Below are 70,560 nucleotides of genomic sequence, written 5' to 3'. Positions count from 1 at the left end.
ACAATTTATAATAAAACATTACAACAGGGTTTGAATGGTACAGCAAATCCAATTAATGCGAAAAAGATAAACTACATAGTCATCATAGTAATAGTTTTACTCAGGAGAGAAAAAGCACGTGCAAAATATAGACCCATGGCCATGGTAGGGGGTGACACGAAGATATATAGCTAAAGAATTTAATTGAGCGTAAGTAGTAGATCCATAACCCTTCTCAATTTCATTTACCTGGAGAAGCCTAGTTTGTGGCTAGTCCATTTCCATGCATACATTGTGGGCCATCTTTTTAGAGTGGAAGCTTTCACCATATATGGGCACATCTAACCAAGAGTGACACAAGTTGAAATGTCACTTTCTATGCTTATTGTAACGAGTCTAATTTACCTGCCTGTGGTTATGATAAGATATAAATAACACACACAATTGTAATAAGATATATGCAAGCATTAGTAATGCTTCTCCTCGAGAAGCTCTTCTTGCTACCTACTGTGAATTGGACACTGATGGTTGCGTGGCATAAATTAAAGCACTTTCGTGGACCCACGAAATTATATTTCAATCTCGGGGCAACCGTGTGGCTATTATTAGTTAATATGAAGTGCACGTGTTGCCTTGGACAACAAAGGTGTGTGGGGTGCTAGAATCACTGTTCAGTTGGAATCAAATTGATTTGAGAATTGGTTTGCTACACTACAATTAATTCAAGAATATATGAACTATTGTCGTGCTAGCATTTCAAGGAATGACCTTTTTGATAGCTGAAGACAGTGTAACAAACCTGAAGATGGTCGGAAATCAACAATCGGTTATTTCCTTGACAAAGAAAGACATCAATGAAATAGAAATTTTGGTCACTGTTTTAGCTTTTCCATGAATAATCAAATACCTGTTAGGGTGGCATTGTCAAGAATAAACAATTCAGTTTGACATTTTTTTGTGTCTAATATAATTTTGGTCACTGTTTTAGCTTTTTGTGTCATTTTTTCGTGTCTCTGCCTACAAATTAAAAACGAAATTATGAATTTGTTTTCTTTGGTATGTTTCTAATATATATGTTTTCATTTTTCTAGGCTCGTCGTTATTTATTCTGCACATGAAGTTCCTGACAGTATGATATGATTGATAATTTTGAAGCTCGTTTTGGTTACTTTCACTTTCTGCTGAATTTCTGCATCAAATTAATGATAAAAAATGATAGGTTTAAAATTTATTTTGAAACACCTACTCAACTTACAAGGTGGACCATATGATTTCTATATTTAAGAGCTACGCTCTGCAATTACAAAGCATTGAAGTCGAGTACCAGAAGATGGTTCGTTGAAATATAAATGCATAACTACACCATTGAAGTCAGAAGCAAAATATATCACATCCCTATATATTCTTGCAAGGATTTTTCTTTTTCTCTCAAAAGTGCATCCAATTAATTGAAGCATGCGCTGATTAATAAATGGAATTGCGGAGACAATATTTGTAAGGCTAAATTAAAGCTACCAAATGAAGAGTCCTTGTATTCCCTCTAATATTTTTTACAAGATATCTTTAACTGAATTGTATAGATAAATAAAGGATAAATAAGAAAAAAAATTCACTAAATGAATGGTAAAATATCTTACAATTAAAATTACTAAAACTTTTAAAATAATACCCGATAAATAAATGACAAAGAAGTATTATTTAAATGAGTATTTTATTATTCGCAACTACAATCTCTAATTAATCCTTCTAATTATCAAGTATTAAACGGATATGTATGAATCCTTTTAATATTAAAAGAAATAACATAACATTTTAAATATTTTTATTTGATAAATACGAGAATCAATTAAAATATGTTGTAAGAGGATTTAGCATACAATTTATCATTTGCTATGAATCATTCATTCTACATGAATAAATTAAAATTCTCCCGTACAGCATCTTTCTACTCTCTTTTTGTTAAACATAGTATTGAATATTTTATATTTTTAAAATATTAAATACAATATTTATTTTTTATTTAACATTCTTTATAAAACATTAGGATGATTAATCGGAAAATATAGTGAGAATATAATATTAAGAAGACGTTGGCAAACAAGTTTTAGAGTGAGAATTCGCATTCTCATTAATGATTGTTCCAATGCTGCAGGCACATCAGGCTACAATATCCCACTTCAGTGCCAACCACATTAAACATATCAATACTATTTAGTATAGATGTATTGTGAACCTTATTGATTCCGTAGCAAAAATAAGTAATACAAAAGGGCATTGGACACAAGCAAGATTGCAAGAGCTGGGGCAGGTTTTAAAGAATGTACACCCAACTTCTACCATTGAATTCATAAAGGAGAGATAGCCATTATTTGGTAAGTGCATTCCAACATAGACTAGTTAGATGCTATTGTCATCTCAGACATACAGCTCAGTAGACCACCAAAATTTTCTACTTTGTGGTACTATCTTCTCGTGTGTAGGTAACTTGATCATACCAACGACCGGAGACATACCTAAAACGAAATACACAATTGGAGAACATTAATTAAATTGCTTAACCAAAATAATTTCCCTAAAACATTAAAGATTTGTTCATCTTAACTTTTAAAATTTAACGAATTTTTATTAAAAATACATTATTCTATTATAGATATAAAAAAAATATAACAAATACTTTTTAATAAAAAATTATCATTTAATTATTAAATTTCAATCTTAAAGGGTTTGATGAATATTTTTAAACATTTATTGAAATTTTCTTTTTATTCTTTGTAAAAAAAAATATAGTTTTATTCCATGATATTTTAGAGTTGACGCTTTTGATCTTTATTAGCCATTAAATAATGATGTGATTAGTGAAAATATTATCATATAAAAATGATTATTTGTCTGTCCACATTAATAAGAGAGATTAAAATACCTAAGTTGCAAATATATTGAGAACAAAATCATTTTAGAAAAATAAAGAGACTAAAATAAAACAAATTATATTTAAACTATATTATATGTTCTTTTAGATTAATCTTTGACTTTCTCACTTCTTTCAAGTTAGAGTACGTTAATAATAAACATTTTCTTATATTTACAGTGATTCTGTAAAATCACCAAAAGTTATACATTGATATTTGTTATATCTTTATGTGTCATGAATTAACTGACTGTATATATGGTGCACAATTAGAGATCGAGTAGGAACTTGCAAATTCCTTGCAACGATAAGTTATTATTACTCAATTGGGGCGTTGAAAGGAGGCGGAGCCGCTTGTAGTTAATTGTTATGTTATTATGAACATCGTTGCTACAGTACCCAAAATTTACCTTGCCATTTTCTACTTTTTTATACATGCACGATCTCGAGAGGACCTGCGTAGAAGGTTGTGAAATATCAAAGTACCCATATCTTAATTACCTCTATCCTGCCACAAACAATTCTATAGAAGGCAACATACTTGTATGTTACTATTACTAACACGTAGAAATATCTCCTTAAGGATTTTAATGCAGAATCTCCCACTCTAATGAATTATCTTAATCAGTGCACGGTCCAACAGCTTAGGCAAAATTAATCATTCTACTAATTAGTCATGAAATCCATCACTGAAGCACCAATCTACCCAGTGCAGTCAAGAGCTTCTGGCAGTTCTCCATAAAACCTCTGATCATCATCAAGGGAGAGAAAGGAACAAGATAGACCAAAGTGCTAGCAAGAAGTGAACTGATGTTGACACAAATGTGTGTTGAGGATATTAGTGTAATGAGAATAAAGAGGTCATTGTCATATTGGCATTTTGTACTCCCAACAAAAACCAACCTTTTTCTTTGCAGAAAAGCAATCCCAAGATCACAAGTTTACAACATGTCACACAGTCCCATTATTCGACAACCAAAGTTTCACCAAAAAGACCCAATGTAGAAGTCCTTGTTTCTTTCTCTTTATTTATGTTTCGTGCCATATGCATTTCGATAAGCTCCTCCGTTCGATCAAGATCCAGTCCCAAAACATCCTACTACTATATCTATGTAAAAAGCATTTCATTTAACATATCTTTGATGTATTTCATATTTTTAAGTTTCAGTTGTTTTTTTTTTTTTTTATAATAATTACACATCAAGACACATTTTGAGTGTAAGGTGGGTGAAGAAAGGGAATAAAAAGAAAGAAAAGAAAAGAAAAACAAGAAATTGATATGATAAAAAAAAGAGAGGAAGATAAATAAAAAATAAATATAAAAATATAAAAGTTATTTTTAAAAAATCATTTCTTAACTGACAGAATAGGAAGCCAAACATAAAACGAAAACGGTTCTTATACATAAAGTTTGCAGCACAAGTTTTGTTGTGCGAAGTGCAGAAGTTTTAAATTCAAGATTCCACACTATTTTAAAATTTCCTTTTGATCCGAAATAGTGGCATCCAAGCATCACATTAAGTATCTAACTAATTACTACTTTTGGTCTTTTTTTCTAAAAAATAAAAAATTAAATCATCAGTATAAAAAAAATAATTAAGTCAGTTATGTTTTATATAAATATAAATTTTATTCTAAGAATACTCATGATATTAAATAGTATAATTAATAATTTGTATATTTAATAAAAAAAAGAATATAAAAAATTTAACAATTAATGCATTTTAGAATTATTTATTTATTTTTTATAAAAAAGATCAAAAGTAGTATATTTTAATAAAAAAAATTTTACCATCGATGATAAAATTTACTCTATTGAATTTTAAGACAATTATGTTAATAAAGGCTCAATCCCGGAATCACTACTTAAGCTAAAATCATCTCATACCAATTAATACACACTCGTTGGTTTTTAAATTTCGTCAATCCAAATTATCTTTAAACATTACAAATTTTGCTTGATCTTAGCTAATATGTATTTTTAGTAAGTCAAATCCAACCTAATGTTACCTTTATCTTGATTAGATCTTCCGTGATCTTGATTCTCCTGACTCGTTAATATTAATATAAATGATCTTAACTCAATGTTAATTTCTTTACATTATATTATTATATTATCTTTGGAGTATTTTTTTTTTCTTATTGTCTTTATTATCTGCTTTCTCATTTTTTGGAAGTTGGGTTAACATATTTTATTCTATTTCAAATCTCAACATATTTTTGTGATACTAGTTTTCTTGTAGGAAAATAAATTTTTGAAAATATTTCTGCCTTTCATTCTTTTTTCCTTAACGTTTAAAGTTTTATATAAGAATTTAAAAAATAATTAGTATTTTAAATTTTATATTTTTCTTATAAAATTGTGTGATATGTTTGAGCTTTTAATTTTTTATTAAACAAATATTAATTACTAAAAATGAAATTATAACTGTATATTAATTATTTATTATATTTAAAAAATAATAAAAAGTAAACAAAATAAAGTTACTAAATTATAAAAAAAATGAAAGATCTAATTTTGATGCTCTTATTAAAAATAAAAATAAAAATTATCTTCGAAAAATTTTTAAATTTATTAAAACTTTTACTATACTATTTTAAACTCGTAGAATTAACAAATCACTATTAAATATAAAAAAATACACATGCTGATTTTTTAGTTAAGCTAAAAATTTATTTAAAGTGTGATTTCAAAAATTGTGTCTCAACTTTTATAAACCTAAAATTATTTCTTCATATTGATATTAGAAGATTCTCATATTTAAAATTGTATTTTTTTTACTTTTCCCTAAAAAAAATTATCTGGAATGAGTAACGTTAATAACAAGATGTTAGACTACAGTTGACGCTATTTTGACAAATAAATCTTAACATGTGTTCCATTTGGTTCACAAGAAAAATCATTATGTGTTTCAGAATTATATGATTTTGACCACTCACATTTTTAAATGTGTCAAAAATATTTATGTATCTAGTTATTATTAATTAAGACTACCAATTTTATTTATTTATTTTATTAAGACTACAATACTTTTAGACCATAATTTTTTTTAAAAAAATTAAATGATGCTTTTGGCAATTGGCACCATGTGAGTGACACATGTCATCCCTACTCAGTCCATTAAATGAAAGTTTTATAACTTTAATAATAACATGTACATTTTAAATTATAAAACATTAATATGTTAGGACTGAATTTAAATCATTAATAATAATTAAATTTTATTACAAATATTTTAAAAATTATTTAAATTCAATTTTATGAGCTAAAATTAATAAATTCTTTTAAATTTTATCATAATATGCTATGTGTGGAATTTATCTCGTTACAAATATTAAAATAATTCTAAATGACGCTTAATGGCTTGCGAATAATTACGTAAAAATTATGAACGTGCACATGTAAACGATCAATTTAATGAATCAATATTTTATCAAGCATTATTAAGATGGACAGTGTGAAGTTGATTAAATGCTCGTTGTATTTGTGAAAGAGAACTTGATAATTGTCATATTAGTAAATTTCGTATATTTAACGAATGATGTTTTTGTTGATATACAAACCATATATGGTTAATTAACTGTATTATTATTTACAAGTCCGTTGGTAATATTCTTTTATAAACTAAAAATTAAAATAAGCTGAGTCTCGAGAGCTTATTAAAATCAGATCAAACTATTATTAATAGTATTAATTAATTTCTTGTTATATGCCTGTATAAAGTTTACATGAGAGAGTAAAGAAAAGAAATGTGAACAATATATTTTTAAATGACTTGTTGATAACGGAGCTAGAAAATAACATACATGTAGTAACCTCTAAGATTTGAGTCCAGTGAGAAGATCTTGATTTTATAAATTAAACAAACTTCTAATAGTGTAAAAAATTAATGCAATGGAGTAAGAGTTTATTATGTGTGTGATTAACCTATTTAACATTTATTATTAGTGCCTTAATTTGGAGGAGAGATTCTTGAATTTATTGAGACAATATCTTGACTCTGAATTAAATCAACCTTTCTTCGGTTCTCTAATTCAATTCTAGGTTGGTTATCTTTCATCCCTTTTATTTTTCTCATGTGTTACAATTAATTTCTTTTGCTTTATTCTTCTTTTGATTTTTTTTATAAAAAATAAAAGACTAAATTATTAGGATCAAAGAAAGTAATTAAATCACTTATATTTTTTATAAATATAAAATTTATTCTAAAAATATTTATAATTTAAATGGTGGTTAAGAATTTATATATTTAATGATAGTAATAAAAAAAAGAGTATAAAAAAATTAACAATTAATACATCTTAAAACTATCATTTATTTTTTATAATAAAAATAATAAAAAAAGTTTAGGCTCGTTACTTCAACTAGTCTCCATACTCTTCGAATGTATCTCTTAGTTGTTGAGAGGATTGCCCAAAAAACAATATATAAAGCATACTCAATAAAACTTACGAGTAAACCAATATAAAAATGATAATTAGGATTGTTGTTTCCATTAATTATTATAATTCTAAAAATTATTAGAATTTTAAAATTTCAAGACCACAATAAATTTATTGGATATAGGAGAGTATGAATTGAGCTATTCCTTGAAATCTGTTTATACATATATTTTACTGTTTCAAAATATACTTCTATATATATATATTAAGGAACAAATATAAATGGTCAAAATAATCCTACAATGCCTTGATGGAGCTGAGCATTACAGTTTTTTCTATCACATTGACATGAATTTTATGTATTCAATCTCTTCTAAAATAGTTGTGTTCATTCCTTGAATTCTCTGTGACAATGCTAGTACAATCTTTATTGCACACAATCAAACTTGTACTCTAAACATATAAATTCTTGATATTTATTCTTTTCATTCAGACAAAATAAAAAGAAAAAATTTTAAGGTTCGCTACATACTAACCAAATATTGATATACAAATATTTTGAGCAAGACTTTATTAGCTCAAAGGTTTATAATGTTAATTAAAAAAATGTGAATATTTAACTCTTATTTAAGGTTATGTTTACTCTAAATCTCTTAAGTTTGTTTGAAGATTTAGAGGTTGAGAAAATTAAAGTATTTGAAGGATAAAGAAAGAACAATGGAGTAATATAAAATCTCTAAATTCAGAAAAAAATTTATATATAATTAGGAGAATTTGAAAAGTTTATAAAATTTAACGGAATTATATTACTTAAATTTTCTCATTTCCTACAAAAAAAAAAAATTAACTCTCAAACAAAGGTTAAAAAATATTAAAAATTAATTATAAACTTCAATTTGTTTTCTTTTTATACAAGCTGCAATAAGTTAACCTTCTCTTGTAATTATTAACTATCAATTTTAGTTAGTATGCTGATTTATTCTATAAAAAATTAAGGGTTTTAAATTTTATAAAATTTTGATTTTAATTTCTGATAATTTTTTTAGTGTTAATTAAAAATGAATAAAATTTAATTAGAGACTAAAATAAAAAGTTATAATTTTATAGTGGTTAAAAATATATTTAAATCTATAATTAATCACAAATAATTACAAATTATTATTCAAATTTACACGTTAATGATAATATAATTTCTCACACTTTCTTTTCTATTCTCTTAATCTTTATCATTTTCTCAATTTCTCATTGATATTTCCTTTACACATAATTTGGGGATAACATTAGTACGTATAATAAAACGATGAGGCTATGATACATAGATCTAAACCTTAAGGAAAAATTAACATTTTGGTTTGTGTCTCTAACCCAACTTCATTATGCATGCATAGACTATTAATCACTAATCGCTCCCTATTTTATAGGTTAATAGATATCTTCTTTTATGGGAGTACTATAAGAATTTATTTGATGGTTTAGTCAACAGGATATGATAGGCTAATTTATTTCATTTTTTTATGTTTGTTGAATAAAAAGATGTGATAACTTATCATACTAAATTATTCTACCTCATCCTCATAATTTATATTCTTATTCTGATAGGAGTAACAAGTTAGAAAACATTAATACATAATTACTTTTTTACTATTGTTGTTTTTACTCATACTTTATATTTGTTTTAATATTTTATAAACAAATAATTATTTAAAAGATACAATTTAATATTTTTTAATAAAATTACTATAAAAGTATTTTCTAAAATTATATTTTTATAAATATTCTATAACAAAAAACATTTTACTCATTTTATAAAACATATTTTTAAATTTTTATAGTTTTTAATTATACTTTATTGCCAGAATAAGTTTTAATTGTAAAAATTTAAAGAAAATTATTGTAATTTAATCTAAAATTTTCATATTATATGTACTTTTTCAATTTTTAATGTATTTTTGTTTAAAATTAAAAATATATTATTTTTAATAAAAATGTACATCTTATTTTTTTATTATTTTTATTTATCTTCAACATCAAACAAAATAGCATAACATTATTTACTATAATATTAATGTATTATTTATTTATCTCAAATATTATTTAATATCAATATACTTGTCTGTGCCTGTCTTGTTTCTACACAGGATTAGGTTCATTACATAAAAAAATAGAAGTAAATACATTAATTATAAGTTTTCGACATGGTAGGCATGACTTCTGTCGAAAAGATTTCATTTGCATTTAATTAAGATAAAGTTACTCCAAATATAATTAATTTAAAGTTATTTAATTTAATTTTTTTACAAATATTAATTTCATAAGTCTAATTACGAAATTAAAGATTTTATACAAAAAATTTGTCAACAAATATATATTATATTTTTAAAAAATATATGTAAATGTTAACTATAAAACTATATTTATAAGTTAATTTATCTAGAATTCAACATATATAATTAATATATTAAGATAACATTGTTCAATAATTATATTTTATATTTTATAAAGAGATACCACCTCAAGCTTTGTTAATAAAAATAAACTAAATAATTCATCAAAATATATATTTTATCAAATGTATATTATATTTTGAAATATTCATAATACTAAATATTTAAATTAATAATTTATACATTAAATTAATAAATATAACCATTTATATGAGCATTTTATTAATATAAATCTCACAATAATAAAATTTACAAAAATTTAATAATTAATATATTCAAAATATATTTTTATTTTATAATTAAAACAAAAAATACCAATATTTATTTTTTATAAATAAAACTTAAAATAATATTAAGCAAAGTAATTTATTATATATATATATATATATATCAATAAAAGTTAAATTATTTTAGAATAATTTTTTATTAAAATTAATTTGTTAATATTTTTTATTTATGACAAATTATCTGTATTTTATGCCTTAATTCTTTTATTTTCTTCATATATAACTATAAGAAAAGTGCTAATAGTATATTATTTGTTATACTACAAGAAATCACATGTACATTAACTATAGTATTTGTTAGCTTTAAAAGTCGTTGTTAAGGTATATTTGTGACAATATTTAAATTTGTCATCTATCCTCACTAATAGTAAAGTCGCTATTATATTTGTGATGATACTATGTAGTCATTAAAATAAAATATTTATTATGACAAAATTAATGTCACTAATATATACAAGTGTTAATGACAAGATAATTCACCACTAATATGTATAACATTTGAGATGATTATTAGTCACTACTCCCTTCGGTCATTTTTATAAGAAACAAAATGAAGCATTTTCTTAGTGCTTATTATAAGAAACAAATGATAGATTCAAGATGCATTAATTGCTAAATTTATTTTATACTCTTCTTTTATTAGTATCATTCAATATACAAATTACTAATTACACTATTTAATAGTTAGAGCACGTGAATCATTAAATAACTTGTTGAATGATAATTCTTTCAATAAGATAGTCCATTGAAGTTTCATCTCCATCTTAAGGTCATGCTTTATTTATTTATGTTGAGATTCAAAAGTTAAACTTTGAGCATCAATCAATTCATGTTGAGATTGCAATTTAGTTTGGAGTTGAAAATTAACCTCTCTTGTTTTCTTGAAATGTCAGTCAATTTTTTCACTTCTAATTCCAAATTATCTGCTCTCTTTTTTTACATTCTCAACTTGATTTTCAATGATTTATTTTTTTATAAATTTTTTTGTTATTGCTGCACTCCCTAAGCCAAGTGAATGATTTAGTTTTCTTTCTAATACAAGTGCAAGATGCTCAACCAATGTCAATGGAGCTTGAGAAATATCTTCTTGATATATATCTCCTATATTCTTCAAATCTTCCTATAAAAAATTTAAGATAAATAAAATAAAAATATAAAAATTAGATAATTTGGGAAAGAAAAATATTAATAAAATTTTTATTTCAACTACCACAACTTTGAAAAATATTTTCTCTTACCATAATTTGGATACTATTTGGAGTATATCATGTTTCATTAGATTTCATTCGTGTAGCCTTCCATATTTTCACAACATCTAGACATTCATTAGTTTTTGAATCTTCTTTCTATTAAAAATAATAGAAGAAATGAACCATATTAAAATTGCAATAAAAGATATCAATTATAATTCAACATCATCAACTTGAAAGATATCAAATATAATTCAACGATATTAAAACAAATAATAATGTATAAAAAATTAACACAAAACAATAATTCAACGATATTAAAACAATAAAAGAAAGTAATATATAATTCAACATCATTAACTTAAAAGATATCAAATATAATTTGATATTAAATATATAAAACAAACAAACAATAATGTATAAAAAATTAACATAAAACAAAAAAAAAAAATTCCATTTCAAATGCCTTTCGCATAATTGATTTTGTACTGGTGATAGATTATATTTTTTGCTTACTTTGATTAGCTTTATTTTTCAAGTTTCTCTCTTACATGAAATGAAAATGATTTATTATTACAAGTATAAAGAAAATAAATAAACTAAAGTTATGGATAGAGAAGTATCTGTTCCTGAAATTCAGAATCATTCCATTTGTTTTCTATTAGCTAATTCTAATTCTCAAAAGACACATCATTTGGCCTATTTTTCTTTTTAAGATATGCTTGATACAAATTATGATGTCTATTCTTATATTGAGATTGCATTTGTTTCATGGCATATTCTTTAACTTCATCAAGCAAACATAAGATTTCCTGAAGTAATGTAAATTCATTAGAAGAGATAAATCAAAATATTATTAATCCAAATATTTTGTTAGGTTAGAAAACATTGTATAAAACAAGTAAATAAGTGAAGTAATGTTAACCTTTATATGTTTACACATTGTAACTACATCATCCTCATATATTTCTTTCCAACTATTATCTTGAAGTGGTGCTCGGTGTATACAAATAAGTGCTTATTTTAAAAAGTTTGCATGCTTTCCACAAAGTTTGTAGTATGATGGAGGAAATTAGATATCAAGATTCTTTCCCTTCGCCATTCTCTTTGCCTTTTTTTGTTGGAGTTTTGCATTAATGATATGTCCACGACCATTTCTAATATTGTCTAAAATTATGGAAGATTTCATATGAACATCATCATCTAGCATTGAAATTCATTAAACTCAAATTATCCAACTTTGTACTCACATGTATCATATATAACAACTATGTTTTGCATATTTAAATTAAGGAGAAAAGCATTAAACTGACTATGAAAAATTATTAAATGGTTCATGGCATTTTTTTACTGCTATTAATTGAAGAACTAAACAAAAGAAGAGCTACATAATATGAATAATTATGTTATCATTATTAATTCAATTATTAAATTAAAATTTTTGGCAAGCGTTATCCAAAATTTGTAGCATATCCAATGAAGTAAATGTGTACCATCCCGTATATGGGAGGAACATCACTTGTGTATTGAAATTATAAAAGTTAAGTGGATTTGGTTTAGTCTTTTAGACAAACAACAATGTAACATATAACCAACAACATTGTAACTTAATAAGTAGTAACCCAATTTTTTGAATGTCACATATTGTTTTATCAACTATGGAGACAAAGTTTTTCATACCTGTATTTATTTGTATTTATTTCAGCTTGTTCAACATTTATCGTTTGAGTCATTAGGTGTAATATTAAATTGAGTCTTGTTCACTTGTTTTTCAAGATGTGTAGTCACCATCTACTAATACAACAATTAATCATAAAAAATATTTAAGAACATTGTTAGTCTTATTCAAAGTAAAAATAAAAATAAAATATTTTTCACAAATATACTAATTTAATGATAAAAGTTGCAATGTGTACCTTCCTTTTTATGACAGATGAACATTTTCAATAATAACGTTGTCATCACAGTACTCGTCTTTTTCATTTGAATAATTTAATCTAAATTCTTCATCATTCTTAGACTTATACTTTTTATTTTTAATTAAATCAATTTTATTAATAATATTAGTGATGATATAAAAAAGTTTATTATAGATAATTAATTATTATTGATAAATTTTATATTCGTCACTAAAATATGTTTATTAAAAGATACATTTCTTATAGTAATTTATTCATTAAAATTTATTAAAAATTATGTGAACTCTATTTTTTTCACTTTAATTTAATATTTTTTCATATTTTTATAATTTTTAATAAATTCTATTTAAACATATTAAAAAGATAAAAACTTATTTAAATAATATTCTTACTTTTGATGTTGTTGAATATAATAATAATAATAATATTATTATTATTATTATTATTACTATATTTTATAAAATTTTAACAACAAGCTTATTACATATTTAAAAAATATTATTAATAAAATTTATAAAAATAGTATTAAATAAAAAATAAAAAAGTAAAATTTACAAATTTTTATAATTTTTAATTTATAACTAAAAATGTTAAAAATATACATTATTAACAAATCTTTTACTGTACATATATTTTTCTTGTTTGATTGTGCTTTGTGAAGGAGATACAATACTGAAAAATATATTTGAATAATATTTTCACTTCTCATGCTGTTGAATATAATTATTATTATTTTTATAACATTTTAATAATAATTTTTATGACATACTTCTAAAAATATTTTTAATTACTAAATTAAAATTTATTATAAATTATAAAAATATAAAAAATATTACATTAAGAAGAAAGTATAAAATTTACATATTTTTAAATAATAACTAAGTACATTAAAAAGAATACGTTGTTAATGTTTTTTTTTTTTTAACTATACACATATTTTTCTTGCTTTATTTATCTTTATTTACTTATGAGAGGGATATGCCCACGTATAAATATATTATAAGATATATATATATATATATATATATATATATATATAAAATATTTTTTATTAAAAATATAAATTTAATACAATTTAATTTATTAATATCATTGAATATTACTGACTTTTAATAAAATATATTATATATCAACTTCTTAATATATGCAATAAAGAAAGTTATAAATATGAATATACACACAATAAATTTTAGTATACTAAAGGACAAATTTAATATTAAATGATAATAAAAAGAGAAAAATTTATATTAAATTATTTATATTTTTATTATTAAATTTAATAAAATAGTAATACTTAAAATATTTTTAATACTAAATAACGTTAGTTAAAAAATCTATATCTATCTATCTATATTCTATATTTATATGTAAAATTGATTACTCCAACTTATTACCCTATGCATTAAATTTTAAAATGTATAAAGTCATCTTTATATATGTGACTTTATTTATTTATTATTCTATGCATTAAAATTCAAAATTTATAAAGTCACTCTTATGTGCACTCACTTATTACTCTATGCATTAAAATTCAAAACGTATAACTTATGAATTGAAATTATATTTATTCATACTTATTTATCTTTGAATTGTATTTAAAGAATTTTTATTAGAATTGATGAATTGTATTTAAAGAATTAATTCAAAACCTATAAAGTCACTCATATTAACTTCATCTAATTATTACTTTCTACATTAAAATTTGAAACGTAAAACTTACTGATTGAAATTATATTTTATTCATACTTATTATCTTTGAATTGTATTTAAAGAATCTTTATTAGATTTGATGAATTGTAGGAAAACGACAAGTTCTAATGAAGATAAATAGATTTTTCATAACGATCTGAATTCAATAATAGATGAATGAAAAATAAAAGTGTAAATATCACGACTGTGATATTTAATTATAAAAAATGTGAATGTATGTATTATAAGTAATATTTATATTTCCACATCAATATCAACAAAGAATTATGTCAATATTGATATACCAGAAGTTACTCATTTTATAGATTCATTCAAATATTGAAATTGTTTAAAATCTCTCTGTTACATTAATTATTACTAATTGTTTACTTTTTATTTTAACTACATTTTCAATTATTCATTATTACTTTGTTGAAGGGATTTTAATGATATGCATATTGCTCACAATGTTGATAATACAAGATTTACTATTTTTTCTAAGTTAGAAAATTTCAAAAACATATCTGAAATCTTGACAATGACAAAATCAAAGAGTGATATAGTAAATTTAATGTCTCTTATACTTTGTTCTTCTTATTTAAGTTTTAAACTAATTTTTTAATTAATTTTTAAAATATCATAATTGGTTGTATTATAACTATGAACGATGTAATGCTTAAAAATGGTTGGTATTATATTTCTTGCTCTTATTGTAAGAAGAAAGTTTCTTTCACAATTATAAATTTTAAAAGTAAATCATGTTATAAAGACGCAGAGTATCTAATGACAAGGTAATTAATTTATCACTATGTATTCTAATTTTTAAATTTTCATATTAAAATAAATTAAAGTATATATTATTACCTTAATTTATATACATTACAAGTTTTGTCTTGAGCTTGATGTTAAAGATTTTACAGATTCAAATATATTTGTCTTATTTGATGAAGTTGTTGAATAATTAGCACAATGAAAGTTAATAGATCTTATTGCAACATCTGAAATTGTAAGCAAATGTGTTAATTTCTAATTTCTTATAAATAAAATATATTAAAACATATAACTATTTTTATGTGATAATTTTTTAAAAGGTAATGGTGAAGTGTTAAAGTTGTTTTCACAACTTTTAAAGATTATTGACACTTCACATATTGTTCAAATAAAAATGAGTACCTACTTTAAAAATCGTGAAAAATAAAGTTTCATTGCAAATAAATTGTAAAGCCGATAATGAAGGTAATATAGAAAATTAAATTGAAGTTTCATTATTTTCATTTATAATGTTTATAATATAATGATGAATAACTTTATTTTCATTGTTTATATTTACAGGTTGAGAAGGAAGAAGGTGTAAACAATACAAATGCAAGAACAAAAGAAAACAATTTGGCAATAAGTTATTCATCTATATCTCTAACCATAGAAACACCAAATTTACAAAAAAAAAAAGAGAAAATTATTGTATAAATTATAAATTTATAATGTATTGTTCAAATTTTTTAGATTAGTAATTTATATTTGATATTTTCTTTTAGGTTATAACTTAAGGATGACAAAGTAAAAAATTATGAACAAAAGACAATAATGAAGGATTTAAAAAATTAAATAATTTTTATTGCAGTATTATATAAATATTTTTAATATTGTGTAAAATCTGAAAAGTAAAATGTCACCAAACATTTAAGTCTTTTATAAAATAATTTTGTTATTTTATTATATATATCTCTCTTATTTTATTATTATATATATTATGTATTAATTTTGTTCTTAGACAAATCTTATATGTGATTCATAAATTTTATATTATATCAACATCTATAAATTTAATTGATATAAAGACTAATTTTTGTAATACAACAAATCTTCTCTTTTATTTTCTACCTAAATCTTAATTAAAATTTTTTAACTACTCTTTCTTTCTCTTCTATTATTTTAATTTTTTTAGAAAATAATGTAATAGAAATTAATATATCAAAATTATGTATAACCTATTAACATAGACAATATTTTATTTATATTTTATATTATAATAATTATGATGACAAATTTAATTTTTTTAAATTAAAAAATTGACAATATTCATACTTAATGATTTTGTTGCAATATTTTTTATAAAATGCTATAATAATGATGATAAATTTAAAACTCTTCAATTAAAACTAATTAATTATAATAATTAAAATAAATTAAAAATTACTAAATATCATAACAATAAAAATGAATATGATTTAACTGTTCTATTTTTATATTTAATAATTTTACATCATAATAAATAAATAAGTAAAGAAAATATAATGTTATAATAATAAATTTTATATCATAATTTTATATCATATTTAATAATTTTTATAATTATTTATTTAAATTTTATAATAATAAATAATTTATGATATCATGAAATAATATAAAATTTATTTTTATATTTTAAAATTAAAAATAAGTATGTTATTTTATTTTATATTAAGAAATACTAAATTATATATATTTTAAATAATTTTAAATAATAATTTATTTTGACAAATTTTTTTATTATATTTAAATTATATATTTTATATTTTAAAATAAATTAATGTAATAAAAAAATAAATCGTGCAACGCACAGGCATATTTTCTAGTAATTTATAAAAAAATTATTAACAATATATTTTTAATATATTTTTTTACAGTTTTAATTATTAGTTAAATTTTTTAAAAATTATAAAATTTATGGAACTTTCATTTTTAATTTAATAATTCTTTATCTTTTATATATATATATATACACATTTTTATAATTTTTAATAGAGTAATACTAGTAACACTCTTTATTATTAATTAATTTTTTTAAAAATTTTAAAATATTTTAAAAATATTAATTTAAGTGTAAAAAAATAAAGCTTATATAAATTTTAATAAATTTTAATTAATAATAAAAAATATATTAAAAAGTGTGTTGTTGATATTTTTATTTAATAAATAACTTAAAAATGTATTAAAAATATTTATTAAAAAGTATTCCTGACCACTTTTTTATTTAAATTATTTAATATATATAATAACTTAAACACACTTTAATGCTACATTAAGTTAACTTAAATACATCAGTAAATGCACAGCAAATCCCAATCGGCAGTGGAAATACATGGTGGTGTTGAAGGGTTTAGGTGAGAGAGATGAGTTATGAAGCCAAGAATCACTTTCCCACACAATTTAAAACAGAAGAATACACAAACACACCCTCTCTCTCTAACACACAGACACTCTCTCTTTACATACAGCATTTATACCATTTCGTCCCTTCATAAATGCTATTACACCCGCTCAATACGCTCAGTAATAACTTCCCTTGCTTCTCTTCTCCCTCATTTCATCGTCTCCAACCTTTCTCTCTTTGTTCATTTAATTGTTTTTTTTTACCATCCCGCAAAACAACAACTCTGGATCCCTAAATCCCTCCCTCAAGTTCCTCCAGTGACCTACTCTTCAGTTTTATTCAACCACTCTCTCTTAGGTTCTTCCTTCAACCCTCAAGTGCCTCTTTTTAAGCTGTTTCTCTTCATGAACGTATATTTCAACTTTTGACTTTCATATATTTAATCCATGCTTCGGTTACTTTCTTTCGGTCAAAGAGAGAGAGGGGCACAGGTTGGACGCACTTTCTTCAATCTCAGTCCCACTTACTAAGTGAGCGTTCTTTATTAATTTTTTCTTCTGGGTAGTGTCAACGTTTTCACACTACGTCAACTCTTTTTATTATGTCTTCTTCTGAATCCCTCTTCGTTTTTTCTTAAAAATATATTATTTTTTTCATGTTATTAAGACTATTAAATTGAAGCATAATCAAAAAGTCATTTATGCCCTCTTGAAGCTTTTACTAACCTTATTAACTTTGCTCATTGTTTTGTGGCTGATACAGAGAATTTTGAACTAACTTTCTCTCTCCTACTCTCTCTCCGCAAGCGACACTCTCAGTATATATAATTCCAGAGCCAAATTAAAAAGCACACCTACAATTCAAGAGATATAAAGAGGAGGTAGAAGGTACATACTTCATTAGTAGAAGAGGGTGGTGTTTTGATCAGTTTAGGGTTTGTAAAGTGGTGGTCGGAAAAGAAATGCATCTACCCATCAACTAGGTCGATCAAAATCCAGGTGAGCACCTCCTCTCTTTAATTTCATTTCTTGCTATTTATTTCTTAATAACAGATGAAGTACATTTTTGTACGGATTTTGAAGCTTGCAAGACTAGAACAGAAATTTGAATGGACAGAAAGCTAACATTCTCATACCTTATATGCAAGATCTAATAAGATATGGGAGGTAAAGCTCTTTAATTTCTTCCTAGTTATACAGCATTATATGAAGCCTTTTCTTTTCTTCTGACCTTTTTGCTCAGAGAACTCCCATCAATTGTAGCTGTTGGTGGCTATCTCCTTCAATCAATGGTTGTCACCAAGGATTAAATTGATGGTTACAAAAGGGTTTTTTTTTTTTTTTTCACTTCAATTTTATAGGCCTTCTTGGCCTTTCTTTGAGAAGCTTTTGCCAAACCACTTTGTTTTATTTTTTATTTTCTTAATTTTGGTCTTCCTTATATCTCATTTGAATGGTGAGACTGAGGCTGCATGAAGCGTTTTTTACTGTTAAAATAAAATAAAAATATTTTTCTACTAACTTCTGTATAATTGTTTCACACATGTTGAGTGTTTTTTGCTTCTTATGTTGGCCGGCATGCAGATTGAAGATTAGACCGTGGCTTCTGAGACTTGAGAATTTGCAGCATGTATCAGACAAACGTGTACGATCCCCACCAAAACATGATTGACATGTCGTCGCACAAGACATCCTCGGATAGTGAATTGGGAAGGAACAGAATGGGAGATGATTACGAGATTAGATCTGGCAATGAGATAATGGAAGCTCCTCCATCTGGTGACGACCAAGATCCCAACCAACGACCGAAAAAGAAGCGTTACCACCGCCACACACAACACCAAATACAAGAAATGGAAGCGTAAGTGTAACTGTTGCAATGCACCTTTTATTATGTAAGACTAAAATATTTAATGCTTGCTTAGTTTGCATACTCTATAATATTAATTATTAAACTCTGTTTTTTGTCAGCTTCTTCAAGGAGTGCCCTCACCCAGATGACAAGCAAAGGAAAGAGCTGAGTCGTGAGCTTGGGTTAGAACCTTTGCAAATCAAGTTTTGGTTCCAGAACAAGCGCACCCAAGTGAAGGTAAAAGAGAACCCTTTATAACAGTTCCATAAATAACTCCTTAAGTTTGTCTTTTAATGATAATTCTTTAAACTTGCTTTAAAGAAATAATTACTCAGTGTTTTAATTCTGCGAAAGAACTTAAAAAAACTTATTTTTATATTTTTTTAAAACATAAACTTGGTCAAAGTTACTTTTACCTGCTCTTGACTTTTTTTCATAGCTTTTAATTAAAAAAAAAAACTTCAATAAAACAAAAATAAGAACGTATATTAATTTTTTTATTAAAGAACATTAATGAGATGAGAAGAGGGATAAGGGTTTCATCACTAGTGCTCTAGTATTACAAGACTAAATTACTCTTACTACTGCTTGTCTTAAATGTATCAAATACATGTTACTACAAAAAATTAAAAATTATCGTTAAAATATATTTGTCCGATATTTAAATTCATCATAATTGATACTTAAGTTACTATTATATCTATAATAATACTACATAGTCATTAAAATAAAATATTTATTATGAATGTCACTAATATATACAAGTATTAATGATAAGATAATTTAATAATAATATCTATAACATTTGAGATAATTATTAATCATTATTATTTTAAAAATAATGACTAATTTATTGATCACTATTAGATAAATTATAAAATCATAAATGATAAATTATAAAAGAATATTTTGAATCATAAATTTAAATATAATAAATATCTAGTAAAAATTTACACATAAAAATTATAAATAAAATTAAAATACATCTTCAATATATTAAAATTTTAAAATAAAAAATTAATATTAAATTAAACAACTAAAATAGAAGAAAAATATTAATAAATACAAATCAATCAATTAATAAGTATAAAATGTTAAATATTGTTAATAAATTTCTACATTTATATTTAATAAATTTATCTTATTACCTTATATAAAATGTTAAATAATAAATATTAACCATTTTGAATTTAAATTTTATAAGAATAAATTAGTTTTTAAAAAATCAAGTTAAAGAAGGCTCATTTTAATTTAAAAGTAAAATTAAAAAAAACTATAAAGTTGCTAGAGATAGTTTAGTCAACAAACATAATTCGTAGCATTTAAAAAATTAATTATTATAATAGTATTTTAAAGTTTAAAAATTAATTTTTTTAATTTGATAATTATAAATATCTTTCATACAATTTTATTCAAATAAGATAGTGTACACATACTTAAACTCAAAATAAAAAATTAAATTAGACCAATTTCATATTAATGATATAAGAAACTATTGCAAAAAGATAAAAAAAAATTGAATAAATTATAAACTGATTAAATTAAAAAAAATTAAATATTTGATGTAAAAACAAACTCATGAAACATAATTTAAAAAAGAAAAACAAAATCACAAAGTCGTTTTTATACTCTTTTAAGCTATTTTTTTAAACTACTCTTAAACATTAATATTTTTAAAAATTATTTCTTAAACATTAATATTATATATTATTAAATTATTTATAATTAATATATTATTATTATTAGTGACAATTTTTAATTAAATTATTATTATTATTATTAATATAATTGACAATATTAAAAAGTTTGTCATAAATAATTAATTATTAGTAATTATTAGTGACAAATTTTATATTTGTCACTAAAATATAGTCATTAAAAGATACATTTCTTGCACCATTAATTAACAATTTTTTCATCGTGTATTTATAGGCTCATCAAGAACGACAGGAGAACAGTATTTTGAAGTCTGAGAACGAAAAGCTTCGTGCAGAGAATAATAGGTACAAGGAAGCCCTAACTAATACTACATGCCCTAACTGTGGAGGCCCGGCTGCGCTTGGGGAAATGTCCTTTGATGAGCAGCACTTAAGGATCGAGAATGCACGATTAAGAGAAGAGGTAAACAGCTACACCCACAAAACCAATTTGTCTACTATAACAATTTGATGATCTCTAGCGAGTTATATAAGGATTTTTCACAGAAATATTATTCATATATAACACTTTTTTATTGATTTAAATTAAAATATTTTAAAAAGTAATAGTTTTTATTAAAAAATTATTTATTATACTTTCTACCAGACTACCATTAGCATAATAAATACTTTTTTAATTAAAAAAATATTACCTTTAATGCTTAAATTGATTTTATATTTAAGATTGTTCTCACTCTCTCTCCCTTGTATAATCATCTTATCTCGTTTTCTTTACGATTTCTTTTGTTTCTAATCTCTCTCTTTCTTAGTTAAACTAAGCTCTCTCTTTTTATTTTGTTCTACTCTTATAATTCAGATTGATAGGATGTCAGGAGTAGCAGTCAAATATGGAAAACCTGCGACTTCTTACTATAACCTGCCATCTCAAAACAACATGGCTTCGCGGTCGCTTGATCTGGGAGTTGGTAACTATGGAGCACAGTCAGGGATGGTAGGGGAAATGTATGGTGGCAATGACCTTCTAAGGACACTCCCAGTTCCTACTGATTCGGACAAACCCATGATTGTGGAGCTCGCTGTTGCAGCAATGGAGGAACTCACAAGGATGGCTCTCGCTGGAGACCCTCTATGGGTCCCTGGTAACCATGGCACTGAGCTTCTAAATGAAGATGAATACTTGAGGATTTTCCCTAGGGGAATAGGTCCTAAACCTTTGGGGCTAAAATCCGAAGCTACAAGGGAATCTGTTGTGGTTATCATGAATCATACTAACCTCGTTGAGATCCTTATGGATGTGGTGAGTATCATTGTTCCCAACTATAAAATAGGATATGATATGATACAACACATAGTCCATAATTTTATTATAATTGATTATCATTTGCTCAGAATAAAATATAATTGTGTTGAATATTATTCGTTAAGTATATAATAATATTTATATTGATTTGTTGTCATTATTTTATTTTATTATTTTTACTTTTTAAAAATTATTTCAAATATAATTATAATTAAATATTAATTAATTAATTTTAAAATGACGTGTGTGGTGTATTTCAATTAATTAATAATATAGGTTTTTTTTTACAGTAACTTTACTTTAGAATTAAACTCTTCAGTTTATAATTATAATATTTGCATGATCTAAAATACATGTATGTTTTTTAATTCCAACAATATTCAGAATCATATTAACCTAGTTGAGGTGAATGCCTTATTTCTATCGATTACGATTTTCAGAATCAATGGTCGACCGTGTTCTGTGGTATTGTTTCAAGAGCAATGACGCTTGAAGTCCTGTCAACTGGAGTGGCAGGAAACTACAATGGAGCCTTGCAAGTGGTATGCTGTGTTTTTTTCTTCCTTCTACAGTTCTACTTGAGTCTTAAGTTTGTAACTTCTCGTGAGAATTGATTATTAAACGACAGTAAATGAAGTGCACTATTTTCATCGAACAACATTTGTTGTTTCAGATGTCAGCTGAGTTCCAGGTCCCTTCACCGCTTGTTCCTACTCGTGACAACTATTTCGTAAGGTACTGTAAGCAGCACTCAGATGAATCATGGGCTGTGGTTGATGTTTCCTTGGATCATCTGCGACCCAGTGCAATCTCAAGAAGCCGAAGACGACCCTCTGGTTGTTTAATACAAGAATTGCCTAATGGTTACTCCAAGGTGTGATTTCAAATTAAACTTGTATGATGGTTACATTACGTCCCAAGAAAAAGAAGCTTAAGTAAATTTGTTGTTACCACTTACCATTGAATATTAATTGTTTTCTTCAGGTTACATGGGTTGAACATGTAGAAGTGGATGATAGAGCTGTGAATAGTCTTTATAAACTCCTAGTTAATTCTGGCCTTGCCTTTGGAGCTAGAAGATGGGTGGCATCATTGGATCGACAATGCGAACGTCTTGCTAGTGCCATGGCTACCAACATACCAGCAGGAGATCTTTGTGGTATATGATATCTAATTATCTTTCTTCATTTTTTTTCTCTTTTCTTTGATCCATTCATTTTTAAGATTGTGTGAGAAGGGTGTAAAGCATTAGAAAAATAAATCATTTAACTACTGTGACTTTGAATCCTTGTATGTATATATATTCAGTGATAACCAGTCATGAGGGAAGGAAAAGTATGCTGAAGCTGGCAGAGAGAATGATAATGAGTTTTTGTACTGGTGTTGGTGCTTCTACAGCACATGCTTGGACAGCCCTAACAACTGGTTGTGATGATGTAAGGGTCATGACCAGAAAGAGTATGGATGAACCAGGTAGACCTCCGGGTATAGTTCTCAGTGCAGCAACTTCTTTGTGGCTCCCAGTTTCTTCAAAGAGGGTTTTTGATTTTCTTCGAGATGAAAACTCAAGAAGGGAGGTAATGTATAAGGTTTCAATGCTTACATACAATGTCATATATTAGTTTAGCTTTGCGTTTGCCTCAGTTATTTTGATATAACAACAGACAGTTTTATTAGTATATAACATTGGTAGATAATGCATACGTTGATTGATTCTTGGCCTTGGATGGAGACTTGGTAGCTATTGTTCATTCCTCTTCAAATTTACAAACATTTTGTTGAATTGACAGTGGGATATTCTCTCCAATGGGGGTCTGGTTCAAGAAATGGCACACATAGCAAATGGTCGTGATCCTGGGAACTGTGTCTCTTTACTTCGTGTCAATGTAAGTTGCTGGTTTAGCATGCTAGCCTCTGAGGCACAATTGGGACATTCTAGATTATATGTAAATCTCATTAATTATGAATAGCCTAACATGTCTTTTGGTAAATGCTAATTGTAGAGTCCAAATTCCAGCCAAAGCAATATGCTTATACTTCAGGAGAGTTGCACTGATTCTACAGGCTCATACGTAGTTTATGCTCCTGTTGACATAGTTGCCATGAATGTAGTGTTGAGTGGTGGAGATCCAGATTATGTTGCCCTGCTACCCTCGGGTTTTGCTATTCTTCCTGATGGGCCTGGACTAAACAACTTAGGGCCCATACTTGATGTTGGATCTGGAGGTTGTTTACTAACTGTTGCATTTCAGATATTGGTTGATTCAGCTCCTACAGCAAAATTATCTGTTGGTTCAGTGACCACTGTTAACAGTTTAATTAAGTGCACAGTTGAACGGATCAAAGCTGCAGTGGTGTGACAGCACCTAATTGCTGAGCCATCAAATAGTAAGCAAATTGATGTATAGTATATATTAAATTTTAATTTACATTGGAAGTTTATGATTGATGTTCATTTGTTTGAATTTTATCATGTATTTGTTTTATGCTGAAAAAAAATCTCAAGAGCATTTGCTAACGTACTATTTTCTTGTGATGCAGTTTTAACAAAGATAGAGAAAGATGACAAGCTAGGAGGGTGGTACATACTTAAGTGTTCGGAACAAGGGAAACAAGTCAATTAACGCACCTTAGAGTCTTTTCTACCTAACAGTAGAACTGTTAGGTTCGGGCATTGACTTTCCCTTTTGAAGACGAAAGTTGTTCCATCAGACCTTGATATATATATATATATATATAGAATAGATATAGTAATTAATTTAGATTTCACCTGATCTTTCTTAATTTTTGCGTAGACCTTTTATTATTATGTCGTAGACTTGGAGAAAACTTTCTTCAAGTGTTTTCTGATGTTGACATGTAGACTTGAACAAATTTCTTGTCTTTTCAATGTCCCTTTTGTTTTGAGACAGTCGTTACAACCATAATTGCATATATAGCTTCGTTTTATGAGTTTGAGCGATATGCTTTTGTTAGACTCGATGAAGTTATTTGTGTAATTTTATCCCTTTAAAGCTACTAGTATTTTGCAATTGATAATATTCTAAATTGAATAGAGATACTAAAAGGAATAATTAGTACTGTATTAAATATTTTTTCTTTAATTTAATAAACAGGTTAAACAAGTAGAAAATGTTCCATGGATTATGATACTTAAAGAATGTTAGGAGTGTTAAATGAATATAATTTGTTTGTTTACTGTTTTAAAAACCAGTTATCTGATTTTATAAAATAAAAAGCAATAGAATTTGTTTGCTAGCATCACTTTCTCAAAACAGTTTTTATATGTTCCTTTTAAGTTTTTAAAAACGAAATCTCATAGCACCTTTTCAGGTGTTTTGTCCTAGTTTTTTGTTTTCGAAGTTCTCACTCAAGCCACCTTCACAACCTCCCCCATTGATCGTAGCAACCGATACCACCAAAACATGTATTGTCGCACACCTAACCACCATCCTCCAAGGCAGCGACAAACCCAAATAGCGTGAGGGATGCAGCTTGTTCAACTATAGAGAAGCCATGGAAAACGGTGTTATAGCACTTGCACTCCATTACCCTTAATACCTTTCTTTCCTGTCTCTCATTGAGCTTAGATCTTTATCATTACAGATATGAAATGGAAAAAAGTAATTTCTCAGTTATCAAACAATTTTTCTTTTCTTCTATTTTCAAGAACCCTTCTCTCCTCTCTCTCCTTGAGCTTACATCTTTATCATTTCAGATATAAAATGAAAGAGAGAAAAAGTAACTTCTCAATTATCAAACAATTTTTCTTTTCTTCTATTTTCAAGAACAGTTTTGAAAACAGAAAACTAAAGACACTATCAAACAGGCACCGTATTTCTAGTACTCTTGTTTATAGAAAGTCAAAATCCAATAATTTTAAGGTATATTTGTTGCCTAGGTGGTCTAAATGATTAGGGGTGTATGAGCTCTTTTAAACCTGCATATGTAGATTACTAAAGTAATTCACTTAATGCTCAATGGTTTTATCCACTAGCTCTTTAATTTAGTGGGTTTAGACATTAAGGAATGGCCAATTTTTTTGTTAGGAAAAGGCTTGAAATAACGTACCTCAGCTGTGCTTATCACAATTCAGTTTGTCAAGATTATGAAATCCATGTTTAACCTGAAGCCACCAGCAACTTTACTTGAGGAGTATAGGGACGCGCGTTTACACCCTAGTATTCTATACTGTTGAACGTTGATGGGAGAGCTTGCTTGGTAATCCAGGGAAGGGTGACCCTCTTAAAACGATTATGGTAATTGGTATTTAGAAAACCTCCATGCGAAGCTCCTTACTACTTATATATCAAGGGTTAATCCTAGCTTGAAATGTTCAGATTCATTCATAGTGTTTGCTAGTTCAATTCTAAGGAAGTCCTAACTTTAATTTGTTGGACTCAACCCCTTCAAATTTCATAAATACTCAACGTTAATTTGGAAATATCATTAATTTAGCAACTCATTCTTAGATCACGTCATTCAATCATTATAGAAGGAAACTATTGTGCAAACTATCTCACCAAAAATAAACCATTCATTTTCCAGTCTTCCACTCCTCTTCCTCCGGGTGTAGCCCCCTCAAAACCTAAATTTCTTTCCTTTTCATTCATTCCAACGCAACAAAACAAAAATTCACTAACTTCGAATAAGAGAACATTAATAAATAATAATACAATCAAATTACCTTGTATTTTTATTTGAAAAATAAGAGTATTTAATGTCTTCTATAATTATTAAGCTAAACCTTATAATGAATATATTTTTTAAATGAAAGAAGAATATAGTTTAGTTTTGAGTTGTAAGAAATGTGTACCGTATAAACAGGAGTGACTACTATAACTTTAAACAAAATATATTTTTCGGGAAACAAAATTATAGTATTTAGATCTTTTAAAAGATATAATATCTTTGAAATCAAATTTTGGGCCGGTAAAACCAATCAATGCAAAAAAAATACAACAGAAAGAAAGCATCCTTATTTATGAGTTGTGGCCTACCAATCAATGTAAGGAAAAATTCAATACCTAAAGATATGACACAAAATTAATGCACTGGCTCCAATAATTTTTTTTTCACCCATTTATTACATGTTGTTGGGTATACATACTCGAAAAACTATTGGTAAAAAAAAAAAACTAATTAAATCAAATGCTCAATTTGTGAGGTTATGTAAAAATAAATTCAAAAAATGTATTTCCCAGTCTCCAAAGTATGGGAAGGACAATATCATAGATACTGAAACTGAACTCTTTTGTTAACATTTTCCACATATATCTTCTGTGGAAGACAATTTAAGACGCCAATAACTTTCTTAATTAAATCCAAACTCACGTTAATAATAATAATAATACAAATATTTGGTTTCACTTCCTCGTCCATCTGATCAACTGAGCTAGTGGTTTTTAGGGGAACATGAATAAATATTGCAGGGCTGAGTATTTTATTTTATTTTTGCCTTAAAAGGCAAATAATTGGAAGTAGGCCAACAGACAGATAATATATCGTGGATGGGTCTTATGTGAATAGAGCTAAGCACTACATATATAGTAGATGCATCGCACAGAGAGTTTAGGCAATAATTGGAAGTAGTACATATGTTGTGGTCCGGAACGCAATGCTCTTTGATTTGTCTACCCATGGCTTTGGGAGAATCAAAATCTATATATTATGACTAGGAAATGCGAGTAAAATATAAGAGAAATTTAATTAATTAATTTCAAATTATAAATATCCATAGTTAAAGCAAAATAAATCTTAAAAGAACTACTTGTTTTAATCTCTTATTTTAGTAAATAAAATTACATAATAATATTTTGATATGTTAATCAAAACTTGACATTTAAAATAAATCTCAACCAATTTCAATAATCATAGGTTGAAAAAGAAAAAATAAAAAAAATTCAAAATTAGTATTTGATGAAAATAGAATTAATTTTTATATTTTAATCTCTCATTTTAATCAATAATTTTTTATATTTTGATCTCAATACAATATCCAGAGAAATACTTCCATCAATTTCAATAATTATTAAAAAAATTAATTTTTTTCTAAAATTAATGGTATTATAATAAAATACTAAATTGAGATAAAAATATAAAAACCGAAACATTACAGGATTAAGCACTAATTTTATCTTAATTTTAATAAAATTATTCTATTATTAATTTTTGAATCAATGAAAATATTAGTTAGTAATAAGTTGTTATATCTTATACCCCCCAAAAATACAGTAGTGAAAAAAAAAAGAGCAATAAGCTTATTATCAGATGAAATGAAATGTAATAGAAGTTTCTTAATCGCATTCCACCCATCTAATTCCAATAAAGAAAAACAATGAATACATTGACTCTACCATCATCTATCATATCATATTCTGTAACCTCGAAAGACCACAAGTACATCAAAAGGTAACGAACTGAAGAAACGTTGAGTGGTGGTGCAATATCTTACCTGTGGGATCTTCGTTATGCAGGCGAAGTGTCCGTATACAATGCATACAACTTTTCATGATCAGGTGTAGGCAATAGGGTGGTGGTTCCTCTAGTCTGCACAATTTACAATGATATCAGATTATCATATCATTGTACCATTGACATAGCCACCAAACCAAATAAAGTTGACGATGGTCATGTCATGATTAAAGTCGCCACAGATCCACCCTTTATAGTAGTAAAGGGAAAAGGAAAATGCACCGTATCTCAGCCCTGCAATGCGCCTAAAAGTGATGGAAAGAATTAATAGCTTGGTTGATTTGGAGGGGCGAAAATTAATAAGGTTCGTCGCTTCCTTGTTCTGCTGCCCATCACAAGAACGCAGAAATGAAGGTGCTGAATTATCGCTCATGGGGGCTAACTGCACTGCTGAATGCCGTTGGGCCACTATAAATTCATCACCCCATAAAGAGAGAGAAAGAGAGGAGAGAAAATATTTTGGTAACACGATTCTCATCAATTTTATTTTATTTGTCATTGTATAAATTTCGTAATTAAAAAAATACATATGGTAAAATACGAGTGACCAATAATTACAGAGGTAGGATGTAAAAAATGTGAATTTAAATGAATATCTACGTATTCATAAAATATAAGTGAGATAGACATAAAGCTAGTAAAACCACAATTCCAGAAAAATTAAATTCGTAAAAGTGATATGTAAACCATATAAAACTCTCTCAGGTTTTTAGTGAGTTTTCATAAGTTCATCTTGTATTACCTTTTACTAATTTTGAGTTTAAAAAGTCTGAATTTATTTTATATTTTAAATTTATATTTTATGATATGAGTTCAAAGTTCAAACCAATTTGATTAAGTGTGTTTATTTTGTTAACTCTAAATTAATATTATATTATTTATTTTTTGGATCTATGCACATAAAATATTTTTTTAAATTTTTTAAATATTTTATAGTAATATTTGTATGATATTAAAGTGTGATAAAATTATATAATATATATATATATATATATATATATATATAATATTATATGATATTCTCTCTATATATATTATTTTATTGGCCGCTAGATTTTAAAAGAAGAAAAAGAGCATAATTCATCACAAAAATAATTTTCATAATCTTTTCATTTATTTGTAGAGTTTTTCCTTTTTTTGTTTCATTATACAGCTTTACCATTTTGTTTTTTTTCTTATTTTGTTTCTTTCTGTGCTGTTGTTTGTTAAAAATATACTTAGTTGTATCATTTTCTGCTGAGGTGTATCATTTTCTCTTATCACCTTTTGTCCTCTTCCTTGATTTGAGGTCACATAGGTTGTATATATATACTATTCTTTCTCGATTAATATATACGAATCATTTTCTTTCTCTTTGTCTCTGAGCCTTCATTCCTCTTTTTTTGCCTTTTCTTTTATGGTATCAGAGCTTCACCTTGGAGCTCTACTAATCCCTCAACATCTATTGCAATGTTTGATTCTAATTCTACTGCTGCTGAGACTTTCCAACCACATGATCCTTGTCTTGACCCCTCTAGTCCATATCACATTCACCTTAGTGAAAATCTATCCTCTGTCTCTGTCACTCCAGCCTTAAATGGCAGCAACTATCATTCCTAATCCCGTTCAATCCGAATGGCTCTAATATCTAAAAACAAGATGGATTTTTTGACAGGTACCATTCCTACACTAGCAGCCACAGATTGCATTTATCCTTCTTGAGAGTGTTGTAACACTCTCATAATGTCTTGACTGTTGAGTTCATTGTCTCCTCCCATTGCTGCACAAAGCGTTATATTCCTTGACCCCGCGATAGATGTATCGACGGACCTTCGAAAATGATTCTCTCAGAGCGACCTCCTTTGTATAGCAGAGCTCCGATGGTCTAAAACAAGGCTCCTATTCGGTCTCCGACTATTATACAACTCTAAAGTCTTTGTGGGAAGAGCTGAACAATTTTTGCCCTTTCTCAGTCTGCACTTGTTCTGCAAAACTATACCACTAACAGGATTTTATAATCCAGTTTCTGAAAGGTCTCGACGACCAGTTCACAGTCATTCTCTCCAAGACCCTTTTAATGGACCCACTTTCATCCATAAATTGTGTTTTTTCCATGGTGATTCAATAGGAATGCCAACACTCTTCAACCACCACCATTGATGAACCAAATGCATTTGTCAATGCATCACATTCATCTTACGGCAAAGGACGCAGAGGAATAACCACTGAAGGACCATCAGGAGGAAATACACGATTCAGATCCAACAAAAAATGTGCTTACTGCGGTCGTACTGGACACACAATAGATGTTTGCTATGGCAAACATGACTACCCTCCTGGACACCCAAAATACCTAGGCCAACCACGCTTCAACAACCGTGACAACAACTTCTCTTCTGTTGTTGTTAACAGCGCTGCTAATGAAGGAGTCACACGTGCTTTCTCCTCTCAGGATAACACATCTAATGAGCTAGGCTTCAACCTAGCTAAGGCCCAATATCAAAGCCTTCTAGGTCTCCTGCAGCAATAAAATCTCAACCCTGAAACTAACCGAGCAACAACCACCACTCAACCCAAACATGCCAACCTCTCTTAAGTGTCCAAAACTTGTCCACCTGACTCCTCACCCAATATGAGTTTTGGTATTCGTTTTTCCTTTTGCACCACCACCACACCACACTTTTTGGTCTGAAGCACACACAGATCCTACTATTTTTGTCACTTACACACAATAATATTCCTTGGATAATTAACTCCAGAGCAACAAACCATATCACTTGCTCTTTTAACAATTTTTTAAAATTTTCAAAAATCAAACCTGTGCATATCAATTTACCTAATGACTCTACAGTTGTTGCTCACATGTCTGACATTGTTCAAATATCATCACAATTCATTATTCATAATGTTCTTTATGTCTCAAATTTTAAGTTCAATCTTCTTTCCATCTCTAAAGTTTTATCTTCTCTCAAATATACTTAACTTTCTTTAGATCTCATTGTCAAATACAGGAAATAAAATCATTGAAGATGATTGGTTTGGCTAAGCTGAAGAATGGATTGTACTACTTGGAAATCAACAAGGATGTTAGTTATACTTGGAGATCATCAATAATTTTTCCACACCACCCATCACCAACTCCAACCTTTGGCATTTTAGATTAGGTCACTTTTTCGAAAAACGTCTTAACTTTCTTCATTCTAGTTTTCCTTTTATTTCAATACATATTGAAGAATATTATGACATTTGTCACTTAGCTAAACAAAGAAAATTGTCCTATTCCTCAAGTATTAATAAAGCTTCTAATATTTTTGATTTACTTCATATGGATATTTAGGGTCCATGTTCACAATCCTCCATTCATGGTCATAAATATTTTCTCACCATTATGGATGATCATAGCCCTTACACATGGATAGTTTTATTAAAATCTAATGGAGAAGTAAGAGCATATATCCATAATTTTGTCACCTTAATTGAAAATCAATTAAACACCACCATTAAATGCATTCGCTCCAATAATGGCCCAAAATTTTTTTAAATTTTTTTTTTCTTCTAAAGAAATTCTCATCAAACAAGTTGTGTCTATACTCTCCAACAAAATGGACGGGTTGAACGAAAACACCAACACATCCTTAATGTTGCTAAAGTCCTTATGTTTCAATCCCAAATTCCAAAACATTTTTGGTCATATGCCATAAAACATGTGCTTTACTTAATAAATCGCATTCCATCCCCCATAATTAATAATCAAACTCCCTTTAAATTATTACATAAGCAAAACCCAGATTTTTCTATGTTAAAAGTTTTTGGTTGTTTATGTTATACTTCAACACATCCTTCTCAACAAAAATTTGATGCACGTGCTAGACGTTATATTTTTCTAGGTTTTGAAAATGGCACCAAGGGATATGTTATTTCAGATTTAAATAACAAAGAAATATTTGTGTCAAGAAATGTGTTATTCAATGAATTAGTTTTTCCTTATGCTAAAATTGCCACTGGTTCACAACCCAATAACCAAAACCCATTCCAAAACCACCATCTCCCTAACACAAGTTTTCTTGATCACGTCACCCCCACAATTCTGCAGCCCAACATCATCCCATCTCTTCCTTCCGAAATAGTACCCAACACCTCATCTTCTTCCTCTCCTTCCTTTCCTAGCTCACAGCCTACTCTGATCAACCCACTTTCTGTGCCTTCCCTATCTGTACCATAACCCCAACCAACTCGCCGCTCCAATCGTCCGCACCACTGTCCCATCTACCTCCCTGATTATGAGTGTAACGCCTACCCCAGCTCCTCACTCTCTGCTTCAACAACTTCAAACCAATTAACTACAAAGATTTCATATCTTGTACAAGCTTTGGTCGATTATTCCTAGATTTCTCCATCCCACTCTCACTTTCTCATGAGCCTGTCCTCTAAACAAGAACCATCCACCTATCATAAAGCTGTTAAACATCCTTGCTGGTAGGAGGCCATGAAAGCCGAGATTCAAGCCTTAGTTCAAAACCAAACATGGGATATTGTCCATACCTCTCCTAATGTGAAGCCAATTGGTTGTAAGTGGGTATATAAATTAAGCGTCGTCCTGATAGTTCAGTGGAGAGTTACAAGACGCGATTAGTGGCTAAAGCCTACTCCCAAATCAAAGGTATTGATTATCTGGAAATCTTTTCTCTAGTGGTCAAGATGAGCACAATTCGAGTTCTCCTGGCAGTAGCCTCCATCAACAACTAGAATCTATAGCAGCTTGATATTAGTAATGATTTTCTTTATGGGAACTTAAATGAGGACATATACATGCTTATTCTACCAGGACTCGATGGATATCATCCATCTCAATGCTGCAAATTAAAAAGATCACTTTATGGTTTGAAGCAAGCTAGCAGAAAATGGTTTAAAAAATTGTCTAATTTGTTACTATCTCATGGATACTAGCAAGCTCACGCTGATCACAGTCTTTTCACTAAAGCCATAGGTTTCATTTTTACTGCTTTGATCATTTATGTTGATGATATTGTTCTAGTTGGAAATTCTATTGTTGAAATTGACAATATCAAATACATTTTGCAATCTAACTTTCATATCAGGAATGTAGGTAAACTAAAATATTTTTTAAGCATTGAAGTTGTCCATTCATCCTCTGGCACTTCTTTATGCCAGAGAAAATATTGTCTGGACTTAATCACAGTGCAGGCCTTCAAAGTTCTAAACCATGTTCCACACTAATGGACAACTTGCTGCGTCTTCATCATGATTCTAGTGAACCTCTTGATGATCCCCTATCCTATAGACGTTTAGTTGGTCGTCTAATTTATCTCACCAGTACTCGGCTAGACATCACCTGTGCAACCCAACAACTTAGTCAATTCATGGTTGCCTTCACTCATTCCCACTATCTGGATGCTTTGAGAGTTGTCCGTTATCTAAAAGGTTATCCTAGTAAAGGCCTCTTTTTTAGCCGGAATTCTTTATCTCAATTACTTAGCTTCAGTGATGCCGATTGGGCCACGTGTGTTGATACTCGTCATTCTGTGAGTGGCTACTATTTCTTCATTGGAAGCTCACTGGTTACTAAAAAACTAAAAAGCAATCTACTGTTTCCCATTCTTCTGCTGAAGATGAATATTGAGCTCTAGCATCAGCCACATGTGAGCTCCAATGATTGTTTAATCTACTTAGAGACTTATGGGTTCCTTATGCTAAGCGTGTTGCATTATACTGTGATAGTCAAAGTGCCCTTTACATCGCTGCAAATCCAGTATTTTATGAACGAACCAAACACTTGGAAATTGACTGTCACACGTAGTTTGTGAAAAGCTCTTCTCCAGACTAATGCACCTCCTTCCAGTTTCATCTTCTCATCAGCTTGCCGATATGTTTACTAAAGCCCTGCCTCCAAAGTTGTTTTACTCCAATCTTTCCAAGCTTGAGCTTCATGATATCTTTGAACCTTTAACTCGTGGACGGCTAAAAGAAAAAGAAGAAGAACACAATTCATCACAAAAATAATTTTTATAGTCTTTTCATTTATCTATAGAATTTTTTCTTTTTCTGTTTTATTGTACAATTTTATCATTTTGTTTTCTTCCTTATTTTATTTCTTTCTCTGCTATTATTTGTTAAGAATCTGCTGAGTTGTATCATTTTCTGTTATTACTTTTTTTCTCTTTCTTGATTTGAGGTTACATAGGTTATATATATACATTATTTTTTATTGATTAATATTTACAAATTATTTTCTTTTTTCTTATCTTTGAGCTTTCATTTTTTTTGTCTTTTCTTTTAGATTTAAGATAAATATAAAAATTAAATTAAGTGTAAAAGTTTTAAAATTTATACTTATGTAAAATTTTTTTTTTTTTGTATATATATATATTTTTTTTTTCTTTTTGTTTATACAAATTCAAATACAGTGAAAAAGGATATAATGCAGTGACAGAGGTCAGTGAATGCAGGTGAAGGTACACCACGTGAAGGTAAAATCATTGAATATGTACGGTGGAGTTGAAAATGAATCTAACCGTACACCTAGTTAAGAAGTAAGAACTTGTTCTTGCCAAATAAAACGTGCTTGAGTTTTGTTATATTTTTAATTATTTTTTTAATATTTTATAAAATAAACATTAAGTAAAGAAGAGTATATTTTATTTTTTTAAATGTAAAATATATTATTATTTAAAAAATTTTATTTCATGTTAAATATTATTTAGACATTTTTATTTATTTTAAATTATTTATTTCTTTAAAACATTAAAAATAATTATTTTTAATAGTATTTTTATTTATTAAAGATAGGTTTTTACCGACTGATTGTTATAATAATTTCAACACTTTTAATAAGAGTATTTTATACATTAAATTATTTTATTATTATAATAATAAAATTAATTATTTTTTAAAGATATGTACATTAGTATTAAGTGACATCTAAAATAAAATAGAGAGAGTAATTAAAAACATTTATAAACATAAAAACCAAATAAAAATTAGAATTATTCAAAGTGCAATATTTTAAGAAAAATAACAGGACCAGTTCTATAAAATTAATTTTAAGTATTTTAAATAATTTTTTAATGAAAAATATTTATTATATCAAACAAATTCTTTGCATAACCAGAACATCGGCACCGTATCTCCGCTTAAACGTGATGTTATCATGGATACAGTATAAGCTTCGTACTAATTGATAATCGAATCTAATCATGAGAAAGTGCAGGGTGCAGTATTTAATTATTTGTAAATAAGAAGAAAATATAAAAAGAAAGAAAATATGTTTAATTTGGTTAAAATATGAATATTGATATAGAAAAATGTTTTCTTAATTTTTAAATTAAATTAGAATTTTTCTCATTTTTTTCTTCCTTTTGAAATAAACAAACGGTAAAATGTCTATGATAGTAAAGGTTAAAAGAGAATAAGTGATATAAACTTCAGGTCTAGAATAATAAATATTCTGCAAATGGATGAGTGAATATGTGAACTGGACAGTTTCAGTTAAGCAAAATTTTACATTTTTATTTAAGCTAAAATACAAAATTAATGTAACTAAACGTTTAGTTACAAGAGAGAATTTGGGTCGTGGATTACTCTGGTATATGACGCTTTCAGTTTGGTAGGTACCCATGTTTGATTTTCTCAGAGGGGCAAGGCGAGTCTGTTTATTTTTCTGATAAGTTGGAAGGTGATCTTTGATAAGGACTTTCTATGGGAAAAAATGTAGTGTGAATTGGGTGACTGACTATTTTGATGTATAGTTCACATGACTAGCAATATTTAGTTTAAGTACATTCTCTATATTTCTTTAAATGAATGTTTAGGCGTATAATTACTGGATCGTAGTAAGCACATATTAGGAATCTTTTTTCATAAATTATTAAAATAAAGTGAATCGGACACTTTCCGTAACATCTGAAATTTATTTTGAAACATCTAAAATAACGCGAACCAAAAATTCTTGGTTATGATTTTTTTTCATAAATAAATTTTCAGACAATTGAAGTTATTAACAATTACCCATTTTCTTTCACCTGTTTTTATTACCCGACATCAAAAAATAAAATGACAGCAATTTAGAGAGAGAGAAAAAAAAAGGAAAGGAAAGGGGGAAGGAAAAGAAATGACTAACAAATAATGCTTGGAGTTAGAAAAATAGAGATCAAATCTCTGCAGTTCATATCCATGAATGCATGATTGTTTATAAAATACAAACAGAAGTACACAAGGCCATTGTCAATTCAATTACCAGCTAGATAATAGCAACTGTGGTGTAATCTACTGACTCAACGGATAGCGTCTCGCTGCATTGTTTAAAACCCTGCACCCCATCCCAAAACTAACAAACTCTGAATAATGTACCAATATTAGTTTTTTGATTTGGGGACAAAATGCAGGGGACGAAATAATGTAAGTTAAAAATGTAACCTTTGGCTTCATGAAAATATGCATGTTAAAAGTCCAACTATACATGTACACGACTTTGACAAGAGGCCATGGTATTGCAAGATTCAACTCTACTCTTAAAAAATATGTAAGAAGATACACTATTGGAAAATCATAAGTTACAGTGCACAAAACTGGTCAACTTTAGTCAACTTCGTATTCGTTTTCTTTGAGAACCCTCTTCATCGGCACCCTGCATATATAAAAAAAAAAAAAAAAGAGGAACAATATTTACTGAAGACTGCTTGGAAGAAATGCTGACATCCATAATCACCATACTAGTCAAAATAATAGTGATCAAGGAATATTAAAATGGAACAAAGAAACTAAAGTGGTAGACAATAAAACTCGGGCAAATGCTTAGCGGATGTTAGACTCGGTAAAAAAAAAAGATACCCTTTCATCCGGCCCAAGATCTTCAGAGGGGTGCATATTAGATTCTGATCTGCATTTAGCGTGAATTATGGGGCCTAACTGTGACCTGTCCATGCCTGCTGTTGTTCCCGTTGGTGCATACAGGTAGACAGCTCCCTTATACATCCATTCCTCCATTTCATCACTGTAAAACTCATCAAAAGGCTCTCCACATAATGCACATGTATTCTGGTCCTCTTCTGCTGGCACTGCCAACTCTTCATGATCTTTACTCTCTTCTATGGTTTCTGTAGGCAAAAAACCTGGAACTGATTCTGTTCCCAATGCCTCTGCACCACTAAGCCACATCCTGTCACTCACAAACCACTTACGAGAAGGCTTCTGTTTACGACTTTTAGACATCCGATTCTTAGTCACATGCCAATCCATATGACTACTGTGTTCCTCTTGGCATTTGAAACGGAGCCCACAAGTTGTGCACTGTCTAGGGAGATCACCATATAAGGCATTGACTGCAGACTCATGACGAACCTTCAGAATATCTGGATTGAACTCAGTTCCAACAGAGTCCTAAAAAACAAATACTTAACTAAATCTTGCAAAATCAAAATTAAAAAAGGGAAATAAATAAATGAACTTATGATAGATATTTTATTAGATACCTGCATTGCAGGCTGGTTAGCCAATGAGATTACACCTTGAGACATAAGTGAATTAATTAAATTAGTATATCCAACAGCTGGTTGTTGGCTTGACATAAATGGACTAGCATTTGGATGAGGTATCATTTGTGATGGAGTAGGAGGGCGACCTGGAGGTAAAGGTGGAAGAGCTCCACCCTGTAAATGTAAAGGGTTATTTGCAATATTAGGCACCCGTAAAGGGAATTGTATACCAGGCAATGGATTTGACATGGCTGTACTTATAGAAGCACCATGTCCTTGCAAAGAACTTCCACGATTAAATTGTGAGGTTGATGGATCCTGTGATGGAAAAAACTGCAGTTGTGGCACTTGCCCATGATTTTGCTGTTTGGACGTAATCAGTCCTGCAAGCTGATTAGGCAACTGATGCATCGTTGAAGTACCTGTACCCTTGTTCTCAACATTGTCAACTGATAGTTCAGGCATGAATGAAGATTTATTTACAACATGGTTCACAACAGGGTTACTAGTATTTATTGCTTCAAATGGACTTCTCACATGTTTTTGCAATGTAGATATTGGATTTAAGGTGGGAGGACGAGTGGCATGCACATTTACAGAAGGCCTTATTTCAAAAGATGCAGGCAAAACTGATGAATGAGCCTCAGCATTAGATACAAGACCAGAAACCATCCTTGACACAACAGGTCGAACCCGATATCGGTTTGAATCTTGATTGCGAATGTTATCAATAGGAGGTATCATAAGACCCCTTACTCGCCCCCTAGTATTAAAGTTAGACGGATGGTGAGAAATCTTCCAAGCATCATGAGGTTGACCTGATCCCAGACTATGCTTTATTTGATTTTGGAATCCAGATACTTGACCCGGGGGTGCACGACCATACTGCAAAAAGAATATATAAATTTTCAATTCTATTAGCGAGTTATTGTCAAGTCTTATTTCCTTTTAAATTATACTAAAATAAACTGTTCCAGGACAAACTATCCCTAATAAAGTTTAAACTGGTACGTGAAAAAATGTAAATGATTTTATAGTACATCTATGACACATCCCTCACACAAGAGCTCCTGGGCCTAAAGCATGGACAATACACACACGGGTCACCTACCTTATGCTCGGTGACAAAGATTGGGTTCTATATCACTCGGTTATCTCTGAAACCATGTCATGAACCAACCATACTAAAACCTCAAGCTATTAAGTGAAGATACATAAATGATTTTATATTAAATCGCTTAACAAAATAAATTCATGTTGACATGGAAAGGTGAGAAACAAACTTAAAGATTAACAGGAATACATACACACTGCTGCAACACACAAAGGCCATCTGGGGTTACCAAAATGTCTAAATTCTAAAAGGCAGCAGTGAACTGTTAAAAATATGAAATTAGTGAATACCTGCAAACTACATTAGAGATCAATTGCCAGACAAGTAAGAATCAATTTCATGCATTTGATTGGCCCTATGTCCTATGGCCGATCCAAACAAAGGTATCCTCATCACCAGAAATTTATCAGTAGATCCCAAAGCATAAAAGGCATCTGATTAGAGGTATACCATATACATTACAAAGCAAAAATGAAATACATAAACTATATTAAAGCAATATACTGCAGAAAGAATAAAATATAGAAGTGAGGAAACATACAGCAGAGGAGACAAATGCATCTTCTGCTATAGTAGAAGAATCATCTACAGAAGGAGGATGAGATCCCCTAGACCAACCCTTCCTGGTATCCTGCTCTAATGAAATTGCATTAGTTGCAACAATAACAGGCCTTTCCCTGGAGAAACCAACTCCTGAAGGCAAGAAACTGTTATTCCTACTATGGTCTATTAATGTTGGACTCATGTCTTCCCAGTCAAACTCCTCCTCTTCAGTATTCTGCCATGACGTTGACAACACCTTGTTGTCTATACCATTTCTATCCAGCCGTTCAACTAACAAAGGCTTACTGCTTGAAGTTTCTTGGCTTTTATCACTGCCATATGCATCAATTAAAGCTCTAGGATTTTGACGCTGATGTCCATTATTAAGGTTGTATGTAGAAGTTTGAAGTCGATTTCGACCATCACCAGAGTACTGTTTTCGCTGCCATTCACTCAACTCTACATTTGCTTTGGCCACTCCATAATCAACAGTGGAATGAGGAGACTCTCTATCAATTATCCTGCCAGCAGAGTTGTCAGCTGCATATTCATCTATAGATGAAGACATAGGCCTATCAAGTGCAATTCTTGAAGGGGACAAGGATAATCCAAGCCTGCTGCTGCTGGATAAAAATTGATGCGTCTTGCTAGCAACAAGGCCAAAATTCGTATTACTAGCATTTCCAGATGAATCCAACTTTTCACCACCAACCTGTGTAAGATATAACCAATAATGTGTCACTATGCCACTGTATTGATTTGCAAGATTCTCCACCACACACCCCCCCCCAAAAAAAAGGGTAGAAATCCATTGAATTCTTGATATTCAGCAGCATCCCTTCCCAGAATCAATGGAAAATTACTTACTTCATTAACCCCAGACAAAATATGAAAGGGAAAACTATATAACAAGAGAAGGGAAAGGAAAATAATACACTTAGCAGAGTGATACATATCCCAGATAATGAAATAATAATGAAACTACAGAGAAAATCAGATAAATTATGTCTGTCTGATGTTTTTCCAGTCATACTAACAGATAAACAGAATTGTTGCCATTAACAACATGCAAATTGGTCTTTCTTGTATGGATACACAGTGGAAGTATTTAATCTGTCATCCAGGTTTTTCACCAACAGCTCCAGAGAAACCAAGATCACTAATTTAGAGAGAGAAATCAGGGGGAAAAACACCCATGCTAGGACTTAGTCATTAACAACATTCTAGTACTTAGTCATAAAATCCAGGGAAAAATTCATCACAAACACAAATAAAAGATTACAGTGCTAGGACCAAGTCAAAATCTCTGAAGCACAGAAGGGGGGGGGGGGGGTGTTGAGCAAATGGTGAAAAATTACATTTCTCACAGCTTCCCTTGACAACCCATCAAAAGAAACCGGTCATGTCTACATTGATGCCTCCATCCACCATTGCTAAACATAACATCAAAATTCCAGGTGTAGTGAATATAAAGTTTGAAGAAAACAATCTATCCAAAAAGAAAAGGGAGAACCATTATTGGAAAGACACAGAGACACAAACAGAAAGTGATGGACAGAGAGAGATCCTAACATGAGAGATAAAAGATATTTACCACAAAAATTATATATTTAGGTTTACATGTAGACAACAAACAATTCAATTAATGAAAATTACAACTTTAGGGTATCAGCTAATAAAGCCTCAGTCTAGTCCCGGTATAGTTAGTATGGAAGACAGAGATATCACAAAAAGCTTACACTATCCACAGTTGAGTGCTCCAACTGACGCAAGTATTTCGGATTAACATGTATGCCATGACTTGGTCGAGGAGATTCAGATGCCCTGACAGGATTCATGGTGGACGGTTGAGTATTAACTCCTTGAGAAAACTGCAACTCTGCTTCAATCTTGCGTAGGACAGAAGGTGGAAAGACTTTTGACCAGGTACCAAAAAGATGGCGCATAGCAGGATGCAAACTAGGCTGAACCTGCCTATATGCCTCAGAGAAAACCTGCAGAGACAATAGAAGCAAGTTTCAGTAACAGAATTAAATGATAAAAATTAAAACAATAATGCAACTCTAGTTGACCTACTTCTGGCAGACGTAAAGCGAAGTATCTAACATATTCCTGACCAAAATTCTTGACGATACTGTCCAAAAGATAGAGTGAAGGAAGCTTTTGATCTGCAGGAACCTGCAAAAGGATATCTTCAAAAAATTGAAGTCCCATGTGAACAGTGGCATAGCCAACATATAATTGAACAAGAGAGATTCTAATAAGTAATTAACTCATTTTTTTTTACTATGCATTAACAAAATCTTACAATGAAATTGGTCATTAAATTTTTTTTATTCTCTTTACAATACATATTGTATATAATGATGTCACTTAACATGATCTGATACTTTCTAAAAAATTATAGAAAATTTTTCCTAAGCCTGTGTAATTAAATATTCTTTGATTCGTAAACCTTTTTATTCTTTTTGCAGACATGATTTCATTTCAGCAAAACTGAAATAATAACTTTCCTTTAATGGCAGACCTGAATCTTTTCAGTATAAACAGTATTTCAATTCGTATGCCCTTGGACTTTCCTGAAATTGAATCCAATATTCAAACATGTTGCACGCAATTGCACCTAATCTTTACAATGCGTGAGTTATATTTGTACTATTTACTGCTCTTTAAAAGACCAATAGCAACTAATTTCTTTTGCTTTACGCTATTAATATAACAGCCACAATAACGGTCAATTTGAGCATAATCCAATTATTCTCTCCGTGTTTGGGGACCTTCATTTTTCTCATGAGAGCTAAAAGCATTATAAAAAAGGTCGCAGAACTAAAATCATCTCTCTCCTTTCAATGTTAGAAGCAAAAACAAACAAAATTCGAAGAATTAGAATTTGGAACCCAAATTGTAACATTCGAAGAAGCGGAAAGTAGAAAGAACAAAAGAGGGATAATTTTGACCCAAATAAATAAAACAGTAGTGTCGATCCGAATCGAATGATATTTTACAAATCTGGAGGGGTAAAAGAAGAAGAACTTTCTGCGGCAATGGAGACGGACCTCAAGAATCCGAGCGCATATGGCATCAGCGATGCCCTTGGCATGCTCCCTCTGCTGTTCGGCAATGATGGTGAGATCGGTGATGATGGGCTTCAAATTGCAAGTGAGTTCCGACAACAGCAACTCGTAGAGCTGCACGATTTCGTCGGTGGTTGGATGCGGCACGGGGGCGCTGGGAGAGACCCTGAGTTCGTCGTCGCGTTGTTTGAGAAGAGCCTTGAAGCGACCAACGAGTATCGAAGGGGGTGGTTTCTGCGCGATTGCGACCTCATTGTTCATCGGTTTTGAAGCAAAAGCAGCGGGTCTAGGGTTTTCAGGAGGGAGTATCAGATTTTGAGAGTACATAAATATGCCTCGAATGCGCAGATAGAGGGGAGTTAGGGTTAGGGTTTTTTGGTTTGGGGAAAATTGGGATTGAGAGGGTGCGTCAGCGTGTTGTGGTTACAGAATGTAAGGAAGTGGGAAGTGGCGGCATAGAGAGAGAGAGAGAGAGAGAGAGAGAGTGGTTTAAATCGGACGGCGTAGGAGTGAGTATCGTTGATTGTCCGAACGCCAAGATGCAGCAGTCCAGCAATTGACGAGTTTTGAAACCCCTTTTATTCTTTTGCGCTTTCGATGGATGCAACTGCACTCAGAGGACCCGTCTACGCACGCCACCGCATCAAGATATATTCATAAAATTAAATACATTCTTGTAATATAACAAAAATTAGTGATTTTTATTTTAATCATTATACATAACGTGTTATTTTTATTTTAAATCTTTACATAAAATATAATTTTTAAAAAGTGTGTTTAAATATATAATTTAATTAAATATTTATTAAATAATTTTATAATTATAATTTATATGTTAAATTTAAACATAAAAATTATTAATATAAGTTAAAGAAATTTATTTTGATAAATTATATTAAAAGATTTAAAATTAAAAATTATTTATAAATGCTTTTAAATAAATCTTAAATAAGAAACCCAACATGAATGGTCCTTTAAAAAAAAAGCAGTAAAAATTATCCAATAAAGAAGCTCCGAATCTGATGTTTCTGAAATCAAAATCCTATCCACTACAGACTTAAAAACCCCCTCGACCAAAAAAATTTTTAAAAAAAATCCCCATGGACCAAAAACGGAAAACAAATTCAAAACCCTAAAAGAATACACATGGTTGTTTTATTAGAAGTGTCTCCTCCAAGCAACAAACACTATTCATCGTGTGCTTTCTCCTCAGCGTAAGGGCAGTGCAGTTGCCGCACCCCTCACAGTTTCTCTGCGCTTGGTAAAGTCTGCTTAGCACATCGTGTTTCCATTTATTGGATGGGCTTCTAGGGTTTCCTTGCTTCGTTATATTTTCCTTGTTATTTTGCAATTTACGATTGATAATGAGCGAATCCAGAACAACCCCCTTTAAGAATTAGAATTGTGTTCCACTGTCTGGGTGTTGTATTGTGTTCTGTGGTACTCAATTGGAAAAACCCATATTTATAAAATTGTCTTTGGGTATCCATTTAGGAGCAATAGCTAATATGGACTTGTTGCAATTCCTATTCAATTAAGATTATTGATTAAACGATGTGTTTCTCGCGTTAGGCTAAGCGAGGAAGGGAAAATTTTTGGTTGTATGATTGGATGTATCCCACTTTAATGATAAGGTCACTTTAGATGATCCATTATATTATAGAAGTTTTTGTTTATCCCTTTTTATGTGCAGTTGTCAGCGTTGCTTTGTGTAAGTTTCTTAGTAATGGTTGATATTTATTAAAATTTGTTACAGTAACTATGGTGAGGGTTAGTGTCTTGAATGATGCTCTCAAGAGCATGTACAATGCCGAGAAAAGGGGGAAGCGCCAGGTCATGATTAGGCCATCCTCCAAAGTGATTATAAAATTCCTTTTGGTGATGCAGAAGCATGGTATTTTTCAATCTTTTTTCCATTACTGTGCCTCAACCTATTTTTATTCACACCTAGATGTTTAATTTTGCCTTGATCTGGTATACTCTGGTGGTTCAAGGATACATCGGGGACTTCGAATATGTCGATGATCACAGGGGTGGCAAAATTGTGGTAGAATTGAATGGTAGATTGAACAAATGTGGTGTTATTAGTCCCCGCTTTGATGTGGGTGTCAAAGAGATAGAAGGTTGGACTGCAAGACTGCTTCCCTCAAGACAGGTTAGCCTAAAGGGCTTCTTGTCTTCGTTTTTTTCTCATTTTTATGAGTTACATCTTCTGGTCATTTGACTCTGCTATAAAAGAACATACACTAGTTAATAATTGCTGATTACTTTTACTGTACAAACTCTCAGTGTTGAAAATATTATTAAAAGACCAAAAGGGTTGATTTAATTTTTTTACATAGATGCGAACTGAACTTGTTGAAGTTGGTATCGCTGGACAAACTATTGAACTTTATGTTCTCTGTTACTCTCTCGTGTTGTATTAGTTTTGTTTTTTCAGTGGCCCTAACCATGGATACCCATTGATTACACAAAATCATGCAGTTTGGGTATATTGTCTTGACTACCTCTGCTGGTATCATGGATCATGAAGAGGCTAGGAGAAAGAATGTCGGTGGTAAAGTGCTGGGTTTCTTCTACTAGGCAAGTTTTTGTGTGAGGATCGCACCTGATTTCAGTTTTTGACAGACTCATCAGTTGTAATGAAAAATTTGCTAGTTTTCTAGTGATATCAAATTATCAATGACAGGAAACAGATGTGCTTCATGTTCTTTACATGGTTATCAAAATCTTGTTACTTTCGGGCCGTAGGCTTTACAAGCAATTAAAACGTGTTTTTAAATCATTATAAAACTTGTGCTTTTATTTTTTTGTTATATTAAACTGAAATTCGTGCCATCCTTATTTCATGAATATTTTACGCTCTTCTAAGAGACTGTTGTAATCATGTGCCTTAACTCTCCTCCCCGTAATTCTTTCAACTTAATTTTGTAATATTGATTTTTTTTTTTTTTGAGTTTGAATTGAAGTTCGCTTAAGGCTGTTAAAATCCCTATGATTCGATCCCGGTCTGATGAGAGGACCTCAATAGGTTAGTAGGAGAGAGTGCAATGTTGAAAATGTTAGTTCATTTTCCTCCATCCCCAGTTTATATTCTCTCGATTTAGGTAAAAGGCTCCCCTGCTTTTTACCTGATGTGGTATGATTAGTGGGATTCGGTTGATCATCCTCGATTTTGGCTGTACTGAAAGCTAAGCACTGGTCAAATGCTTTTAAGTTTATGCATTTGGATTGGATAATCAACCTAATTATAGAACGTGGCTGGATATACAGTTGAATTGAGCATTTATATAGCAAGTTTTTATTGTATTAAGACTTATGTTATAAATTCAATAATGAAATTTATTAAAATAAATTAAAAGTGTTTGTTTTAATAATTAAAATATGTTTAAAAAAGCTCATGAAAGTTATACATTGTTTTTATAAGTTGTTTAAAATTTCGTCTAAATGCTCCTTTATTAAATTAGTTTTTATTACATACGGATGTATGCTGTAAATTTAATTATAAAATTTATTAGAATAAGTTAAAAGTAGTGTGTTTAAAGGGAATTTTTTATGAGCGTTATCGAAACAAGTTTAAAAAATATTGAGATTTATAAACTTTTCTAAATACTTTCCCATATAAAGTTTAATTTAATTTAGTCACTCTATCTTGTTAGAGTTTAAAGATTAACATTTCTAAAGATAAGAAACATGATATGAAGAAGTAGAGCGGTCTAAGAATTTTAACAAATCAATTGGCATACTTCGGCCAAATTCTTTGGTAATTGGAAACTTATTGATTTGTTTTTCTTGTCAGATAAAAAATTTGAATAAGTGATGAGCCATTTAATTTACTAAAAAATAAAAAGGATATGAGGTGTTGTACGGGTTGCAAATTGTCTCATAAATGAATTGTGTTTAATTTTTACTTGGATTTTATAGGTTTTGTTTGGCCGTTGAGAAGGGGGGAGTGGGTTACGTCCCTCTCCTATCTTGGATATTGTTTTTTATTAAAAAGCTTTTAAATTAAGGAAATTCGAAAGTTGTATGAGAGAGATTTTAGGTGTTTTTAAATTATTTGTTTATTTCTCCCCTACTTCTTGTAGTATTTTTTAAAATAAGGTAACTTGTTAAGTAAAAAACAAAAAAACCCTTTCCTCTCCTTGTTTTTATAATTAAACTTATAAACAAAGTCATTTTATAGTTTAATTTTGAAACTGTGAATCAATTAAAAATGGTAGTCATTGATATAACAATTATTATAAAATAAAAATTAATCATTATTGTTGATATAACAATTCATAATTAAGTGATAATATAAAAAACTATACTCTTAGTGTATTTAAATATAATTTTAAAAAAATAATGCATTACTTTTTTAAAATTAAAAGCTTATGTGTTTGAGTGATTTTAAATTTTTCTCGTTTTCCCCTGCTTTTTAGTAATTTTCAAATAAAGGTAAATTTTTAAAAAGCCTCTCCTCTTTTTTTTCTCCTTAAATTAAACTTACAAACAGTTGCGTACAATAATGTTTAACTCATCGCTAGAATTTTTTATTTTTTTTGGTTCTTCAATAGAGAGTTATTTAAGAATTTTGGGTTCACTCGCCTAAATGGCTCGTAATTGACCCAATTAATTCACACTTCATCAAATTTAGAAAATATCCTAAAATTAAGAGTCAGTTACATCAAGCACTAATCAACATCGTTCTCTGTATTTTTTAACGAAGTATATAATTAATAGTCAATTATTTTAGAGGAAATTTTTTTTATAAGATTTTTTAAAATATTATAAAAACGTTGTTTTTTAAATGCATATTATTATAATACACGTTTTCCCACTTGAGCAGAACAAGGAGTCAAGGAGGGGACAGTTGTTGTGTGGGAGTGGCGCCAAGACGAGGTGCGTGGAATCATCTTCGCCTTTCTTCTTTGCCATACTTTGATCTTTATTTTCCTACCTTCAATTTGTTTTTCCATTTTCACTGATATTTTTGTGTTTCTTAATTTTTGCCTTGTTCGTGATTGTTACTACAATGTCAGAGTCATGATGCCCATTATTTGTAGAAATTTTTTTTATCTTAAACCCATTTAAAAAAGTGAATTTGCGAAGAGTTATGGTCTGAAACCCATGGCTTCGCTAATGTTGGAGTGAAGGGGCGTGTAAGGGTTTCAAGTTTTAGCCTTTTTCCTCCTTCCCAGCACAAGACTGGGAAATGGGCCAAAAGTGATGCCTGGGAAACAAATTAATGCCTTAGGTTTGGTTGAGCAACAAATTCATACAGATACACCAAGTTTGTGTTTATTACTGTCATGTTTCTGAATTAGTTTTGCTTAGAAAGTTATGGTCTAAAACCCGTTACTCTTTGTTCAGCTAAGTAATGGGAATTTAGTTTAGCTAAGTCTTACTGATTAATGTTTTCATATTTTATTCTGCTTTGATAATGTGTAATGTGCAATAGGGTAGCCATTTCAAGCATGGATGCCAGTTCTTTGATTAGTAACAAGAAACACAGAAATCCTCACGACAGAGAGGGAAAGAATGAGAGCGGTATCAGGATATGTGATCTACCTGACCCTATTCTCCAGCTTATCATATCCTCCCTTCCCACCAAAGAAGCAGTTCGAACAAGTGTACTATCCAAAAGATGGGAATATCTATGGATGGGTATCTCCAAAATTAAATTGAGAGAAGGAGCACCCGAGAAAAGGCAACAATTCGTTGACTTTGTGAGGAGATTGCTGGTAGATTGTGATTGTTCAAATCTTACCAAGTTCTCCCTTTCTTGTAAAGTTGGTGATGGTGCTTCTGAGGTTAATGAGTGGCTACGTGGTTTCATCAACCCTCAAATTCAAGAATTAAATCTTTCCTTTGAAGGAATAGAGGAACCATTGGTTTTCCCTGACCACCTGTTTGCTTGTGCAACATTGACAAAGTTTGAACTAAGTATGCAGCATATTTTTAAGCTTCCTTCTTCCATTCTTTTTGAAAGTCTTAGGATTTTGTCTTTGGTTTATATTACATTCCCTGATTATTCTTCAACACAACGGCTTTTCTCTGGTTGCCCATCGCTGGAGGAGTTGTCTCTAGTTAATTGCAATTGGGTGAATGTTGAAAGTGTTTGTATTTCTTCTCCTGTGCTACAAAAGTTGATGATAACCGAGTGGAGAGAAGAGGATGATGATAAGTTTGATGAAGATGATGATATAGGTGGTCAGAATGTTTCAAATTGCTGCAATGTAGTGATAGTTGGAACAAATCTGAAGTCATTTTCTTATGATGGTCACTTTTGTAATGATTATTTCTTGTATAGCTCAACCTCAGTGATTAATGCATCTATTGAAGTTCATGCATTGGATTTTTCCGATGAAGATTGGGAAAGTGACGTGGGCTATTCTGTGTTCAAACTTCTTAAAGCGCTCTCAAATGTGGAAAGGCTTTCAATTTCTGAGATTGCTCTTCTGGTTTGATCTCAACATTAAAACATTTATTAACTTGATTCTCTTACAATTGTTTCAAAGACCCTCCTGAATCTTCTGACCATGTATGCCAATTACAGGCTATCGATAGCACAGCATCTTTACTTGGTTATCTTCCTTTGTTTTGTAATTTGGCTGAACTTGAAGTGTCTGGAGCAGCATCACCCATAAGGTTGTCTTGTGAAGCAATGTTGACCATACTACGAAACTCACCATGTCTCCAAGTTGTTCACTTTCATATGGTAAGTTGGTAACTTCTCTCAAACCCAAAATTTTAGTACTATTTACGTATCCTTACAATTCTCTTCATATTTAGTTTGTGATTAACAATGCAGGGAGGGGTCTCTCTGCCTAAAAATTGTGCAAACAACAACCATATAATGGATCCATTACCAGTATGTTTTAAGACAAATCTCAAGACAATCAAGATATATTGCTTTTCTGGATCTGACGATGAGCTAAATGCGATAAAATTTTTGCTACAAGAGGCATCAGTTTTGGATAAAATTTATATTTATTGTAGTTCTTTTGAATTTGACTCTCCTGCGGAATCAAAGAGGTTAAAGAAGTTGTACAAACAGATCGTAAGATTTCCTCGAGAGTCAATGGATTGTAAGATAATTTTAAAATATTTTTGAAGTGAAGATGAAAAACAAGATAGAGGGACTAGAGTGTTTTGTCGACTTGCTGAACTATTTAAAGCTTTGTCCTTCTGGTTTGATATATATTTTGAAGCCTGTTGCATCCCAAACCATCTATGTGGTTATTTTTTGCAACCTGAATGATAGCTTATTGTTTGATACCAAATTGGAATGCATAAATGACTGATTCCTGAAATTATTGATAGCATATGTGATTCGCTTCCTTTTAAGCTATTTTAATGTTAAATTGTACTTTTGATCGTCAGATTTTAGCTTCCGTCCAATATTATTTTCTTTAGTTTTAATTCTTTGTATTTTATTTTCTTGGTATCCTAACTGTTTAAATATGTACCTTGTTTCGAAATTTCATTCGAAAATTAATAAAAATATAATAGAAGTTTGATGTATTATTTTTCTTTAGAATTTAGTTAGGAAAATTTGTGTAAAATATTTAAGCAACAATAAAACGTATGAAATATAACAACTTTTTTATTTAATTATTTAATATAACAATGTGTATATACATACATATATATATATATATATATATATATATATATATATATATTGTGAATATGTACAAATCAATTATAAATTTGACTTATATTTTTGTTAATTATTAGACGATATATTGTTATGAAGAATCTAATTTGAATAATTAAAATTATAGACTAAATATATATGATCTTTGGTTAATAAATAACTAAAAATGTAATTAAAATTTTTAATAGTAAAATGATGATATACCATTATTACTGATGAAGTTATTTTTGCAAAAATAAAATAAAAAAATTGAAAGATATATTTAGAGTAAAAATTTTAGCTTGCACAATGTCTTAAAATGCATCACAGTATCTCGATATTCAACATGGTAAAATTTATACAAAAATACACAAAGCCGTGAATTGACCAATTATGTTATTGCTAACCACGCAGGATTAGTGGAAGTCAGTTGTTTACTTTTGCTGAAATTTTGATACATCACATCATGTAATATTTATAAAGAACATCTTCCTATGATTTTTTTTTTCATTTATTAAATAAGTAATGAGATGTATGTTATTTTGCGATTCTCAATAAATCTTATTTAATAATAATAACAAAATATATATTTAATTAGAATTTATTAAAAATAATGTTGATAACAAATTTTAAAAATTACGTGTATTTCTCTGAAACTCGTTTGACGGATAAGATAGAGTAAAAAAAAATATAGATTACGAAAAGTAAATAAGAACAAGATAGACAAAAATAAAATAGACACACATCCTATTTTAAAAATGACGTACAACTTTCGATAAAAATAAAATAAAATTTTCCGTACAACAAGATAAATTGAATACACTTATACTATTTTCTCTCTTTTTTTTTTAATTCAGACCTCATTTATAAAAATAAATTTATATTAAAAATAGATAAAATAAATTTATAAATAAAATTATCATATTCTATTAATTAAATAAAAACTAAAAATAAGATGAAAAGGGACCGTTATAAGTTTCAAGCCCAATGAGCAGTTAATTTAGGCCTCTGTGAGAAGGCAGATATCATATAATGGCAACTCTTCAACATGAGGGAGCTTTGGAGTGAGGCCGGAAGCGAACTTTCAACTGCGTAACAGCTACCCGCCACGGTATTGCCTCGATTCAATCTTTGAATTTTTTTTAAAAAAAATTTATAACAAAATATTTTTAATTTTTTATTCTTGCCATATCTCTGTCTGGAGGTAAATTTGAGGTATGCAGACTGCAGAGGTGAACCTCGTTCGATTAGATTGCAATACCATTATAGCACTAAAAACTTATCAAATTTAGAACGATTATCATGTACTAAGATGATAAAGTCTACCCTTTTTATTTTGCAAATGTTGGGGTTTTGCACCCGCTAGGGTTTTGCTTCATAAAATGCTAATGTGAATTTTGAGTCCGTTGAATGAGGGGAGGGTGTAAAGTTGAGACTTTTAGACACTGATTAGATGAAGAATCGTGGGTACTCCAAGGAATAGTGAAAATAATTCGGTTCCAATTTTGTTCGTCTGATTTGTTCATGTCCTATTCTGGTCAAACATAAAAAAGAAAAAGAAGAAAATGTTGGAATTTCTGGATTCTTATGATGATGCATTTGTACATTAGGAATACTTCAAATGATGGAAGGTTTGTCAACTTGCGAGGGCAATTTTCAAAAGCTGAATAATGAAGTGAAAGCAGATGGCCACGTGGATAGGATAAGCAATTTACCTGACAAAATCATTCACCGCATTTTAAGTTTACTTAGGACAAAAGATGCTGTCAGAACAAGTGCATTGTCTAGAAGATGGCGTTCTCAGTGGATGTCCATCACCAATCTTGACTTCTTAGAATTTGCACCTAATATGAACCAGAAGAGGTCACTATTCATGGATTTTGTGGATAGAGTTATTGCACTTCGTAAACCATTGGATCTCAATCTTTTTGCATTGGCATGTAAAGTGTTTACTGATGCTCCTCGCATCAATTCGTGGGTATGTGATGCAGTAAAGCACAATGTTCAACACTTGTTTCTTGTACTTCATCAGATTCATGAAGAGCCATTTGAATTGCCTCACTGCTTATTTACATGTGATACACTCAGGAAGGTTGTTATAATGGCTGACGTTTTGCTCAAGCTTCCATCTTCCATTCACTTTCCAAATTTGAAGTTTTTGACTCTTCAGTATGTTGTATTTCCTAGCAATCGGTCCACTCAGCGACTATTTTCTGGCTTGCCTGTCTTGGAGGAACTAACGTTGGATAGATGCAGCTGGTGGAATGTTAAAGCTGTTACCATAGCTCTTCCCATGCTTAAGAAATTGGATATAAAGGAAAATGTTGCAGATCCTGATAATTGTCGGTTCTTTATTATTGCAGAGAACCTCAAATCATTTTACTACATTGGTACACTCAGAAATGACTATTGCATCTATGACTCTGTATCCCTCGGTTGTGGATTAATGGGCTTGTGGGGCACAAATGACATTGAAGAGAATAGCAGACAGAGAGAAGTTGCTTATAGAGCTGATAGGCTTCTTAGAGGGATCTCTTCCGTGAAAGAACTAATGCTAACACCTTATGCATTTGAGGTATGTGAGTCTGTGACCTACTATTAGGCTGAAACCTGTGCTACTTTTATTTATAATAATGTTTAAATTTGCTTGTGTCTCTGATGGTATGTTGTGCTATTGTTCTAGGTTCTCACATATTCTAAGGAGTTATATGCCTGCATGCCTTTATTGTACAAATTGACTTGTCTTGGATTTCTTCCACCGGGAACTGCGATCAATTTCAGATGTGGAACTCTGGCGAAGTTCCTCCAAAAATTACCACGTCTTGAATTACTTGTTTTCCAATCGGTAACTTTCCTGATTCCTCACAAGTGTTTGCTGTTTGTTTTAAATCTGTGGTGATATTAAATATAATTAGACAATTTATTTTGAATTGTAGGGTATCTGTTTGTCTGGGAATCATGAAGAAGGAAGTTGGATACTGGATCCTGTCCCTTCTTGTTTCTCAACTCATCTCAAGTTCATTAAGGTATGTCAATTCTGTGGAACAGATGGGGAACTGCAAGTAATGAAGAGTTTGCTTAAAAATGCTGAAGTTTTACTGCGAATGGATATAATATGCAATCATGAGAAATTTTCTGGCGGTTTAGGAAGGGAAAAGAATGTTCTTAAACAGATACAAATGTTTCCTAGAACCTCCGTCTACTGCACAATCAATTTTTCTTGAACCATTGTATGGGCCTTGTGGGAAATGAGTATTTCGACAGAAGATATCTACTTTACCCTTTATGTTATTGTGGATCTAAACTTTTTCTGAAAATGATGGAAGGAAGGGATTGAAAGTTGCAAGTTGCAACATGAAAGATAACTGCATTCCATTACTATGTAGTAAGTTGCTTGATGTTTTTTTTAAAGCACTTACTTCTATTGTAATTTTGGACTAATTATAGTTTTCTATCTATTCAGCGTAGGCTATTATAGTGTAAAAAATCCTATAAATATTTATATGAAAAAACTCATGCCTCGAAATAGATTTTTTTTCTCTTTTGGCTATTCCATGCTACGTAACATAGCACTGTTCATTTTTAAAAATATTTAACAGTTAACTTGAATAAATTTTTACTCAATGTAATTGTAAATATAATTAAATTAGATTTTAGTCTTTCATTTTTATTTTTAGGTTTAGTCATTGTAAATTTTAAAAATAGTCTTGTCACCACTATATCCCGGGGGATGTATTTAATTGTTATATTAATTATTTTTTGAAGTGACATGTTTACATGTATGTTATATCATCAATAAGTGCTGATAGGGATTTTTTTAAAAATTGAAATTATAACAATTAAGGATAAAATTAAACTTAATTATATTTACATAACTGAATATATATTTTATTTTAATTATTTGCTTTATAAATACTGTGTTGAATCACCATTATTATATGATAAAAATACCAATACAATATAATACAGAATATTTTTAATTGGTGACTATTTTTTCTTTTTTGTAATTTTTGTTGTTTTATTATATGGCAGGGAATGTTGAACTTTAAAAAGAATAATACAAGCAAAAAAGTAAAAATTGTAAAAATAAAAATACATAAATAATTACATAAAAAATGATAAAATAATAAATAATTATTTTAATTTAATCTATAGTTTTTTTGTTAATTTAATATTCATAAATTCTATTTTTTTAAAAATATTTTTTATCATTATTTACTATTCATATGACATATATTTAGACATGTTAAATTATAAGTCGTATAAATATAATCATTGATGTGACATTTAATTTTTGTCTTTTATCACTAAATAGTAATAAAAACTATTCTGAAGAATTATGAACATCAAAACTAGCAAAAATAGAAGGTTAAATTCAGAGTTTTTAGTTAAATTTTTTTATATTGTCAAACAATTAAAATAAACCATAAATATAACTTTAAAATTAATTATTATAAAAAATTAAATTTTTTTTATTGATACACCAACATATGATTAGATAATAATGTCAAAGTATTTTCAATTGTTGGTCTATTTTAAATCTTAAAAAAAATAAATATAGTTATATGTATAATAATTAAAAATCTATTTAAACTTTATAAATATAACAATGTTCATTACTTTTAAAACTTGTTTTGTTGTAATCATTTTCTAAATTTAAGAAAAATATAAATACGTTAGTTTTATCACACCCAAGAGGGTGTATATGCTCCCGGGAATGAGATATGAAGAGAAAAATGAAAAAGTAGTAAATGAAATATTGCGATAAAAAAAAAAAGTGATAACAAGAGAATAATGTGTAATAAGAGTGGATTTTTTTTTAATTCTTAATTATTATTATTAGTAACAGCAATAAAATATCGTATTTAGTTAATAGAAAAATAGAACATAACGATGATTCATTACTTAAACATGACAAGTTATTATATATTAAATACTGTATAAAAGATGACACATCATCGCATCCAACCCAATTTATTCGGTGCACCAAATCGTTGAGCAAACATTTTACGTGTAAAACACTTTCTTGCTCGGAGACAATAATGTCCATCTCGTATGAAATTCCAAGAGAACTGTAAAATTAAGAAAAAATAAAATTACTGTAATTAATCATCACATAAGAAAATTTCTTCCAATTAATCGTCATATAAATAATTATCATTTATTATTTTTTATCTTTTACATTTACATCCATTTCAAAATTTATGTTGAACAAATACTTTCCTTAATGGAAATACAAATATTTTCCTTAATGGAAATACCATCTATGACAAATGCATGCAAAAAAAGAGACCGAACACAGACATGTGATACTGAAACATGAGCAACCTTTCCTTACCGTTGCAACGTCTTCCTCAGTGTCAGTATGCTGTCTACAGAGTCTACCTTCTGCTTGAAGAAACAGTAAAGCACTCTGCTTAAGAAAACTTACGTTTACACAGCACTTATAGAATTCAATAAATGGCCCCTCTTTTTTGTTGAAGAATGAGTCTTTATCTACCTCTATATCTCTACTCTTCAGCTGCTACCATTCCGTTCCTTCTGCTACAACGCAGCTGCAAAAGATGGTGTTCTCCAACTTCTCTCTGCTCTTCTGCCTTCTCCTTTCTTCCGTTGCGATTCTCTTGATAAATTATCCAGTTAAATGTGACGATGGTGAGTGCTTGCTCTCTCTCTCTCTCTTTACTTGATCAATCAGCTAATATTCATTATCCTTAAATGGGTTTCACTTGATGTTATACTTATACAGCACCATTGTACTAATATTTCCAATACTCTATTAAAATAAGTATTAATGAAAATAAAGATGTATTTAATGTATTAAAAGCATAAAATACATTCAATATTTTCTTCGTTTAATAAAAGTGAGGATTTTTAGGATATAGTTGGAATAGGATTTAGAATTATTTATACATTCAATTCAATTAAATCTACGACTCAAGTTTGCATTATGTTGAACTTGGTCATTTGTGTTGTGAGTGATGTCTTCACTTCATTTATTGTTGCATGTTCCTCAATAGCCTATTCGAGGTAGATCTGATAAGCAGAGAGACTGATCAGGGATTGCTTAGTTTAAAGGGAGATTATAAGTGCTTGTTGTGGACTTGTAGATCTTAATGATTTGATCATTTCCGTTGAGTGCTGAACTAGATTATATCTTCTGCATGTTTTATATCAGGTATATTTTAAAAGTAGAATAAAAAATTAGAACAGGGTTAAGCTGTTTTATTTTGTTTTGTCCGTGCATTAAACGCTACTTAAGCCTTGTTCGACAATAGATGATTGTTAAAATGGTAAATTTGAATTTTCATGCACCACATACAATGGTTTCTAATGCTTGTCCAAGTAAAAATAAAAGGTGCCTTTACATTAAGATAGCTGTTATTCTTCATAAAAAAATTCACTTTATAAAGCATTAAACTAGCTAGGTCATGGAACCCTGTGCCCTTGATTCACATTGGGCGATCAGATGAGTTGCAATTTGAATTGGTTTAGAAGCTACACTTTGGCTGGGCTGAAATTCATTAGCATAGAAGCATGGTTGTTATGGATGTTACCACCAAATGCCTTTACTTAAACCATCACCGGATATACAAAATATAGAATAACAGTCTATTACTCAATTAGAAAGTTAGTTGACTCAGTAATAGCACCATGGGATGATAATGAAGAACTTTGGTTATTTTGTCACATGAAAATCTCTCATATCAATTTTTTCTGGCATATGCACATTCACGAGCATACGCATACCCATTGAAGTTGACATGATTGCTGAGACTGCACTTACCTTTATATTCTCCTGCAGATGAGAAAGATAGTCTTTATCAGGGTCTCAACAAGTATCGAGCATCGTTAAACTTAAAAGCTCTAACAAAGAATGAAAATGCTGATTGCCTCGCTGATAAAATAGCTGATCAATTCAAGAAACAACCCTGTACAAATACCACAGGTGCTAACACAGTACCAGGCACAGAGCCTCAGTTTTCCAACTATCCAGACCTTTTAACTAAATGCCACTTGGCTATTTCCAACACAAGGGATGGAATTGTAATGCCTGCTTGTGTTCCTGACTTGGTTCCCAGCCTTGTTCTTACTAATTTCACGAAATCTCTCTACTCAGATAGTCTCAATGACACGAAGTATACAGGAATTGGTATTGGTTCAGAAGATAACTGGATTGTTGTTGTCTTGACCACTAACACCCCTGCAGGAAGCTTTGCTCCCTACACTTCTAATGATGCCAGTTTGATTTCCAGAGCCGGATTGATTTACAGCTCTGTGCTCTTGTTGGTTGGTAATATTTTCCTGTTGTGAAACAAAGAGGATGACTGTTGGCAGTGTTTCAAAGTTACAATTTTGTTACCAATCAGAAAGCCAATGCTGCTTCCATAAAGATAAAGGTATTATTTGTGACAGGGTGAACTTAATGAAGACAACTGCTTTTCTAGTTAAAATTGAGAGATCCTTGTGTAATTGTTGTTTCAGTATTGTAACTATAGAATGTTAGAGACAAATAGGAGAAAGAAAGCATTGTTCCCAGAGGGTTGTTATCTTATTGTTGCCATTATTATAAATAATATCTATCATTTTTTAGCTTGGAAGCTTGGCATTTGCCAAATGATACAAATAACAAGCCAATTGGAGACAGGCCAGTACATTAACAAGTCTACTTCAAGGCCAAGGTCCTTGCCAAGGTAAAAGCATATTAGATGAGACAGACTCATTGATCTGAATTTTCATTTTTCACATTCCTTCTTCAAAAACACAATCTAAACTGCCCGCAACACTTAGCTTCTTGCATCTGCCATTATTTTCCTCCTTAGCAGACAAAGTCAATTTTTTCATATTCTTGGATGAATAATTTTTTAAGAATATACTCATCACAAATTCAAACTGCCTTCAATATGGGGGAATTCACAGACAGGTATCTTCCAATCATGAGCATTAGAATCCATGTGGACTTTGCAATCTTCTCCTTTACCATCAGAAGTAATGCAGAACTGAGAACAGTTTTCAATATCTGCGCCTGCAGTCCTTTGAAAAATCCCAACATACCTTCTTTTCTCCAAATAGTATAGAGTGCTCCAGAGATTGTCCTCTGTGCCTTCCTCTCAGCTTCTGTACTCTTATTGTCATCTGAATCAGCAGCCTGAATCATGACCTTACATCTGTCCGCAATTCAAAATAACTTTCATCAGCAAGTACATAAGATAGCTTAAACAAAGAAAATGCCATTGTGTCACATTAGTCATTTTTCTCAAGATACATTTGCATGAAATTAAATTATTATTATTTTCTTCTTTTGCATCATGTTCACCAAAATCAATAGTGCAAGTAAACAATTCTGGGGAAAACAATTTAAATGGATCATCCACCTGATAGCTGGGTATGTCAAGCAGGTAGCAGCACATTTTGAAACTGCACCAAGCATGAAAGCAGAAAATGCAGAAAGTGCTTCCGGGGATGACTTTGTATCTATTCTCTTGCTTGTCTTGTCCTTTAGTAGCCTCTGTTTCAGCTGATCGTATGCAGTATACTGTTATAGGAAAAAAAAAATCCTTCTCTAAGTTTGGGTAGTCTTCTAGTGCAACCTAATCTGGAATAACAGATTCTCTCTAGGATTCATTTGCATAAATATCTCAACATTGCTACCTGAATAGATGGGTTTGATGTTAAAAGGATGGATATGCCAAGACCATCAAATGCTTCACTCCATGTACCTTCTGAAAGGGTCTTCCACAGTCCCTTGGATTTTCCAAATTCACTTGTCTGCATCCTTGAGGATGCGGTATCTAAGGGCTGTAAAGTACAAGCGGTGAAGCGGATATTAGAGAAAATTGTGTTTGACACAGAAAGCATGAGATAGGACAGCACATTCAAATACAAATAGGAGGGCAGTTACCTTTAGAAAAAGCTTAATTTCATGATAAGTTAAGGAAGCTCCCTCAGTTAGCACATTACAAACAGCACATCACATGTATGTAACTAACAATGATTTTTCTCCAGAAAAGCAATTACAGTTATACCTTACCTGTGTTATTACTATTGTACAGACACCGGCAGCGGTAGCAACAATCAAGTTTGCTGTTGTTCCAATGGTCTTGTTTCCAGTTCTTTTCAAATATAACTTTCTAAAGTAGCTGTATCCATAGAAATAAATAAATGACGAAATGAAGGACTGGACGTTTTTAGTCCCAAGGCCTTGGTACAATGAAAGCACCTGACGGGTAGAAATTGCTTCCCATAAAACATCAGAAATTCTCCTGCACGGGACAGATCAACAAAATCAAATAAGCATAACTTGCTATTATCTTCCTATTTTAATTTTGCCACGATAAGAGCATCATGATAAAAGCAAAAGAACACCTGCGAACATTGACAATTGGAATGTTATTATAAATTACAATCATTTGACATTATCATTTAGTTTTCTCTAATGAACAAGATTTCCCAGTGTTGAGAAGAAACGACCAACTTTACAGGTAACACAACTTCAAGCTTGGTTGCCTAATTTTTTTTACCATAAAAAGAGAGTTCTCTAACCAAACACACAAACCGATATGATCATAGATAATTCAATTCATCTCTCTAGCAAACGTCTAGTAAATAGTGTCACCTATTGGCAATAATATAGTAATAGAATAAGCTAGTCTACATGAATAATGGACAAAAAGATAAGAACATGAATATATGCTATCAAAACAAGTACTAATTATATGTAAGAATATACTAAGTTGGAGCCAAAAAATAAAAAGGGCTGGAAATGGGACCTGTATTTTCGCTGATGTTGAGCTTGAACTTCAGCTTGATATTTGGTTTTGCAAGTATCGAGTGGGTATAAGACGGTGGTACTAACAAGGGATCCAATGGCACCAGAAGTAGCTTCTGACAATGATTCCAGGTCAAGTTGCATCTTCTATGTCCCCAAAGAAACGAGTAATCGAATAAACGAACACGAGGTGAACAGAGTAACAAGGCACAAACTTTATACTTGCTGGACAGAAGGGTATTGGGATTTGAAGGATATGAATCAAAAGTCGCTGTCTTTAAGGGCTTCAAAGACACAAATGGATTGAACAAGGGTATGTAAGTTAAAGGAAAATGGTTATACTTGGAACTGGGTAAGATTTGGGTTGAATTGAATGCTAAAGTTGAGCTTCAACCTTCACAAATTCAGTTGAGTATCTTTTTGGGAATCGAAAAGTATGGGGTTTCCTTGTTTCTTTGCTTCTGTTAATGATAGAAAGATATCAAAGAAAAAGTTCTTGCCAGCTATATATCAAAATCTAAGAAGATAATATCATTTTAGAGATAAAAACATTCTCTATTCCAAATTTTCTTTCTGTAATAAGCGCTTACATATATAAACACACAAAAATTATCCACGAATCAAATCTTAACATGAGTAATAAAATAACTGACGTGAATACGAATTCAGTTTTTTTTTTGTCAATTAAACAGACTTTTGATAAGTCAACTTAAATTCCATCACCTTACCAAAATTTCCGGCTCACTAATCCTTTTCGTCAAATTATAAATGACTTAATTATTTTAGAATTCTTAGCAAATACATATATATATATATATATATATATATATATATATAAAGATGTAAAATAATATATATGCATAATAACTTTATTTATATATGATTGAAACTTTAATAATATCATAATTTATTATATACATATTGTTAATCGTAGATTTTTCATTCTAAATTATTACTCTAGTTTCTATAATGGTCAATTTATTTAGATAATCTTAAACATTTATTAAAATTTAAATATATTTTTCATATCCTGCTATAAATTAAAGGATAAAAAACATATAAGATAGAATTTAATATATTAATAAAAAGTTACTTATTGCATAATCAAAATATTGATTATTATCTTAAGGTGCTACTGATTAACAAATCAGATAGAGTAATGGTTTTTGTAATTTCAATATTTAAAATAATTTTAAGCATTTAAAATAATAATTTTTTATTAAATAATATTATTTATATATTTTTTAATATAACTTTATATTAAAAAATATGACATTTTTAAATCCTCCACTTAAACACATGACAAGTGAGTTAGAAAAATGGAACTTAAACAGAGTGGGGCATGAGAATTGAAATTACGTGGGGCCAGTGATGGAAAAGTCAAAAGAAGATAACCGTTGAAGTTATTGTGGTGCACTAAGCAACACCACCATTTTCAAAAATTCATCTTCTCCTTCCTTTTTCCCTCCTCCTAAATGCGCAAAGTCTCCCTCACCAACCCTAGTCACACACACAACCACAAAATGCAAGACTTTTTGGGTTCCCTTCGCCGCTCCTTGGTTTTCAGACACGGTGACGACGGACCCTTCGCCGGGATCGCCGACAAGATTGGCTCCGCCGTTCGCAAATCGCGAATGGCACTCAAACCTCAACCTCCTCCCATACGGTGGCGTAAGGGCGAGTTGATCGGTTCCGGTGCCTTCGGTCATGTCTACATGGGCATGAACCTTGATTCAGGGGAACTTATTGCTATCAAGCAGGTCTATTTCATCACTTCATATTTTTTTCTTCTTCATTAATTGGCTTTGATTACGTGCTAATTGTTGATAATCTGACTTTCTATAGGTTTTGATTGCGCCTGGTAGTGCTTTCAAGGAGAATACTCAGGTAAAAAGATGTGATTCTAGTACAAGTATCCTCGTTCAGGGGTTGCATTGTTTTCTTTGTTGATCTTCGTCAAAGTGCTTTTTTATTTAATTGGTTACTATGTGGACTGTGGAAGAAATGGTAATGCATCTATAAAGCATTACTATTCTTAGTTTCATGTAAGCTGGTAGTGTTGTTATGTTGTCGTTCAGCGTGATTGATGGTGTGAGAAATTTCTTTCTACTTCATTGAGTCAGGCTAATATTCGGGAACTTGAAGAAGAAGTGAAGCTTCTCAAGAATCTTAAGCATCCTAATATTGTTGTGAGTGTTGTCTTGTTATGTGAGTTGGATAATTTTGATTGCTTGGTGGCAGATTTAGTAACTCCCCTCCCCCCTGCTTTGTTATTTATTTATCATAGAGATACTTGGGAACTGCTAGAGAGGAGGATTCCTTAAATATTCTGCTGGAGTTTGTACCTGGTGGATCTATCTCATCACTCTTGGGGAAATTTGGATCCTTCCCTGAGTCTGTAAGTGGTTTTTACTTAGTGAAATGCATATTAGAGCAGATTGCGATTCTTTTGCTGCTTAAAGTTTAATTTTTTTAACAGGTTATAAAAATGTATACAAAACAACTTTTACTTGGCCTTGAATACCTTCACAATAACGGAATTATTCACAGGGATATTAAGGTACTGTGCTTTTGCATTTACTTTTAAAAGACTTTCTGCACTGGTCTGTGTCTATCATATTCGTCAATGTGTTGTTGGATATAGGGTGCAAACATTCTAGTTGATAACAAAGGGTGCATTAAACTTGCAGACTTTGGTGCTTCCAAGAAAGTTGTTGAACTGGTATGACAATGTTCATGTTATTAATTCATTATGCTCTTACAAGCTTCTTGTGTAATTTGTTTCTGGTGCTGACATCTGAAGTTTGTGGATTGATATAGGCTACTATCAATGGTGCAAAGTCAATGAAGGGAACCCCACATTGGATGTCTCCTGAAGTTATTTTACAAACAGGACATACAATGTAAGTATATGACTAACACTAATAAAAATCTATCATAATAGTGAAAATCTTTCCTTGTTTTTATCCTTTCTCAGTATTTATTCATCACCAAAAAATTTTCAGAATATAACTTCTTACTTAGCTATAGTTTAAGGCCCAATATCTGAGCTACTTGTGCTGTGAGAGTGTGAGGTTTAAAAATTCATGAGGTGATAGTGTGAGGGACATTAATAGGAAACATGTAGATGTTGAATATCCCATTTGATTCTGGCTTCTAAAAGTATATGCCCATCATAACCCTTAAACAAACAAAATCTGTTACTAACAGATTATTTTTTTCTTCATTGAACATTTCCTGGTGTGTCATACCGCATGAACACCTGAGAATCCTTGTTAAGCTTTAAATGTGTTCTTTTAAAATTTCTTTTCCATAGTTTATCCATTATGGATTCATTTCCTGTTTTGATATGGTGAATGAGTCCTTGCAGAGGAAATGTATGGACCATTCGGCTTCCCTTCTCATTAATATGAGATGCAAGATTAACACTTATGGGCTTACTGAACAATAAAAGATATACTGGTGATATTCATCTTTATTTGCATATTAATAGGATAAAGTAATTTTGGGATGAATCTTTGATTTGAAAACAGAACTTTGGTGATGTGCCATATTAAGTACCATTATAGTTAAACCTATCTTTATTTTCATATTAATAAGACTTCTATTTAGAAATTTCTAGTTATTAACCGTGATTATTTCACACTACTTCCTTTGTTTTGCTATACTCCAATGTCAAACTTAACAGTTCCTGTTTCAGAAGCTTGGATACATGCCTTGACTTGGTGCTTAATGTTCCACTCCCCTTTCTCATTTTGAACATCCAACTCCTCTCCCCACCTCTAATCACCACATAACCTATCTGCTTTCAGGACTAAGATCCCATATGTAATGGTTTGGGTTTCTTAAAATTGTTTATGATGTTTTATGTGCATAGAAGTTTTTTTTTTGTTTGGAAATGAATATATGAAAAAAAAAAATCAATTGTGTTTTAAATTAGAGTGTGCTACTTTCTTTAAGAAGCATGTGGATTGTAGCCATTGCCAAGGAATTCAAAAAGCAGGCTAACCTCATAAGAATCAAACTTGTAATGCAGATTATGGAAATAAGTTTCATTACTTGTTTAAATAATGGAAAAATCAGAACTAAGCAACATAAGGAATAACGTTTGATGTTTTATCATAAACTCCAAATTGTCTATTTGATGGAATTTTGTGATTGTGCTTTGAACCTATCATTGAAGTGTGGACAAATTAGAGATATAGAACATTCTGGGAACAGCATCTAACTTGTGATTTCTTAGCTCTACTGATATATGGAGTGTTGCATGCACTGTGATAGAGATGGCCACAGGAAAGCCCCCATGGAGTCAACAGTACCCCCAAGAGGTACACCTTACCTGAAAGTCTCACTTATCACTCTTATCAGTTGGTCCCTCACTGTCTGTGTGTGTATGTGTGACACTATTTGGTTCTTTGACTTGTTTAAACTAATCTCTTTTAGGTTTCGGCTCTTTTCTACATTGGGACAACTAAATCTCATCCACCCATACCTGAACATCTGTCTGCTGAGGCAAAGGACTTTTTGCTGAAATGCTTTCACAAGTATATACATATAATGTTTTTACCATTTTTATATTGCCTCTATTTAATTATGAGTTCTGACTATATTTGTTTTTGAGAAGGCCAGTGATACAGTTTGACATTTAGGTTGAGGGCGTTAATGTATATCAGATAATTTGAGTTCGAATAACCATCCATCAATTTGTGGTGGCAGGGAACCAAATTTAAGGCCTTCTGCGTCAGACTTGTTACTGGTATTCTGCACATATTTCTCTTCTTCACCCAACTTATGTAATATTCAATTATGACCACATACATTTGAATTTGTTTGCCTTTTTTACTTAGCTTTTCCTTCAAAATCACTGTGGTCATTCTGCCTTATTATCTGCAGCATCCATTCATCACCTGCAACTATCATGAATCTCGTTCAATCAGGGTTAGTATCCCCATTGCACGTTTATATGATGCAAACATAGAACATAACTTCTCTTACTTTTTATCAACTGTTTACTTTTCTAATATCAGGACTCTTGCAATAAGATGGAAACATATGGGGTGAACTCTAGAAACATGTAAGTATATTTTCTGTTGTTTGTGGGACTTCTGATGGGTATGGAGCATCAACTAGGAATGCCATTTTGGTTCTGCAGTTTGGATTCAGTTCATGGATCAACCTGCACCGGCTTAAAGGATGTTTGTCAAATAGATACTGTAAGGTTGTCAACTGTATATCATAAAGCAGGTTCCCACCAGAGAGTAGACAACTATGGTGATGACATGTGTCAGATGGATGATGAAGATGATCTTTTGTTTGGTTCATCAGTAAAATCTAAATCTCTATTGGCTTCTGATGTTATGAAGGTCTGCCAAGTGTTTTTTGTTCTTCCACTGTTTTAGATGTTTCATTTCATGATTAGTGTTTCTTGAACACTGGGCTGATATATTCACTGGAATAGAGTTTCAATCCAATGTGCGAACCTGTGGATGACTGGCCTTGCAATTACGATGAAACTGAATATTTGAGGAAAAGCAAACCAAACTTGTCTCAAGATCAAACTATTAGTAAAACCATGAGAAGTTTTGAACCATCTCCGAAGGTGAAGAATGAATTCTCATTTTCAAATGAACCTCTAGGAGCTGAAGATGATGATGAAGTTACCGAGTCCAAAATTAGAGCTTTCTTGGATGCTAAGGTCCTATTTTAGTTTGAGACCTATATTTGTTGAAATTGAATATAGCATTACTCAATGGTCGTTAGCCTTTTTCTTATTTTTGTTTACCTTTTCTTAAAATCTAGCATCGCCATAATTAGAAACTAAATATTTTTCTTTAATGGATTACATCAGGCCCTTGAACTGAAGAAGCTCAAAACACCTCTTTATGAAGAATTCTTGAGCATATCAAATGCAGCCATTGCTCCTGCCCCTGTTGCACAGAGTAAAGTTATTTCAGATGCCTCAAATGTAACATCAAAATGGAGGTCTCTTAGTCAGGCAAGGAGACGATTCTCAATAGCTGGCAGTCCAAATGTTGCAAGCCCTGGAAATCATAGCAAATATCGATCAAAGCTTAGTGTTAGTGGTGCTCACAGTCGACCTTTGCAGGAAATTCAGCCATGTGAGCTTAATGAATCAAAGGAGACCCTTCATGATGCTGAGCCAGAATTATTTAGTGTTAGGTATGTATTTGGTACTTGATAGTGGCTGCACTTTTACTTAATCTACCTTTGTACGGAAATTGAAAAACAAAAATATTTTCATCTGCAGTTCAACTTTCTCTGGGAGACAAAGAAAATGGAAAGAAGAACTGGTTGAAGAGCTTGAGTGGAACCGAGGCAAGTTTTCTGTTTTCTCAGACAATTACAAAAATGCAAATTGCCTTTGTATTTCTTTTTTCAGGTTTGAGAATTGGTTTGATTTTCCATTTAGAATAGCCTTAGGGGTTTATAGATACCTTGATCATAAAATATTTATGGCATGGAAATACAAAAATCATCTTAAAAGAGTATAGATTCCTTTCCTCCTATTTGGTCAGCTGCAAGATGAGCTATGGTGAGGCCCTGACACACTATCTTTTCTGAGCAAGCAATGGGCAATCTTTGGAAATGGATTTGGGCTTGGCCCTATATTGAGAGTTTTAGGGCCTTTATCTTTAAGCCCAAAGGTCAGTCCTAATGCTAACTTTCAGTTTCAACTAGTTGGAGTACACAAAGGTTTAGAAAATCTTGGCCAATTGGAAAAATTGGAGTACAGACAAAATATTTAATTTTGTTAACCAACTTATCTGTAAGAGTGCAGGTGGAAGTTTGGAACTGATTCATTTTCGATATATAGTCCTCCTAGATGTGCATAACATCATCACCTGCTCAAGTTTCCAACTTGTTAAAATACTATGAATGTTTATCTATTTATTATTCAACAGTTTTTTGACATTTATCCTTTTTTATGTCACATTACATATTATTCCTTTAATTTTACACTTTCAGCAAAATACTCCTAAAGCTTTAGCTTTGTTAATTACCCATCTGAATTTTAAACATTTAGCTCTATACTATTTTTATTAATCCGTTTAATGGTTAACAGCAAACACATCATTATGTTTATTTTTTCTTTCTTCTAACCAAATGCTTCCTTGTACGAAATTTGGTGGTAGTAAAAATTTGGGGAAAAAATAGTGGGTGAGTAAACGATAAAGTTCAGGCAAGTAAGTTGCCAAAAGTAAAACTTTCGGAGGTAATTTGCCAAAAGTCAGCGGGGACTTTTATTGCTAGAAAAAGAATATTCCGGGCTTATTTTCTTTCTTTGATTTGCTAGAAAATGAAAATCCAGTTGTTTTATTTGAAACTCAACCTGCTAAGCACATGGTTTCTACTCTTAAGTTTGCTGACATTACGTTTTATCTTGAATTTTATCCTGTGTTAGTCTTAAACTAGACGAGCATATTTCTGAATTTAAATGCTTTGTTAATTTGCCCCTTTATTTTTTTTGTTTATGTGAATTTTAAATGAGTATTTTCTAGAAACCTGACTATGGTAAGTGTATATTGCAGAGATGATGCGTCGGGCAGGAATTGGAGGGAAGTAACCTCCCCAAAGGATAGCAATTTTTAAGAGGACTGCTCGATTGATTACTCTGCTTTTCCAGGCTGCTGATTTTTATTCATTTTCCTACACAAAGGAGAAAGTCTTTTTCTTTTGGAGAAGTTGAGTAACTTTGCAATATCATCGAATTAGATGATGCATCAGAGTTAGAAATATTGTTTAAGCGGAATGAAAAATTAGCAGTTATCAGTTCAAGTTCAAGTTCAATGGTGTGAATACCTAATTTTATCTGTGTTTCTTTTAAAAATAGATTTAAAAATTAAAAATTATATATAATGATTTAATTTTATAGAAAGTTAAGAAAATAGATAAAAATTATTTTTAATTTTTAAATTTAAAATTAGATTTAGAAATAATCAAAGTAGTCTGTAGATTTTTAGGAGAGTGGATGAGAAAGAAAAAATTGGTCATCGAAAAATAAGAAGTCATGGGATGTTGGAGCTTTTATTAAAATAAAAATAATAAATAAATAATTGTATATTAAATAGGATTTTAAATTTTAAAAAATACTTATAAATAGGAAGCTTAAATACTTGAAAAGGGAAAAATCTTTTGAAGGCAATGAAATAAAAGGAGAGAGAGTTCACTTTTTAGAGAGCATGAGAGAATTTGAGAGACAAAAAAGAGTAAGAATTTAAAGGAATATGATGAGACAAAGAGGAGAGAAGAGTAAAAAAACGGATAGAATTAATAAAATGGTAAAAGTTGAGGAGAGAGTTTTAACTTTAAGTTATTACTACGAAAGAATTGACAAAATAAGTAAAGATTTATTTTTTTAAAATTCTTTTTTTTCATGTACTTTCTTTTTTTTGCTTTCTCAATTTTCACTCGCCATATAAAATTAAAAATAAAATTTAATATTGTGAAACCCAAATTTTTTTTTTCCCATTTGTTCCTTTCTTTTTAATAAAAATTTAATTTTATCAAACCCTAAAAACCTAATTAGTAAAAAATTCTTCCTTCTTTTTGTCCCAAAAGTTATAAATTTTTTTTATGCTAAAAAGTCATTCTTTTTGCAAACCCAAAAAGAAGGCCAAATTTTTTTTTTTTAAAAAAAATCTCTTTTTACAATGATAAACCTTAAAAAAATTTAACTCTAGAAAACCCTAAATTTTTTTTCCTAAAATTCATCCTTTTTGAAAAATCCCAAAAAAAACACTAATTTTCCCCCAAAATCCTTTCTCTTTTTTTTCCTCTTAAAAATCATTCTTTTTGAAAAATCTTAATTTTTCACCAATATCCTTTCTTTTAAAAAAAATCATCCTTTTTGCAAAATCCTAAAAAATCCTAATTTCTTTTTCAAAATCCTTTCTTTTTTTTTTTCCTCTTAAATATCTCTTTTAAATATTTCTTTTTTGCAAACTCTAAAAAACTTAATTTTTTTTAAATCCCTTTTTTTGCTAACCTAAAAAAATCTTTTTAAGAAACCATAAACCCTAATTTTTTAAACCCTTAAAAACATCCTTTTCACAAATCTTCAAAAAAATAATCTCTAAATTAAGAAAAAGTTATTTCTTCATTACTTTCATTTGTGTTTGTCCTTGCTCTTTTTCATTTATTGCATATATTATTCTTTATTTCCTTTTTGCATATAAAAATTAAACTTTTGTTGTCTAAAATAAAAATCTTTTGAATCCACATAATGGCCAAACAATTTTGATAGAGTGGTAGATCCACTTTCAACATTGTTTATATCGTAAGGGATTATTGAATAGCTGTGCTAACTTGAATCCAATGAAAAAATAGATTTACTAAAAATAAATAACAAAGTAAAAATTAAGTTTTCAGAAAAAAAAAAAATCTTTGAAACTTGCCTAAAACTCAATTTCAAAAAAGTTTCACTAAAAAATAATAATAATAAAGAAAAAAATCAAATTTTTCAAAAAAGATCCATGTAACTTTTGCAACTTATCCTAAACCTATTTTAATAAAAAAATTACGTAGTTTTGATTCTTTATGTTGCACACAGATAATACGTAGAAGCATGAACTTGACTCATCAAATTCAAAATCTTTTTAATTTTTTTTAAAACTAAGTAATTTCAAATAATTCTCTTAAAAAATGAAATTTTTATGTTTATTTTAAAAAAATAAATAAATAAATTTTTTTAAGATATGTTACTTTAATACAAAAAATGCAAAAAAAAGGA

At 29.9% G+C, this 70,560-nt stretch overlaps 8 protein-coding genes and 1 pseudogene across 12 annotated transcripts; 7 read left to right on the top strand and 2 right to left on the bottom strand.

The window, feature by feature from the left end:
• The first annotated feature begins 18,687 nt into the window (after positions 1-18,687).
• On the top strand, positions 18,688-25,700 carry LOC113872790 (homeobox-leucine zipper protein MERISTEM L1-like). The gene is made up of 13 exons (XM_027510613.1): positions 18,688-18,930; positions 19,015-19,098; positions 19,516-19,792; positions 19,903-20,020; positions 21,716-21,904; positions 22,298-22,738; positions 23,182-23,283; positions 23,415-23,615; positions 23,726-23,900; positions 24,050-24,318; positions 24,532-24,627; positions 24,745-25,129; positions 25,283-25,700. The coding sequence occupies exons 3-12, from the start codon at positions 19,560-19,562 to the stop codon at positions 25,099-25,101; spliced, it is 2,181 nt and encodes a 726-aa protein (XP_027366414.1). The 5' UTR covers positions 18,688-18,930; positions 19,015-19,098; positions 19,516-19,559; the 3' UTR covers positions 25,102-25,129; positions 25,283-25,700.
• Positions 25,701-34,431: 8,731 nt separating this feature from the next.
• Positions 34,432-34,842, top strand: LOC113871844 (uncharacterized mitochondrial protein AtMg00240-like). Its single transcript, XM_027508938.1, has one exon. It carries the CDS (start codon positions 34,432-34,434, stop codon positions 34,840-34,842), a length of 411 nt encoding a protein of 136 aa, XP_027364739.1.
• Positions 34,843-37,326: 2,484 nt separating this feature from the next.
• On the bottom strand, positions 37,327-44,061 carry LOC113872376 (polyadenylation and cleavage factor homolog 4). 2 transcript variants are annotated; one of them, XM_027509886.1, is made up of 7 exons: positions 43,399-44,061; positions 42,419-42,520; positions 42,082-42,336; positions 40,341-41,054; positions 38,683-39,570; positions 38,042-38,590; positions 37,327-37,838 (listed from the first exon to the last, which is right to left on the bottom strand). In XM_027509886.1, the coding sequence occupies exons 1-7, from the start codon at positions 43,741-43,743 to the stop codon at positions 37,794-37,796; spliced, it is 2,898 nt and encodes a 965-aa protein (XP_027365687.1). In that variant the 5' UTR covers positions 43,744-44,061; the 3' UTR covers positions 37,327-37,793. The 2 variants fall into 2 exon arrangements, with proteins under 2 accessions (XP_027365687.1, XP_027365686.1); XM_027509885.1 differs by having other exon boundaries at positions 37,351-37,838; positions 43,348-43,999.
• A 481-nt stretch (positions 44,062-44,542) lies between these two features.
• Positions 44,543-45,999, top strand: LOC113872834 (40S ribosomal protein S15a-1-like). Its single transcript, XM_027510673.1, has 4 exons — positions 44,543-44,677; positions 45,173-45,310; positions 45,411-45,571; positions 45,901-45,999. Exons 2-4 carry the CDS (start codon positions 45,178-45,180, stop codon positions 45,997-45,999), a joined length of 393 nt encoding a protein of 130 aa, XP_027366474.1. The 5' UTR covers positions 44,543-44,677; positions 45,173-45,177.
• Positions 46,000-48,256: 2,257 nt separating this feature from the next.
• On the top strand, positions 48,257-50,781 carry LOC113872777 (F-box/LRR-repeat protein At3g26922-like). 3 transcript variants are annotated; one of them, XM_027510592.1, is made up of 4 exons: positions 48,257-48,300; positions 48,860-49,862; positions 49,958-50,119; positions 50,213-50,623. In XM_027510592.1, the coding sequence occupies exons 2-4, from the start codon at positions 48,876-48,878 to the stop codon at positions 50,513-50,515; spliced, it is 1,452 nt and encodes a 483-aa protein (XP_027366393.1). In that variant the 5' UTR covers positions 48,257-48,300; positions 48,860-48,875; the 3' UTR covers positions 50,516-50,623. The 3 variants fall into 3 exon arrangements, with proteins under 3 accessions (XP_027366393.1, XP_027366392.1, XP_027366394.1); XM_027510591.1 differs by lacking the exon at positions 48,257-48,300 and having other exon boundaries at positions 48,376-49,862; positions 50,213-50,781; XM_027510593.1 differs by lacking the exon at positions 48,257-48,300 and having other exon boundaries at positions 48,376-49,862; positions 50,194-50,780.
• Positions 50,782-52,042: 1,261 nt separating this feature from the next.
• Positions 52,043-54,587, top strand: LOC113873440 (F-box/LRR-repeat protein At3g26922-like). Of its 2 annotated transcripts, XM_027511553.1 has the most exons (4): positions 52,043-52,151; positions 52,651-53,615; positions 53,724-53,885; positions 53,977-54,518. In XM_027511553.1, exons 2-4 carry the CDS (start codon positions 52,662-52,664, stop codon positions 54,262-54,264), a joined length of 1,404 nt encoding a protein of 467 aa, XP_027367354.1. In that variant the 5' UTR covers positions 52,043-52,151; positions 52,651-52,661; the 3' UTR covers positions 54,265-54,518. The 2 variants fall into 2 exon arrangements, with proteins under 2 accessions (XP_027367354.1, XP_027367353.1); XM_027511552.1 differs by having other exon boundaries at positions 52,043-53,615; positions 53,977-54,587.
• A 1,929-nt stretch (positions 54,588-56,516) lies between these two features.
• Positions 56,517-58,386, top strand: LOC113871352 (uncharacterized GPI-anchored protein At3g06035-like). The gene is made up of 2 exons (XM_027508423.1): positions 56,517-56,695; positions 57,846-58,386. The coding sequence occupies exons 1-2, from the start codon at positions 56,605-56,607 to the stop codon at positions 58,352-58,354; spliced, it is 600 nt and encodes a 199-aa protein (XP_027364224.1). The 5' UTR covers positions 56,517-56,604; the 3' UTR covers positions 58,355-58,386.
• Positions 58,387-58,490: 104 nt separating this feature from the next.
• On the bottom strand, positions 58,491-61,370 carry LOC113871351 (peroxisomal adenine nucleotide carrier 1-like). Its single transcript, XM_027508422.1, has 5 exons — positions 60,811-61,370; positions 60,072-60,303; positions 59,693-59,839; positions 59,416-59,576; positions 58,491-59,208 (listed from the first exon to the last, which is right to left on the bottom strand). Exons 1-5 carry the CDS (start codon positions 60,951-60,953, stop codon positions 58,929-58,931), a joined length of 963 nt encoding a protein of 320 aa, XP_027364223.1. The 5' UTR covers positions 60,954-61,370; the 3' UTR covers positions 58,491-58,928.
• A 962-nt stretch (positions 61,371-62,332) lies between these two features.
• Positions 62,333-67,215, top strand: LOC113871843 (annotated as a pseudogene).
• Positions 67,216-70,560: the final 3,345 nt, after the last annotated feature.

This window comes from Abrus precatorius, unplaced genomic scaffold (genome assembly GCF_003935025.1).
Source record: "Abrus precatorius isolate BTA unplaced genomic scaffold, Abrus_2018 Scaffold7, whole genome shotgun sequence".
Lineage (NCBI taxonomy): Eukaryota > Viridiplantae > Streptophyta > Magnoliopsida > Fabales > Fabaceae > Abrus > Abrus precatorius.
The sequence above is the reverse complement of the archived record's forward strand: the minus strand, read 5'-3'. Positions and strand labels throughout refer to the sequence as shown.

What these genes read in the sequence shown, in the direction of transcription:
- LOC113872790 (XM_027510613.1), top strand. Translation starts at nt 19,560, where the DNA reads ATGTATCAGACAAACGTGTACGATCCCCACCAAAACATGATTGACATG. An exon ending in CAAATACAAGAAATGGAAGC is followed by an intron (nt 19,793 to 19,902) that starts GTAAGTGTAACT and finishes GTTTTTTGTCAG; the next exon opens with CTTCTTCAAGGAGTGCCCTC. An exon ending in ACAATGGAGCCTTGCAAGTG is followed by an intron (nt 23,284 to 23,414) that starts GTATGCTGTGTT and finishes TTGTTGTTTCAG; the next exon opens with ATGTCAGCTGAGTTCCAGGT.
- LOC113871844 (XM_027508938.1), top strand. Translation starts at nt 34,432, where the DNA reads ATGGACAACTTGCTGCGTCTTCATCATGATTCTAGTGAACCTCTTGAT.
- LOC113872376 (XM_027509885.1), bottom strand. Translation starts at nt 43,743, where the DNA reads ATGTACTCTCAAAATCTGATACTCCCTCCTGAAAACCCTAGACCCGCT. An exon ending in ATGCATTTGTCTCCTCTGCT is followed by an intron (nt 39,571 to 40,340) that starts GTATGTTTCCTC and finishes TTCTTTTTGCAG; the next exon opens with TATGGTCGTGCACCCCCGGG. An exon ending in ATCTTGGGCCGGATGAAAGG is followed by an intron (nt 37,839 to 38,041) that starts GTATCTTTTTTT and finishes TTATATATGCAG; the next exon opens with GGTGCCGATGAAGAGGGTTC.
- LOC113872834 (XM_027510673.1), top strand. Translation starts at nt 45,178, where the DNA reads ATGGTGAGGGTTAGTGTCTTGAATGATGCTCTCAAGAGCATGTACAAT. An exon ending in TTTGGTGATGCAGAAGCATG is followed by an intron (nt 45,311 to 45,410) that starts GTATTTTTCAAT and finishes TGGTGGTTCAAG; the next exon opens with GATACATCGGGGACTTCGAA. An exon ending in GACTGCTTCCCTCAAGACAG is followed by an intron (nt 45,572 to 45,900) that starts GTTAGCCTAAAG and finishes AAAATCATGCAG; the next exon opens with TTTGGGTATATTGTCTTGAC.
- LOC113872777 (XM_027510591.1), top strand. Translation starts at nt 48,849, where the DNA reads ATGTGCAATAGGGTAGCCATTTCAAGCATGGATGCCAGTTCTTTGATT. An exon ending in TTTCTGAGATTGCTCTTCTG is followed by an intron (nt 49,863 to 49,957) that starts GTTTGATCTCAA and finishes TGCCAATTACAG; the next exon opens with GCTATCGATAGCACAGCATC. An exon ending in AAGTTGTTCACTTTCATATG is followed by an intron (nt 50,120 to 50,212) that starts GTAAGTTGGTAA and finishes TTAACAATGCAG; the next exon opens with GGAGGGGTCTCTCTGCCTAA.
- LOC113873440 (XM_027511552.1), top strand. Translation starts at nt 52,662, where the DNA reads ATGATGGAAGGTTTGTCAACTTGCGAGGGCAATTTTCAAAAGCTGAAT. An exon ending in TAACACCTTATGCATTTGAG is followed by an intron (nt 53,616 to 53,723) that starts GTATGTGAGTCT and finishes CTATTGTTCTAG; the next exon opens with GTTCTCACATATTCTAAGGA. An exon ending in AATTACTTGTTTTCCAATCG is followed by an intron (nt 53,886 to 53,976) that starts GTAACTTTCCTG and finishes TTTGAATTGTAG; the next exon opens with GGTATCTGTTTGTCTGGGAA.
- LOC113871352 (XM_027508423.1), top strand. Translation starts at nt 56,605, where the DNA reads ATGGTGTTCTCCAACTTCTCTCTGCTCTTCTGCCTTCTCCTTTCTTCC. An exon ending in TCCAGTTAAATGTGACGATG is followed by an intron (nt 56,696 to 57,845) that starts GTGAGTGCTTGC and finishes ATTCTCCTGCAG; the next exon opens with ATGAGAAAGATAGTCTTTAT.
- LOC113871351 (XM_027508422.1), bottom strand. Translation starts at nt 60,953, where the DNA reads ATGCAACTTGACCTGGAATCATTGTCAGAAGCTACTTCTGGTGCCATT. An exon ending in CAACATCAGCGAAAATACAG is followed by an intron (nt 60,304 to 60,810) that starts GTCCCATTTCCA and finishes TGTCCCGTGCAG; the next exon opens with GAGAATTTCTGATGTTTTAT. An exon ending in TTGACATACCCAGCTATCAG is followed by an intron (nt 59,209 to 59,415) that starts GTGGATGATCCA and finishes AATTGCGGACAG; the next exon opens with ATGTAAGGTCATGATTCAGG.